This window comes from Vipera ursinii (assembly GCF_947247035.1).
Source record: "Vipera ursinii genome assembly, chromosome: 1".
NCBI classification, from domain to species: domain Eukaryota; kingdom Metazoa; phylum Chordata; class Lepidosauria; order Squamata; family Viperidae; genus Vipera; species Vipera ursinii.
In genome coordinates, this window is record NC_139512.1 from 250977438 (window position 1) to 251049526 (window position 72089).

At 37.9% G+C, this 72089-nt stretch overlaps 1 protein-coding gene across 2 annotated transcripts; it reads right to left on the reverse strand.

The window, feature by feature from the left end:
- Positions 1 to 13770: 13770 nt before the first annotated feature.
- HACE1 (HECT domain and ankyrin repeat containing E3 ubiquitin protein ligase 1) lies at positions 13771 to 59089 on the reverse strand. 2 transcript variants are annotated; one of them, XM_083368678.1, is made up of 24 exons: positions 58853 to 59089; positions 56873 to 56927; positions 54274 to 54363; positions 52677 to 52781; positions 50223 to 50298; positions 49723 to 49854; positions 48194 to 48276; positions 47617 to 47713; positions 46629 to 46730; positions 46183 to 46289; positions 45308 to 45458; positions 43212 to 43540; positions 42084 to 42152; positions 38258 to 38345; positions 34851 to 34962; positions 34670 to 34767; positions 33813 to 33900; positions 31941 to 32090; positions 30986 to 31182; positions 20397 to 20528; positions 19651 to 19749; positions 18357 to 18427; positions 15492 to 15605; positions 13771 to 14934 (listed from the first exon to the last, which is right to left on the reverse strand). In XM_083368678.1, exons 1-24 carry the CDS (start codon positions 58926 to 58928, stop codon positions 14832 to 14834), a joined length of 2724 nt encoding a protein of 907 aa, XP_083224804.1. In that variant the 5' UTR covers positions 58929 to 59089; the 3' UTR covers positions 13771 to 14831. The 2 variants fall into 2 exon arrangements, with proteins under 2 accessions (XP_083224804.1, XP_083224803.1); XM_083368677.1 differs by having other exon boundaries at positions 42057 to 42152.
- Between the last annotated feature and the right edge of the window lie 13000 nt (positions 59090 to 72089).

Below are 72089 nucleotides of genomic sequence, written 5' to 3' on the forward strand. Positions count from 1 at the left end.
TTGACAATAATCCAGCATTTTCAGTGGACACAAACATATTCTTAAAAAGTGGGGAGAAACCCTTCAGTAAGCTTATCTTTCAACAACAAACATGTGGGCCCTCTTCAGTCTATCCCAAATATACACCATCTGTAAAAGGAAGAACAACAGTGACTGGCCCAAAGTCACCTGTGAGCTTTATGGTTGCGTGGGATTTCCCCACACTAGTTTAACCATTTACCACTGCTATTTAATTGGACTGACTCCTTGGTATGTGTCTAGCAGGAGCAACCAGCCACATTTTCACAAAATCAAATTTCAGTGCATCAATGTCAGAAAAAAGTAAGGTTCTACATTTAGGCAGAAAAAATCAAATGCATAGGTATAGTATAGGTGGTACCTTGCTCAATAGTAGTAACTGTGAGAGGGATCTCGGAGTCTTAGTAGACAATCACTTCAATATGAGCCAGCAGTGTGCTGCAGCTGCCAAAAAAGCCAACACAGTGCTAGGCTGCATTAACAGAGGGATAGAATCAAGATCAAGTGAAATACTAATACCACTTTACAATGCTTTGGTAAGGCCACACCTGGAATACTGCATCCAGTTTTGGTCACCACGATGTAAAAATGATGTCGAGACTCTAGAAAGGGTACAGAGAAGAGCAACAAAGATGATTAGGGGGCTGGAGGCTAAAACATATAGGGAACGGTTGCTGGAATTGGGTATGTGTAGTTTAATGAAGAGAAGGGCGAGGGGTGACATGATAGCAGTGTTCCAATATCTCAGGGGCCGCCGCAAAGAAGAGGGAGTCAAGCTATTCTCCAAAGCACCCGAAAGCAGGACAAGAAGCAATGGATGGAAACTAGTCAAGGAGAGAAGCAACCTAGAACTAAGGAGAACTTTCCTGACAGTCAGAACAACTAACCAGTGGAAAAACCTGCCTCCAGAGGTGGTGAATGCTCCAACACTGGAGGTTTTTAAGAAGAGACTGGACAGCCATTTGCCTGAAATGGTATAAGGTTTCCTGCCTGAGCAGGGGGTTGGACTAGATGACCTCCAACTTAGTATTGTTGTTGTTGTTGTTGTTGTTGTTGTTGTTGTTGTTATTATTATTATTATTATTATTATTATTATTATTATTATTATTAATGTTCAGCTAGATACCAAATCCACCACTTTTGAGTGGCAAAACACAGTGGCTCTCATGTTTCAAGGAACAGAAACTCAGCAGTGTCAAGAAGAGGACTCTGAGTACAATGAATTCCAGGTCATTCCAATCCAAACAAATCTCAATAAAACTTCTTTTTACAATTCAGGTTGAGAACATCACCCATTGCCTCAAAGCTCAAATCTCAAAGGAGATCAAATCAGTCACTCCTAATGGAAATTGACTGTTTTTGAAAAGATAGATAGTGAAGCTGAAGCTTAAATACTTTGGCCCCCAAATGAGAAGAGAGGAATCATTGGAAAAGACCCTGATGTTGAGAAAGATTGAAAACAAAAGGAGAAGAGGATGGCAGAGGAGGAGATTGTTAGATAGTGTCACTGATGCAAAGAACATGAATTTGGGCAAACTCTGGCAGACAGTGGAGGAAGGGGGGGACCTGATATGCTATGGTTCATGGGGTCATGAAAAGTTACATGATTCAGCAACTGAACAACAACAACTAAATACTCAAAGTCAAGGAATAACTTGTTCATGTTTGAATTTTTTCAGCTGTGCAAGACTCTCAAAAAAGGCAATAGTCTCTTTATGTCTAGAGTCAGTAGCTGGCAGTAGTCATGATAAACGATAATCTGACTATGTCCACCTTCTTAGTCCTCAGTTGATCACTGAATCTGAAGGAATAGCATTCTTGACAATGAGTTCTCCAAGCTTCTAAAACTGCCTTGTTCTACCAAAGAACAGATCAAGACATTTTCCCCTGCCCAGCTTTTCAATCCAGCAGCAATTGACTCTTCCACTTTCAATGAATAGCTATTCTATAGTTTTGAATTTTTAGTTACAATAGAATAAATAGACAATTCTGACTATTGGTGTGACCAACTATTTGAAAGACATCCATTTCAAACTGATTTGGTCCTTTTAAATTAAAGTACATCTTGTAACATCCAGTTGCTAAAAAAATATGTTCCTATTTCATAAAATAATGTTCCTTCCTAGAAGGAAATCTGCAACTCAACAACCTACAGAAATTCTCTGATTCACATCTCATTTGTGTCATTGATACCATCCAACTGCAACAATTGGTGCCATGTGCTAAAATGCAACTTTGGGAGATGTTTCTTAAAAGCTCAAACAAACTTTTAATTTACAATCTTGATAAATGTTTGATTTCCAGCTCTGTCAAAAACAAAAAGTAACCTTCTACCAAACTACTAAAATCCCAACTCTACCCCCACAAAAATCAGAACAGCTATCAACTCTCTGAGCTGATGAAGAAGGCTCTAGACAACCTCTACATTTCTAAGAAGACCATGATAAAAAAAATGTCACTTGTCTACTCTGTGTATTTGGATGTCACATGCACATACAAAAAGTACAAAGTTAGCATTTGTGATGGCACAGGGCTGTTGTCATCCTTTTGACAAAAGTATTCAAATCCTCCAGATGCCTGCATGTATGGAGTCTAAATGGCTTCAATAGAACTATGAAGATCCTTGACAAATGATCATGTGAAACACTTCTTGAAGTGATCTAATTAAAAAGTCTCCTCCCTCATTTTCCTAAGAGAAGCAACCACTCTGTTTTGCCGCACTTGTTCCTAGCCTTCCCCGGGCTGTTCTAGCATTTTCCATATCTGGAAAACATTTTGACAAAGGGCCAGAAGATGATAACAATACTCTGCAAAGTGAAACAAAGCATCTCATCATGGACTATACACAAAGGCTCATCACTGCAGTGAATCAAATTTGTCTCACATAAGCAGAGGGTTCAGGAAACCTTATCAGAAATAAAGATGAAACTGGAGCTGCATGCTCTGTTTCATACTGAGCGTGGGATTCTGGTTATCACTATTCCTTAAAATGCCAGGTGAGGTAAAGAACTAATATTGACCAAAAAAGATAGTGTTCTCAAAAAAATAAAAAGTTTAAAAGAATAGTTCAGAAGTTTTTTTGTTTCCAATAGCAGGAATTAGTGATTATGTATTCACCCAACACGTGTAATTTTCACTATTGTATACTATAAACATCAAAGAATGTTCTGCCTATCTTACTTATACAGAGAACCCACCTTTCATTAATTCCTATTATTCACATCTCATTTCTGTGTCAATCTTGTCATTTATGCCTCTATAGTATTGAAAAGGCTACAGTAGTACTGAGCAAGTCCTCAGAGTCCTGAATATTACTTTTTCAACTCTATTGCAAGCTTAGAGAGCTAAAAAGCATGATAACAAAACAGTTTAAATTTACCGTAACTTAGATAGATAAGGCTTGCTATTGAGGGATTCAGCTTTGCAGTTGAGAAGAAAGTATTTCCATGACTTCTTATCTGCAGTTAGGCAACAGAGGGGCAAACATTTGGTGGTTGCCTATGAAATCTCAGAACATATTGAATCCTTTCCTGCTATTACCCTATCTGCAAGAGGTCCTAATGCAGGGGTCTTCAAACTTGGCCCTTTTATGACTTGTGGACTTCAACTTCCAGAATTCCTCATCCAGAGTGCCTGTCCTAATGCATACAAGCATCCTACTGCATAGAAGATTAAATGACCCACTGAATTCTTTCTAGATGGGCTGATCCACATGTATCTATTGAACAATTGCAAACCACAGCAAGTAACATGATCTACATGTTTGAAATGCAGAGAAGCAACAGGAATTCTAATGAAGGTACTCTCTTTTCATGGAATCTGCTCTGCCACCTCTCACATTACCGTACCTGTATGTTATTAAAAAATCAGTGATGTTCCATACATATTTGAGTCAAATTTGTCTCATGTTTTTGTGGGCCCAGAAGTCATTTAGTTACACAATACAGATCTGAGGACACTAATTGCACACTAATTCTCTTAGAAAGGGAAATGTGGTTTGGGTAGAGATGCAACTCCAGATGCATCACCTTTTTTTGCATCTGTTATCTGATGGACCATAGGAGCGTCAGGGAAAGGATAGTTGGGAAGGGCTTCTGTTTTCCTTTTTGTTTTTGCTCTGCCTTTCCCAATTGGCAGACTTTTAGAACATTGAGTCTGTTTCTGCAGGAAGAATAAAAATCAGAAGGGCCTCTGTAGGTTAGATCCTAAGCAACAGAATGAAGTTTAATGGAGACAAATGGAAAGTTATTCGCTTGGAAACATAAATCAAATGCCCTGACACAGAATAGGGAATGACTGGCTTGGCAGATAAGATTTTCAAAAAGGGGCTAGAAGTAAAATTTGATTGCAAACTGGATATGAGATAGCAGTATGATATGATTGCAAAAAAAATCAATTTTAGTCTGCAGCAACAATATAGTTTCCAGATCATAGGAACTAATTATTTGACTTGATTCTGTGTTGATGAGGTTCCATTTCTAGAATTGTGCCATATGTTAATAAGAATTCTTTAAGAGAAAAAAAACAATAACTTTGGAGAAAGGCAACAAGAATGACTAGAAAATAAATCCTATGAAAAGGAACTGAAAGGTGATGGGTAATTTTAGCCTTCAGGAAAAATGCCTGAGGCACTATGATAGTGCTCTTTAAATGCCTGAAAGAACATCACAAAGATGTATGCTCTGTATAACTGCAAAATGCTGGATGGAGAATAATGGATGTAAGTACAGAAAAGCAGGTTATGTTGAATATGAGGAACAACTTCCCAAGAGTAAGAGCAACTCAACAGTAGAACCAATTATTCAGAAGAAAAATGTAGATTTCCCCTTTACTGAATGTGTTCAAAAGGAGGTTAGATAGATGTTAGAGATGGTTTAATTTCAGTGCCTGCAATGAGCAATTGGGTTGCTGGATTCAGTGAACTAAACAGTTCCTTCCAATTCTATGATTCCAACTGAAGAGAATATATATAGTTTAGGATTGGATTGTAGAGTTATTGGTGCTTTCTGGCCTGGTTGTTTGCTTGCAGATGTTTCATTAACCTACATCAGGGGTAGGCAACCTCGGCTCTTTTATGACTCATGGACTTCAACTCCCAGAATTCCTGACTCAGCATAGCTGACTCAGGAATTCTGGGAGTTGAAGTCCATGAGTCATAAAAGAGCCAAGGTTGCCTACCCCTGATCTACATCATCAGTGCTAACAAGCCTGAGGTGTGCTCCCCATTTATATTTAGTAGCTCATCCTGCCAGTATTGTTACTTGTGTGGATTTCTCCTTGTTTGCCTGGTGTTTAACTATGTTTATCTGGGTGTTGGTTGCTGGAGGGTATGTGATCTCATCTTTTTCTTTCTTTCTTTCTTTCTTTCTTTCTTTCTTTCTTTCTTTCTTAGCTTGTTATTTCTTTTTAATGATCTGTGAATATAGTTTATTTCTATGTGTCTCTTCATGGCTGATTTGTCTGAATGCCAAGCATAGGATGCTCAGTTTCCCAGTTGAAACTACAGCTAAGTCTGTCTGTGATGTGAGATGTCATGTCTTCTGACTGCTACTTAGTGTTCATGGATGTCCTCTGCTAGTCTTCTGACTGTGCTACAAAGCAGCTGATGTAATCCTTACAGTATCATCTACAACAGGTGTCTTCAAACTTGACCTTTTTATGACTTGTGTTCCAACTCCCAGAATTCCTCAGCCAGACACACTGGCTGAGGAATTCTGGGAGTTGAAGTCCACAAGTCATAAAAGGGCCAAGTTTGAAGACCCCTGATCTACAAAGTTATCTATAACAAATCAAGAACCATTGTTAATGTGATTTCCCACTTAGTGACCATTTTGTTTAGTGACAGAGTTGAAATACCAATTGTAGTCACTAAACAAAGATTACCTGTAATTGTTTCTTTTGGGTTGCATTGCTATAGGCATTTTCAACCTTGCTGCTGTTTCCTACTATCCTTGCTTACTTCCCTAAACTGTAGCTTTCATGCAGTAGCAGAAAATCTCAAATAAATAAGGCATCCTAATTTGGCATGCCCCACAGTGAATTTCCCTAGCTAGAAGCATTTTAACCTTATGGAGTAAGAGGGAGGCTTTCCTCCCTTACTACCTACAGCCCTTCAGAAAAGCCTGGTGCAGAGTTTGAAGGTAAATACACTCAGTAGTCCTTACTTAGTGACAATTGGTATTGGAAACACATTAGTTTACTAAAATCATTAAGAGAAACAATGACTGAGCTTAGGATCTTACTTCAGCTTTCCTTTGCTTTTATAACCTGCAAAGGTTGTAAATTTGAGGAATGGTTGCAAAGTGACTTTTTCTTCAGTGTTGTAGCTATGAAAGGTAGCTAAATGAGGCAGTTGCTAAACAAGGACTACTGTGGCAGGCAAAAAATTTTTTTTTGCCCCTGGGACAGTGTTTCCCAATCTTAGCAACACTGTGTGGATTTCAACTCCCAGAATTCCCCAATCAGCCATGGAGAATTCCCCATTCAGCCCAAACCACAAGATGGTTTAATCAGTCTTATTTTATATATATGATATATGTGTATGCCTACACTTACAGATTCTGAAGTGAATTCCAAGGTCCACTGTTCTACATTATTGGTTGAAAGGGTATCATTCAAGGGCTAAAAATGCATGGAAGAAAGCTGCATTTACAATATTTCAAGGCTAGCAGTTTAATAAAGTCTACATTGCATTCTATATCCCATTTGACTCTTCTGGGAATGTTGGTTATTTGGAGCTTATTATTATAGGAAATTTATATACTCTTCAGCCAAGCGTCAATGATAGGAAATTTATATCATTGGGCAGCAATACAGTTAATGCTTTGTTTTGCTTTTCTAAATGAGACAACTTGCAGTCTTAATTTTAGCTTATTTCATCGAGTTTAATAAAGAATATCTGAATTGTTAATCTGAGATAACTAAATGTTTTTAGAAGAAGCTGCTACTTAGGTTAAATCCCTCCCGAGATGGTTGATTGTTCATAGTAGCTCCACTAGATCAAAAAGCTTTCTACACCTAGAAGAAAATATTGCTATATTCAGTTTCACAGTAGAAGAATGGTAGAAATTGTATATCAAAAATAAGTTATTCAAGGATAAGTAACAATTATCAAATGCAATTCTTTAAAAAAAATGCATTAATTATTTGGTATTACCGTTCAATGTTTTCTTTGTATCACAAAATCATTTTATAGAATATTCTGTAAACTAAACCTTTCAGAGGTCTATTTCCTTTCCTTGAAGTGTTTAAAATTCAAGTAGACAGTAGCAATTTTCTTTTAATCTAAGCAAACTGATGTGTCAAAGGCAATCAGAATACCAAAGCTATCTCCAGAGAATCCTAATAATCTTGATGAATAGCTGTGCTCTCTGGAAAACACATCCACTGAACTCTTGACATCGAATGTCACAAATACTTACAGTTGTGATAGGTAGAGCAGCAAAGGTCTCATACCCATAATCTGAAAGACTCACTATATATTTAGTTTATTTTTTCTATGCCCTGTTATGGGAGTGTCCAAAACATCTCTTTCTGCACTGCGCAGGTGGTGGCAAAAAAACAACAACTGGGCCCTGTGGAAAGAACCCACATTTTAGAACTAACATCTATTATCCAGAGAGCTAAATCACAATAACTGGAGAAAGAAACCTGGTGTTGTTAGGTTAATTTCATGCAGCCAAGATGTCAGATCCTATCCTTAGAATATGCACACTAGTACATGGTTTCTTTTGAGCCCAAGAGCTTATATGAGGGGGCCCTATTAACACATTTCTAATGCCTAGAAATACACATAACCTAATTCTAAGGGATCTGTACATATTCCCCAACCATACAAATTAGATAATTACTGAAATGTATAATTATGTAACATGTTAATTCAATTAATACATCATTTTTTTTAATTCATGTTTTTACTATTGGTCCCTTAATCAGTTAAAAAAAATTTTTTACATTGAATCCTTATTCAGCCTTTTGCCACTTGTTTTACGTTAAGTTCTTTAAACTGCTAATTAATTTTTCTTCTATTTTGGGATGTTTTACTCACCAGGTGTCCCAAAGGTGCTCTTCCAAAAGGCAATTGGACTTTCTTGGGTTTTTTTTCCTTAAAAATGTTTCATTTCTCATCCAAGAAGCTTCTTCTGTTCAGAACTTTTGCAAGCAAAAAATCAAGAAACTCCAATTGCCTTTTAGAAAGGAACCTTTGGGACAACCATGACCTGGATGATTGAGAATCTTCTGGATATGTATTCACCAGACGTTTTTCAACCTTGTTGTTTGGAAGATCTCTTTTAACTGTAAAATAATTGGAAATCAAAAGGTGATTAGAAAATGAAGTTGAATGAGCCAGTGTTCTTAAAGGCTCCCCTATGGTTGAGAGCTTGATGGCTTCCTTTGTCTCCTGGTGCTCAGCCCAGTGGGATGAGCCCCATCCTGCTATCTCTCATGAAGAGCAGCCTTCCAGAGCACAAATGGGCAATCTCTCTTCCTCTCCTTATCCAGAAATGTTCCACTGGAACCTGGCAGAATCTCAGCACTTTTCAGAGACATCCAGTTCATCCTTTTCTCATCCATAATTTACAATTCTCATTATCTATGCTGAAGCAGTAAATACTTCGATTACCTTTTCTGTACAGATAGCTTCTATCACTGCAGATTAATGTCATAAGTTAGAGAAGGTAAAATCATTTACAACACATGACCACGGAGACGTCCTCGGACAAGCGCTGGCTCTTCGGCTTTGAAACGGAGATGAGCACCGGCCCCTAGAGTCGGAAACGACTAGCACACACGTGCGGGGGAACCTTTACCTTTACCTTTTTAAGATATCCTAGTCTAGAATAGAACAATTTGTGAACCCCAGATCACATCACATTGATTGAAGGTGGTGCAGTGTACTCCAGATTTTGATAAACTGTTCCCTTGGGCCATCCATTCTTGAGGAATGTCATTAAATCAACTGGGTATGTCCTCTCCTTCCTTTGGAAGCAAAATAAATAAATGAAACAAATGGGTAGCCCTGAATTACAAAAGATTGCCTGACTTCCCTTGGACCAAATCTAAATCTCTCTCTCTCTCTCTCTCTCTCTCTCTGTGTGTGTGTGTGTGAGAGAGAGAGAGGGAGGGAGGGAGGGAGGGAGGGAGGGAGGGATACTCTTGTAAAATGGTTGAACAATATATATCTTAGCAGGAAACTGGTAGAACATTAAAAAACAAAAGGTGACTTGCCCAACCATCTAAGCAGTGTTTAGCCTTTAAATGCCAAACGTAAGAAAATATTCATTTCACAAAGGATAAATGTGACGCTTAAGCAACCATCCCTCTCTCCAAAACCAAAAAAGACCTCTCAAGCAGTAAGCTAATTAACCTAACACACCCCACACAATAGCCCAGATTCCTTTATACTGTAACTGTATACCACCACACATTTTAGACCTCTAGTTGGAACTTAACTACACTGATTTCAAAATGAAAGGGCATGTCCAAAATAAATTGCTGAATTACATCCACCTAAATAATTCACACTTTTTAATTTTCTATGGATACATCTGGGAACTGCACAGAGGCTGTGGAAGATAGAAGCTCATTTTACAACATGCCATGACCAACATAATTAATCTAGATATGAAAATTAAGAGGAGCAAATGACATGGCAGTCATTAAGTAAAATGTCAATTAGCATAATACTGTTCAGGGCTTCAATGCTAAATCTTAGCTATTTAGATATTTTTATTATATTATTATTATTATTATTATTATTATTATTATTATTATTATTATTATTATTATTATTATTATTATTATTATTCACCATTAGTCAATTGCAAAAGACAAAGAAGATCTTAAAGTCCAAACTCAGTGGAGGAAATACCGTGAAGGCAATCAACACCTGGGCAATTCCAGTCATTAGATACACAGCTGGAACAGTGGATTGAACTCAAGGAGAACTACAGGGAGTGCAGAATTATTAGGCAAGTTGTATTTTTGAGGATTAATTTTATTATTGAACAACAACCATGTTCTCAATGAACCCAAAAAACTCATTAATATCAAAGCTGAATATTTTTGGAAGTAGTTTTTAGTTTGTTTTTAGTTATAGCTATTTTAGGGGGATATCTGTGTGTGCAGGTGACTATTACTGTGCATAATTATTAGGCAACTTAACAAAAAACAAATATATACCCATTTCAATTATTTATTTTTACCAGTGAAACCAATATAACATCTCAACATTCACAAATATACATTTCTGACATTCAAAAACATAACAAAAACAAATCAGTGACCAATATAGCCACCTTTCTTTGCAAGGACACTCAAAAGCCTGCCATCCATGGATTCTGTCAGTGTTTTGATCTGTTCACCATCAACATTGCCTGCAGCAGCAACCACAGCCTCCCAGACACTGTTCAGAGAGGTGTACTGTTTTCCCTCCTTGTAAATCTCACATTTGATGATGGACCACAGGTTCTCAATGGGGTTCAGATCAGGTGAACAAGGAGGCCATGTCATTAGATTTCCTTCTTTTATACCCTTTCTTGCCAGCCACGCTGTGGAGTACTTGGACGCGTGTGATGGAGCATTGTCCTGCATGAAAATCATGTTTTTCTTGAAGGATGCAGACTTCTTCCTGTACCACTGCTTGAAGAAGGTGTCTTCCAGAAACTGGCAGTAGGACTGGGAGTTGAGCTTGACTCCATCCTCAACCCGAAAAGGCCCCACAAGCTCATCTTTGATGATACCAGCCCAAACCAGTACTCCACCTCCACCTTGCTGGCGTCTGAGTCGGACTGGAGCTCTCTGCCCTTTACCAATCCAGCCACGGGCCCATCCATCTGGCCCATCAAGACTCACTCTCATTTCATCAGTCCATAAAACCTTAGAAAAATAAGTCTTGAGATATTTCTTGGCCCAGTCTTGACGTTTCAGCTTGTGTGTCTTGTTCAGTGGTGGTCGTCTTTCAGCCTTTCTTACCTTGGCCATGTCTCTGAGTATTGCACACCTTGTGCTTTTGGGCACTCCAGTGATGTTGCAGCTCTGAAATATGGCCAAACTGGTGGCAAGTGGCATCTTGGCAGCTGCACGCTTGACTTTTCTCAGTTCATGGGCAGTTATTTTGTGCCTTGGTTTCTCCACACGCTTCTTGCGACCCTGTTGACTATTTTGAATGAAACGCTTGATTGTTCGATGATCACGCTTCAGAAGCTTTGCAATTTTAAGAGTGCTGCATCCCTCTGCAAGATATCTCACTATTTTTGACTTTTCTGAGCCTGTCAAGTCCTTCTTTTGACCCATTTTGCCAAAGGAAAGGAAGTTGCCTAATAATTATGCACACCTGATACAGGGTGTTGATGTCATTAGACCACACCCCTTCTCATTACAGAGATGCACATCACCTAATATGCTTAATTGGTAGTAGGCTTTCGAGCCTATACAGCTTGGAGTAAGACAACATGCATAAAGAGGATGATGTGGTCAAAATACTCATTTGCCTAATAATTCTGCACTCCCTGTAAAAGCAATGAACAGGAAGACCAGAAAAATAATGACAATGAATCATGCCCTTCATCCATGCAGTGACATTGACAGACTCTATCTACCAAGGCAAATAGGTGGTACATCAGATGGTTGAAGAAGAAAAAATGGCTTTGGAAGAATATCTGAAGGACAATGATGAAGATGCACTGAAATTAGTATATCAGGAAGGCTTACTGACTACTAGAGAAACCAAACTGGCCTACAAGAGGCATGGGAAGACAAAGCACTACATGGCCAGTACATTGAAAAAATAGCTGGGAAAGCAGATAATAACAAGACCTGGCAATGGCTAAGAGCAGGAAAGTTGAAGAAAGAGACCGAGGGACTAATTCTGGCTGCACAAGACCAAGCCTTAAGGACAAATGCATACAAAGTCAAAATTGAGAAGACAGCAACAGACAGTAAGTGCCACCTATGCAAAGAAGCTGAAGAAACAGTGGACCACCTGGTAAGCTGCTGCAAGAAGATCACACAGACTGACTACAAGCAGCGGCATGACAAAGTAGCAACAATGGTGCATTGGAAGATCTGCAACAAATATCATTTGCCTGTAGGCAAGAACTGGTGGGATCATAAAATAGAGAAAGTCATAGAAAATGATAAAGTCAAACTGCTCTGGGACTTCAGAATTCAAACAGACAAGCACCTGCAACATAACACCCCGGACTTAACAATTGTAGATAAGAAAGACAAAAAACTCTGGATAGTGGATGTGGCAGTGCCTGGAGACGAGAAAGAACTGGAGAAGATAACAAAATACAAAGACCTACAAATAGAAATAGAAAGACTGTGGCAAAGGCAAGCAAGGGTAGTACCAATAGTAATAGGCGCCTTGAGTGCAATCCCAAAACAACTGGAGCACCACTTGAACACCATTGGCATTGACAAATTCACCATTAGTCAATTGCAAAAGGCGGCCTTACTAGGAATTGCTTCCATCCTGCAACAATATCTGTAATAGCATCAAACATCCACATCTGCCTATCCCAGGTCCTTGGTAAGGACTCGATAGGTAGACAAAAATGCCAAATCCAGTCTGAACATCTGGCTGACTGTTCGATGATCAATAACAAAAAAGTTGGAAGGGACCTTGGAGGTCATCTAGTCCAACCCCCTACTCAGGCAGGAAAACCTATACCATTTCAGACAAATGGCTGGCCAGTCTCTTCTTAAAAACTTCCAGTGTTGGAGCATTCACTGCTTCTAGAGGCAAGTTGTTCCACTGGTTAATTGTTCTAACTGTCAAGAAGTTTCTCCTTAGTTCTAGGTTGCTTCTCTCCTTGATTATTTTCCATCCATTGCTTCTTGTCCTGCCTTCAGATGCTTTGGAGAATAGCTTGACTCCCTCTTCTTTGTGGTGGCCTCTGAGATATTGGAACACTGCTATCATGTCACCCCACATCCTTCTCTTTATTAAACTAGACATACCCAATTCCAGCAACCGTTCCTTATATGTTTTAGCCCTCAGTCCCCTAATCATCTTTGTTGCTCTTCTCTGTACTCTTTCTAGAATCTCAACATCTTTTTTATGTTGTGGTAACCAAAACTGGATGTAGTATTCTAAGTGTGGCCTTACCAAGGCATTGTAAAGTGGTATTAATACTTCACGTGATCTTGATTCTATCCCTGTTAATGCAGCCTAGCACTGTGTTGGCTTTTTTGCAGCTGCAGCACACTGCTGGCTTGTATTTAAGTGATTGTCTACTAGGACTCCAAGATCCCTCTCATAGTTACTACTATTGAGCAAGGTACCACCTATACTATACCTGTACACTTCGTTTTTCTTGCCTAAATGTAGAACCTTACTTTTTTCACCATTGAATTTCATTTTGTTAGATAGCGCCCAGTGTTCAAGTCTGTCCGGATCCTCCTGTATCTTAAGACTGTCTTCTGGAGTGTTGGCTATTCCTGCTATTCCTATAAGAAGGTATTTTCAGTTGTGGCCCCAATTTTATGAAATGCTCTCCTCCTGAGGTTTCTAACCTACAAGAATTCCAAAACACCTCAAAGTAATCATGTTCCAATGGGCACTGGCCATTATATTAACTGAACAGGGGCTTTCATGTATTTGTTTATATTATTGATTTTTATTATGCATATAAGTTTTAGTGCATTTCTTTGTGGACAGTTGTACCCACCCATTTTTCATTTATGATGAGCTACAAATACTGTAAAATTGAATGAATAGATAAATAAAACAGGGAAAATGTATCAAACCTGTTCTACCTTATAACCCATTCATATCAATCTTAGTAAATGAAGCAAATGTTTGTAGTCTACTATTAGAACAAGCATAAAAAACACGGATACACATTAATATTGATAAACACAACTGACCAATGGTATTTTACAAATAAAATATTTCATTTTAATGACTATTTTTTTTCAAAGTTCAGGCACCAAGAAATGACTCCTTACCCAATAAAGGGAAATATTCCTTTAAAATAAATATACATGTTTTCAAAGGTCATGAAATTGCTAATAGTTCAGTTGTGACTATGTTGTGCATTAGAAATGTACAATACAGATTTTTTTTTATTTCCAGAAATTTAATTTTTTTGCCAATAAACCTTTTAAATGTTTAGATATTAAATAACTATAAAAATAAACAAGTATTTAAACGTAGCAGAAAAAAATAAATCACATTTGCTATTTTGTTCTCTAATTTTGTTCAATGTCCCCTGAAGAAAAAATAAATAAATATATGTCACTCTTTTGCATGCAGAAAAATACATGGGCAAAAAGTATACAATATTTCTAACATGTTTAGTATTTATGTCATCTTACAGGAATGAACAAGCCCTTGGAAGTTAAAGACAGTGATTTTCAGATCTCACACTAATCATGGAGGAGAATAGCATCTCTCTGGCTATATAACACAGTCAGCTAGTATTATAATACTTGACCGCAACCCCTACTAATGGCAAAGTTAGGGTGGAAAGGCAAACACATTTCACATCTGTTACAACTAGAACAGTTTCAGAGTGTTCCAATAAAAAAGAGAGATTAGAGAGATGGACTGGGATATATGCTATGTTTAATGGAGAAATAGCATTTAAAAACTGAATTTCAGAATTATCCGTAAAAATGCTTAACGGCATAGAGGAAGGAGAGGCCCTGTACCTTTTGCAACTTGTAAAAAATCGATGCTACCTATCAACTGAAAACCAAGACTTCTTCCTAACTATCACCGTCTCCTTCCTGTTGACAGATTGCTAAATTATTTTTGCCACGAGGAATTGCACATCAGCAATCAGAAATGTTGCCCCGTTTCATTATGCCATTGTATATCCATAGGTTCCACAATGTAATGCCACAAGAAGTCTGTCCTTAAGGATTTCTTTCTTAGGATATTCAGGCAACTTCAGCATATTGATACTGAAATAGAAAAAAAAAAGAATTCCCCATTAAAACGTGGCATTTGAAAGTAGAAATTTGTTTTGCATGAGGTAATTAATGTGACACCACGCTTTCAAATCAGCATTCAAATTCCTACTCGTCTGAAGTAAAGTATAAAAGAACAAATGCACCACACTTTCAAATCAGCATTCAAATTCCTACTCGTCTGAAGTAAAGTATAAAAGAACAAATGCACTGCACTGCAGTCCCCTTTAGTATTCCAATGTTATCTAGCCAAAAGAAAACAAAAAAATCCTTTACAAAATGAAAAAGCAATAGAGCAATTTTAAATTAAGGATCCTTCTAGTGATTTTGTACTACTGCCCATTAATACTCTACTGCAAGAGCTACATTTTTTCCCAACGAAATGGAAGACATAATGTAAATTAGGTAGAGTCAATTCTACATCAAAATTATCAGAAGCGAGTGTTTTATTAAGTTATGCAAGAGGGTACCTAGCCAAGTACTTGTCTGGGACCCCAAAGAAAAAGAATTTAAGGAAAACATTCTGTCCTTAATGTATTTCAATAACCTACCATGTACTTGATGTGGGTAGCAGATTTGGCGTATATGGCACAGCAGCAATCGTGAAATTTTGCAATCCACTACCACCCATTATATGGGCAAAGCCACCATGGGGCACTCTAGAACTGAAAAACATTGATGATAAGAAGTTTAAGAGAAACCGCACGCATCCTTAGTACATGAACCCTGCAATGACTTTTTAGAGAAGAACAGATAACAAGCTGAACTGAAATTAAAAAATACAACACTGTGCCAGTTTCCCCTCAAAGCTTTCACTGGAAGATCCACAGAATAGAGGTGATACATACTTTTATCAGCTTTTCAGAGGGGAGAAGGGAAAAATATGCAAGATTATTACTTCTATTAGTATCCCTGTGCTCTTTATTACATGTAGGTCAAATACATATTTTTCCAATACAGCAATCACATTTTCGGTTCTAAAACATCTAAGCAATACATCTACATTTTTATGCAACTAACATTTTCATTTGGGCAATGAAGCTATTGAAGTATGTGAAACACACCGCTAACCACTGCAAACAGACACTGAAAATGCATTAGTATGCTGCGGGATGAAATAGTAACTAAAAATCCATATAATATACAAGTTTGTGAGTGACAGAAATAAATTGTTAAGGCTGCTACAGTTCTAATATAAAGAGCAACTGTAAAGGTTCCAACTTCTTTTAAGTACTTACAGAACAAAAGTAATGGCTTTAGGGTAAAAATGAAGTTGCCTTCCTTTTAATATTGTTTTGTGAAATAGTGTCCTTCGCAGAGCTGTATTTCAATACATAACACTCTAAATAACAATATTAGTTACTGGTTTTCCTAATGCAGCATTTGGAAATGTTTTCTCTTAATTGGGCCAGAAATACACAGTGAAGAAAAATCCTTCATTAAGTATTATACAAACTTATATTAAAAAGGCTTAAAAGCAACCATTTCATGTTTATATTTCTTAAGAACTCAGATATATTGAGTTTTTATTTCACAAAGGAGACTGTGAGCGAAACTAGATTTTTGCAAAAGTCCAGCCTTCTTCACAGGACGCATTCCTAGATCTCAGAAACAATTTTTAGTGAAGCATGAAGAATGAGAGAAAAGAACCATAACAATTGGATTTCCCATCTTGTATAGCCATTGTTAGAAACAAGTCAACATGTCTACACTACTTTGCCAAAAGTCAGGTAATCACTTTTTCATTTCACATCACAAGAATTACAGAATAAAAAGGCATATAATTAACAATCTTATTGATTTTCCAAAAGCTTTTCTTATGTCATACATTCTGCTTTAACTTTTCAGTTTTGTCAGAAGAAAGCAAAGGCTTCATTATAATTGTAGTTCAAATATACACTACTTTGTAAAGAATAGTGGGACAAAAAAACTCCCCACTCTATCAGTGGGGTACAAGGCAACTTGTTAAAGCCTTAATCTGAAGAAGAGCAAACTGCATTGGATTAATCCATACTGCATTAAATCTGGGCTAGCACTGGCATCCATTTTCCCTTGAAAGAAGAAAGAATTTTGCCTGTCTGTCATTTGTCAAAGCCCCACACAGTGCTACTTGGTTTGGGATTGGCTTCCAGACTGGCCCAGATCTCAGATACCAACCAAGCTCCATCAGAAGCAGAAATTCAGATGCTCTTCTAAAACGTTTACTGAGCGCTGCTTTTAGCTGCTGTCTGTTTGGCAAAAATTCCACAAAGGAAATTTATTTTCTGCTGGGAGATACTCTTAAAGACTTGGAAAGCCTATTATTATTTTCTTGAGCCCTTGTTATCATGTAAAAAAAACAGCACTATGGAAGAAGATTCAGTCAGCAAGCCTCTACCAACTGCCTTGTTTTCATGTTTTTGTGTTTCTGGTGGGATCTAGTGGTCTGTACAATAGTTGGGGGGGACCCTAAATTATTGAACTATGTAATGATTCTATAATTATGTAATCATGCCCGCAACTGAGGATATTTCAAGCATCAGTCACTTTCCCCAAGAACTGTAAAGGTAAAGGTAAAGGTTCCCCTGCACATGCATGCTAGTCGTTTCCAATTCTAGGGGCCAGTGCTCATCTCCGTTTCAAAGCCGAAGAGCCAGTGCTTGTCCGAGGACATCTCCGTGGTCATGTGGCCGGCATGACTAGACGCCAAAGGTGCACGGAACTCTGTTACCTTCCCACCGTAGTGGTCCCTATTTTTCTACTTGCATTTTTACAAGCTTTCAAACTGCTAGGTTGGCAGAAGCTGGGATGAGTAACAGGCGCTCACTCTGTTATGCGGCACTTGGGATTCAACCCGCCAAACTGCCAACTTTCTGATCGACAAGCTCAGCGTCCTAACCCACTGAGCCACCACGTCCCTTATGATAGGGAGGTTTAATTTTCTTGGTTTTTAACTTTATAACTGGGGATACATATTCACTTTAATTTGTCTATGGAATACAGCGATCAATTTTTTTAAAAAAATCCACACAATTAAAAAGTTATTAGGCGAACTCTTTGACAGCAGGGTCTTGGCATTCTTACAGTAGTTATAGCTCTACTACTGGATCTTCAGGGCTAAAGATGGACCTCTGCAAGATGCTTTGACCGTAGAATAATTTTGAGCTTTGGTGCCAAGTTACTATTTCATTGTAAAACAACGAAACTAGTCCAAATGAAAAAGTATTTATTTGTTACAGTATTAGATCTATAATCTGATTTTTTTAAAAAAAACAAAACAAAAACTATTTGTTAGATATCCAAAATCGCAAGCTGCTATATGATCGAAAATCCATAGGTAGTTGTAGCAATATTTGCTGAAAATGTCATGCTCTTATCTGGAACAGAAAATGTTATGAATACTTTTCTACAAACAAGTAAAAACAAAATGCATTCACCTGCCAGTGACAAACTGCAATAGCAGCACCCGTTCTTCTTGAGTCAGTTCTTCTACAACTTCCCAAAACCACTAGAAAGAAAAATAAATAAATTTGTTTTTGTTCAGGTTTCTTCAGTTAAAACCTAGCTGCTAGATGCAAGCCAAAAGTTTAATGAGTTTCAAATTATAAACATTAAATCTTCAAAACAGAAGTTAACAGCTAATTTATCAACCTAACTCAATTATACGATTATAATTATATTACGTTCTTACATGACATAATTAGTACAGTTACAATTACAATACAACTGTATATAATATGCTATGTAATTATACTATATAACCTTTATATATTATTTAATTTTAATTTAATTTAATAACACTTATATACCGCCCTTCTCCCTGAGGACTCAGGGCGGTTCACAGGGCAGAATAAAATAGCGAATACAAACATTAAAACAGGATTAAACAATAGCCCTAGTTAAGAACAATATAAATACAACGCTAAAAACCCTCAGAAAAATTAAAAAGCGAGAGATAAAACAACCCCAACACTCCCCCTCAGGCTAGGCCGGCTTGTACAAACAGAAATGTCTTAAGATCGCGACGAAATGATCTTTAAAAAAATTAAGACAATATTCTTCAGGGGCATGAATGCAGTTTGGGATGTTCCTAGACATCTTCCATTATCATTTATTTATTCCATTATCATTTATTTATTATCAATTATTAGGAAGTTTTTATCAATTGCAATTCTTTCTGGGCAAGCGGAAACTGGCAATTTCTTACTAAAAGGCATGTTAGTTTTGAATATAGTTTGAAAATATCATGTAACCATATGTAGCTTCTAAGGTACTCATTTTGGTTGCCAACACAAATATGTAATACTCTGAAGCAGCACAGTTTTTGAATGCATTTCAGGCCAGATTCATTGCAATGACTTTTCAAATTCTGAACTATTTGCAAAATGAAAGTATGCAGGCAGATGAAAGGGCCTCTGCTATAATGCTATGTAGATTTATGTACCCATACATTTTATTTTTTTATTTCGTTTTTAATTTTTCCATTGTGCTAATAGGGATTTCTTTCCATGTTTTACTTCTTTAAAATGGTTTTGAAATCTGTCCTACAAATTCTTATTAATAAGCAGATACAAATATGACTACATTATGAAAATTGTATTTTGGTCAATTCAAACCAGTCCCGCTGTGCCTCATTTCCACAAAACGTGAACAGCCTGGAAAGACAGGTAATATGTTAAAAACAGGTGGGGGGAAGCAACTGGCTGAAATGTATACCATCCCATACTCTACCTGAATAACTGGGTCATCTCTTTCATAGCCACTTGTATATTCTGTATTTTTAATCCAGTCATTTACATCAATTTCTGGCATGCCTGAAAGCAACAATTCCTTTTAAAAAAAAGGAGAAACCAAATTTTGTTATGAATATGACAAGTTAAACTGGTCACCTTTTTAGATGGTTTATTTTTCTGAAGACTATTCATCTTTGAAAACATTATTCTGTTATGACATAGAATGATAGGATTTATAAATCAATATAGGATCAACTGTTGAACACAGAAAACCGAATGTGATATTTATATTGCTTGTAGTTATTTTATAAGAGTTAAAGTGTGATAGATTTAATATTTTATTGTTGTTTGCATAAGGTAGACTATGATTGTTTGTATTTTTAATACCCTGTATTGAGCTCTGGGAAGTCGGGGAGGGGGGAGGGGGAAGGGAGGGAGGTGTTGGGGAGGGCTGGGGAGAGGGGAGGGGGTTGGGAGGGGTTTTGTTTTATTTAAAAAATGTATTGTAAAACTTTTCAATAAAAAAAGAAAGAAAACCAAAAACTACAGTACCAGCATGTGCCTGGTTCTTTAGATTACATTTAGATTACAAAAAAGGCATATAAAATATTCTACTCACTTTCAACAAAATAAAGTGAAACTGTTGTCCAAATTAATAAGTTCAGTGTTCCAAAGTTGCTACATTCTGCACAACTAACTATAGAAATCATAAGGTGCTCAACCACACAATATAATTTTACTCACCAATTCATATTCATCAAAGAGTTGTACCAAAGAAGGAGGAATGAACATATGAAAACCTTGAAGAAAAGCATTTATCTGAGGCTGAATGGCTCTCGTCATTCGAAGCTCAGTAACAAGTTGGACATATTCAGCCTGAAAATTGTGAAAATATTTTTTTAAATTACTATATTTAATCTAATTAAATCAAATTTTATTTTTGTCATGGTTCCATTTACCTCCTTGTTGGTTTTCCCCCTTCTGGAACTTCCCCCACCCCACTCCTACCCTTATATTAGACAATTCTGGTAAAGGTTCAGTGTCTAAGAAAAAATATTACAGAATATTATTTTGACTTTTAAAAGCCATTGTGTAAGGATTTCTAACGGCCCTGAACAATGCAGAGCTATTTGCAGTCCCATAGTTCTATTGCAGATACAATTCCTTGACTGGAAGAAACATTTCATTCATTTTTTTTAATGGAAATGAAACTGAATATACACAGAAAACTATTTTCTAATGTGTTCTAAGTCTTTAAAATATAAAACTTATAAGGAGAGATTTTCCTTGGGCATACTTTGTTCACACACCAATTTCACTTCTCAAAAGAAAAGAAAATGTCACATTCTTGTTTATTTTTTGCAGTATATACCTGTAACACTTTTAATGTTCAACCACATCTATTTCTTTAATACATACAAAATATTTATATAAAATGAGGTTAAAGCGACAATTCTCTCCAGTGTGGCTTCTTGTAGAAAAGAAACTTATGTTTCAATTACACAATTACACGTTTCTATAATCAGAATTGTAACACTATATGATTTGTTTGATTTACAGAGTAAGATATGGAAATCAAAGCTCCCCAAAATTGCGCTAAGTACCCAAAAGTTTGCAAGGATCTCATTTCCTGAAATGTGGCAAAATGATTTTACGCTGTACAATTTCTTCGTCTTTCTGAAAATAATTTTGTAAGATTTCAAATAGGTGAGTTAAACCTACCTTAACACACATTCAGGTAAAAAGAAAAAAAACCCTCCAAAAACAAGGAAAACAACATCACATTTAAATGCTGCATCACCACTGCCTGCACTGCTTAGAGCAGGGCTTTTCAACCAGTGGTATGGGTACCACCTGTGGTACATTGGCACCTGGCAGGTGGTACGTGACCATCCTAGAAAACTGGTAGTGGGGGATGGGAATGAGCTGAACCAGTGGCAACACTGCATAAGCCTGAGCGAGAGATGGCTGGATCTGCAGGACTGTCAGGGCTCAGCGGAAGTGCCAGGATCAGCGCTTCTTTGGGGCTGTCAGGGCTCAATAGAAGCACCAGGATCAGCACCAGGCTCCAGCTGGAGCTTGGCGCTGATCCTGGCGCTTTTGCTGAGCCCAGAAGAAGCGCCGATCAGCTGGAATGTTGCAGCATCTCCAGGGTCTTGTGATTTACATTCAGATGCTTGGCAACCGATTCACATTTTTGATGGTCACAGTGTCCCAGGGTCATGTGAAGTGATCAAAACCAGCTGGAACCACCCAACAGATGGGGGGGAATAAAAACCAAACTCCCCCCACCCACCCCCCACCCCCTGCTGTCAATCCTCAACAGAAATGCTCACAACAATGAAAACCTCGGACAGGAAGAGCACCACTCTTCCTCCATAGCAGGCAGGTGTCTTTCTCAGCTGTGGCTTGGGGGGCACTTTTTTCAGTGCCATTGTAACTTCAAACAGTCACCAGGTGAACTGTTGTAAGTTGAGGACTACCTGTACTTCATCACTTTTTTCCTTTTTTTTTTTTTTGGTCATCAAGTTTTTGAAACCTTGCTAGGCATCCGGTGGTACTCGGATGTTGCCATATTCTAAAAGTGGTACAGTGGGTGAAAAGGTTGAAAAGCCCTGGCTTAGAGGCAAAAAAATAGTTTTTTTTAAAAAAAAAAGGAAGAGGGAAGTGCCCTTCCCCACCCAAAAAAAAAGTTGCACGGTAATTCGAGCAGAAAGGGAGGCAATTCAGCCAGGCTGAACTATACTGCCTCAATAATTTAAGCAATGTCTAGATTGAAAATTGTAGCAGTAGACACTTTCTGCAATTCGAACTACTATGGAAAAGAAATTCTCAGATAAGTTTATATTAACTTACAAGTATAATAGAGTTGATGATGATTAAAAAGAAAATAAACTAAATTCTCCTGTGAATCATGTTTATTTTCGTGTCAAACTTTTTTTGTAAAATCTATACTCTGGATCAAGAGAGGCATTTAAATGCCTTCCAGATATATTTAGTTTCAGGTGATGACATCTCAAGTGATCTTTTGGGGACAAGAGATTGTAAGAACTGTAATTCAGCACCTGTGAGTGGTCTAAACTGTCTATTCTGGTATTAATTATAGTAATATCTTAAACCACAGAGCTAGCCAAGGCCTTTAAAGCCCTGGAGGCTAACCTCCTGCTCAGTGCAGGAATATAAATTAAAGTACCTCAGACAGATGGCTGTCTGGCAATAAAATAAAGCCAAAATAACATTTGGCCTTTTTTTGCAGCCACATCATATTGTGGAATCATATTCAGTTTGTAATCAAATGCTATTCCAAAATCTCTTCCACAAACACCATTACCAAGCCAAGTGAAACACATTAACTGCTAATTGATTTTGCTTTCTGTCAAGCTGAGGAACTGATACAATGATCCTCTTTTCTCCTCTACTTTCCCAGGGTCTCTTTGATGTCCCATCACATTTTTTCTGTAAGTCTCTTTTAAATTTCATTCACTGAGGTGGAGAAAATAAATGTAGCAAATAAAATGGAGGCTGCACCCTTCCTTGTCCTTTAGACATGGTCGGGGTCAAACCCCGTTTCTTTATCTGCCTAATCCCACGGGACTCAAACTGACCTTCCTTGCCCTCAGATAAAACCTCCTGTAATCACAACTAGATCAAAAACGAGAAGCCCCCTCACCAACTTTCAGTACATTGCAAGGGCAGCCCTAAGAGGAAACCTACAACTATCCATCCTCCATCAGCTGATGACCTCAAGACTCCATCACTTTAATAATGGACTTGCTCATCTCTTCTGCACTCCTTAAAAGCTACTTTGCCTAAGAATAGAAATAACCCGTTACATGGACAAGGATCTTCCCAGCTCCCCCAAACTGACCAGCAAATCAGATTGCTAGGATTCCCCATCTTGTAGTCCCCAATTTCTATAAAACTCTTTGCTTTCGCATTCTTTTGGTCCCTTTTTCTTGCAGAGCAGGCACTCAACAATCTTAGCAATAAACATGGTTTCTGCTCCTTGATGTTGTACTCTCGTATTTCTGAACTGTTTTTCAACCCATTTCTCTAATCTATCAAGAACATTCTGCTTTTTATTTCTGCCTTCTAGAATACTTGTCATTCTACACAATTTTGTGCTATTAGTAAGTGTGCTGAATATTCCCTCCACTTCCTCATTAAAATAATTGAATCTTGGTTAGTACAGGGTCCAGAATGGAAACTGAGACACTCCACTTAATTCTTCACAACAATAAAGCATTTATAATACATTGTCAAGCTTAATGTTCATGCCATCCAGTCCACACTTCACTAGCCTGTAAAATCAGAATATCATGGAGTATTTTTTTCAAATGCATTGCTGAAACAAAGACATAGATATAGATTCAATATTTAAAGATATTGAAATTAGGTAGACTAGGTCATTGCAGGAGTCTAAAAAATATTTTTTTAACTTATTAATAATCAAATCTTGCAATCTATATGGATCATTTCTCCACTGAACAAAGTTATTTATGCTGTTCTCAACGTGAAAATAAACAATTTAATAAATGTTAAATATATTAAAAGCAAGAGGGAATAAATCTGCTTTTTCTGTATTTATTCCTACTTTCAATATGCTCTTCTTATTGCATGCACTTCTTATAAACTGTTTATAAGTTATATTTATCTAGACCATCTGGATCTTCCTTACTTTCTCCATAAAGGTGTCTGAGCCATAAGGCAATAAGATCATCGTGACCAAAATCAAGTACCAAGCTTGGTAATACAATTCACAGTTTGGAGAATTGTAGCTGCCAATCCACCTACCTGTTTTTGAACACTGAAGAATATCAAAATTAATCCTTGATTTTACACCATATGTGATTTGTTACTTGTTTATGTCAATCATTTAATCATTTGTTCTGAATATTTATTAGAATTGTTCAGAAAAGAAAGTTAAGTCTTAATATAATTTTAACTGCTGCTATCAATTCTTCCTAACCAAAACAACTTCAATTGCCTCCACTCTTAAAAGTCTAGCATTATATCTGTCGGGTGTAAACAACCAGACCCACGCTTAAAGAATTCAGTTAGCTATTTTATTACTCGAGCTATACACAGGAATCTTCTCAGACTGATAGTTTGCACTTGGGTAAAACCAAATAAGGTTCAGTCAAGGGGGGGACCAGACTTTGCCCTCTTATGCCCACATAGGGATTCTAGACTAAGTTCCCATTTGACTCCTCCCCAGCTCAGTCAGTTTGTCTCCTACATTATTCTTCTAAATCTGTAAATAATTAATTTTATAACAGTTTTATCAAATAAATTAGTAAATATTTCACCTTTTTTGCAGTGATGTTTTTAGGTATAAATGTTGTCTTTTTCCTTCTGTTTTTAAGTCAGCATTTGAGTTTTACTGTTGTTGATCTGAAAACCTGATATACATCTATATATATATATATGGTTTACCACTAATACTAAAAAATATTTTGAGTATGGGAATACAATATTATAACCATATAATTGCAAAGTATTTCTTATGCTACTAATTTAATTCCTAAAATTTTGCTTTCTTGTCTTATTTTCACTGCCAATGACTCTAATACCAATAGAGGAGACAAGGAAGGATATAGAGGACAACTTTGTCCTCAATATACTGTATTCTTTCATTTAAAAAAACTATTTACTGTTATCAGGCTTCTTATTCTTTTACATGCTGTGTATATGTGTAAAGAAATAGAGCCATAATTCATCTTTTTAAAAACTGAAAGCATGAAAGACCATTCCAAGTCATCAGAATCATTCTCTGAATCAAGAAAAAATATAGTTACTTTCTGATTTGAAAATTCATGTTATTGGTAACATCAGATATGTCTGATTTTCTTATGTATTTCTTTGGAACAAATTCAGCCTGATCAGAGTATATCACTTTACTTTAAAAAACATTTATGCTCTTTGTAAGCATTGCCATAAAAAGCCTGTAATCTACATTCAATAAAGAAATGACATATGACTCTGGATGGGTCAAATAATTTCATTCTGTGTATGAAAAACATGAAAAGTTCTCTCTATAGCAGGGGTGTCAAACTCAGTTCCATTGAGGGCCACGTAAGCATTGTGGTTGCCCTCAAAGGGTCCAGGAGGGCGTGGCTGTGATCGCGGCTGACTGACTGGGTATGCATGGCCGAGTTGGGCATGAAGAGCTCGACATCACTCATCTTGGGGGTGCCTGGGGAGGTGGGGGCTGAAAGGAATCCAAGGGTTGGGACTAGAGTGAGAGCTGGGGCCTGATCCACCAGAGAAGCCTACTCTGATGGCCGTGAGGATGGCTGCACAAAGACAGAAGGTAGGACAGAGCAGGCACATCTGGCAAACCGTATCGCGTACCTCCCCCCTGCTCCTTTGCCTCCAGCCCTCCAAGCAGCAGGCGCGGCGGCGGCACCAGCAGCAGGTGAAGGCAGAGGCACAAGCGGGGAGAGGCATAAAATCTGGCCCACCAGATGGCCACGTGGCTGCGTGCCCCATCTCAGCTGTGGCAGCTGCAAAGACAGAAGGTGGGGTGGAGCAGGTGTCTCTGGCGGGCCAGATCACATGTGTTTTCCCCCCCGCACTTCTGCTTCCACCTGCTGCTGGTGCCACCAACATGCCTACTGCTTGAAGAGTTGGCCCGGTGATCACAGCTGGCTGCAGAGCCCCCAGCCAAGGGACCGGCAGGCTGCAGCTGCTGCTGGACACCATTGGACCTCACATGCTCACTACCTATGTGCACAATAGGGGGCCAGGGGTGGGGCATCAGGGGCTGGTCCCTTACTGTCTCCGGGGCAACCCCATTTGCCAAATGTGAACCCATTGAGGGCCGGAATTGGCCTGTAGGCCTTGTGTTTGACATGTCTGCTCTATAGTGTTCCTGACTCTCATTCATTGCCTAATAGTTTAACCAAATTTTCTTGAAAGATTTCATAAGGGCGTTCTCTGTGGGCGCGCCTGCCCTATGGAATCAACTGCCAACGGAACTCCGGACTGCCCCCGACCTTCGTTCATTTCGCCGGGACCTAAAAACCTGGCTCTTTGAGCTATCTGGTCTGGACTGAGGGGTTTAATGTTTTTAAATTGTGATTTAATTTTTGTGGCTAGACTTAATTTAATTTATTTTATTTTAATTTTATATTGGATTGTTTTTAAATTTTGCCTTGTAAACCGCCCTGAGTCCTTTGGGAATAGGGCGGTATATAAACCAAATAAATAAATAAATAAATAAATAAATAAATAAATAAATAAATAAATAAATAAATAAATAATGTATTGTAAAAATACCAATAGGTCCTAGAACATTATTCAGCTTTGTTTTTTTAATTGTTTCTTTCAGTTATATGTTGATTACAAACTGCTTTTTGTTAATATGTAAACTTCGTAAGCAATGTTTTGTTCACACATTTTCAATGTTTCCCAGATGATAGTTTACAGTATAATCTAAAATAATTGTTCCATCATCTCCTTTGTTATATAAACACATTAAGTTTAATTCCTAGACAGTTCTGAAGTTGTCATTTTATTATGTTCTTTAGAAACTTTTCTGACTCATGTACAATTTACTAGAGCTTTCTTTTCCCTCCTTTTGAAGACAGTCACAACCCTTTTACCCCTTCAGTCATTTCATACCTCACATATTTTTCCAGAAATTATCAAAAATAACACATAAAGGCATCCTCTCACACCTTAAGTGTAATTTATCTGGCCAAGTAAGCAGATATTTCCTCACCAACAACCCTCAAACTGCAGTCTTGCTCCCTTCATCATGTTCTTCACAGTTATCTGATAAACACAGACTCTCTTCTCAGAAAAAGGTTACATCACAACTGGATTTTTCAAAAATCAACACCTAAGCCTCCTCTGATATGAGCAAAGCAATTGCCTATGTTTAATGAATTCCATCTGCAAAGCTGTTTTCTACTGCCAGTGAAGGTTTACCAGTAGTAAGCAGAATTATACTACATGAAAAAATTTCACTATGCTTTTAAGTATGCTGTCATGCTGAAATCACTTGCTACACACATAAAATAATAGCATTGCTAATGCTATTGCATAATCAGAATATATGGAGCTTTATAAAATGACCTTTGTATAAAAAAGTCAATGCCAAAATTTTATTATTCAAGTTCTAAATGAAATAAAAAAAGGAAGAAATAAAAGAATTAAGAAAAAGATATTAATATGCTCAAGAGAGCCTTTTCAATACATTCACAATATTCAACTGGGCTGTACTAGTACGGGAAGATAGGAGCCTCTGCTTCTGCAATCTAAAAGTAAATCTCCATAATTAACTTCTATAATTGTAATCGATCCTCCTTTTTTTTCCGACAGATAGGATATGTAGGCAGTAGCACAAGAATAAATTTATTGCCACAAATCACATTTAAATTTTATCCACGTCTAGGAAAAGAATGTGGACTCAGAATTAGGAAATACTGTTGCACCATATGAGGGTACACATGGATAATGTGTTTTGTACAATAGCACAATAACGTTGATTTTGGAATGAGATAAAATAAGTTTCATTATTTTCTTCTGTTATTGGTAGATAATCTATAAAAGCCTGAGAAATATTAGAAAGCCAAATATGGAGATCTTGGTGAAAGGTATATATAAATTTCTAATTTTAGAAAAAAGTATTATGTGCCAATATATTTAGAATTAAATTATATTTCCATGGAAAGGACTCAACAACTTTCCTTCAAAGCTCTTCCATTGAAGAGGTCATAACAGACTACTATGTATCCCCCATATTCCTCCCCATCTTGGAGAAGCCTACATTGAACATATTTAATTGTTGGCAAAACATTATTTCAGTTTCATTACACAGAGATGCCACGAAATGAGAGGATTTAACCTGAGCTTCAAATCTAATGTATTTCAGTTTCAAGTTAATTTAGAAAAACCATACTGCATGTATGGAATCATGTAAAAACCTTTTACTGTTTCTTTTTCAAGATCTTATCAACTCAATCCAAAAACAACTTTGTCTCTCCTTCTTCTCAGGCCATTCACTTGTTCCTCCTCTTCCTTCTCCTCCTTAAAATCTGATTCTCATTCATTCTCTCTATATAAGCTAACCTTCATCCCTTCAGGTCATTCATTTCTTTGGCATTTAGCGTAGATTCACTCAGCAGTCATATATTCTTGCCCTCTTCTTGTTTCATAACACACACAACCTAAGGAAACAATTCAGATGGCAACTTAACTTTTGTTTTTCGTACTTTCAAAGTATGAGTTGTGAATGAACTGATCCAAGTTCTTACAGTGTGTTGTTTTTTTGCTTCTTTCAGCAAACATTTATCCCTTTCAAAACACTGCACAGTACCCACAACATTCTACCAACATTTGCATACCTTAAAAGTTCCGTTTCCTCATTTTAGTAAATATTTAGTAAAAAATCATGTACGTGCTTTAGCTTTTTGTCAGTATGATCTAAGATTTTTCAAGCAGGGTAAACATAGTGAGCTGCCCTTCACAAGGCAACAGCTACAATACTGAAGATGGAGCATCTCTACACAGATGTCCCCATTTTATTTTATTTATTTTAATTCCATTTATATCCCGCCCTTCTCCGAAGACTCAGGGTGGCTTTACAAACTTAGCAGGGGAAACCGCAATTTATAGCTGTCTATTGCAATGGAAATATTTAAAAATTATATCTCTCTAACCACATAAATCATTAAGTAACTTTTCCCTCAGAATCAAACTGGCACTAAAGATATTTCAAGGTTTCCTCAATAACTAAAACTAATAAAGAGAGGGAAAGTCAGGAGACATATGATAAGAAAGAGGTGATTTTTCTTTTCAAATCCGTAGTTTAATGAAAACATGCAGGAATAGACATGTCTATTCATCTTTCAGTGTAGAATTCCAGTTTTTTGCATATTCTAGTAATTATGACAACTGTGAATTCTAGTTGTGGCTGGTATTTTTTTATTATTATTTTTTTTCACAAACCTTCAGATAACAATCAGATTCACTTCAGGATTTGCTTATTCTCCGATATGCCTATTCCAACATAGTTCTCCAAACACCTGAATCCATACCTTTGCATCACCTGCAGAATATGGAACTAGCTTCCATAAATCACTCACGCTGATCAAGATCAAATACCAAATAAACAAATAATAAATGGTTGTGACATTACAAAAGCTAAAAGGGAGGAGATAAAAATAAAGAGACACCAAGTGGTCACTAACTAGCATGGCAATTGGTTAGTCCAACAAAATGCAGTTATTACACGAAAGACAAAATGGAAAAGAAACAGCAGACTGTGAAAGATCCTTTGCCAATACTTCATAATGGTACCAAGTGTATTGCCACAAAAATCTTACAAAAATATAATTGTTTTAATTATATTTAATCTACACCATGTGCAATCTACACTATTTAAAGCCATACCAAAACCATACCTTTTCTATACATCCTTAGTAAAGTAAAAATGAAATATCTGTTATATGTTTCACTCATCAAGAGTAAACCTGTATCCAGATTAGTTAATCATAGATTAGACTCACAAAAATCTACAGGAGTTTAAATTAGTTATCATGAACTTATTCCATATCATTGCATGGATTTAATCTAAACAAACCTCATTCTAATTTTGACCAACTGAACTCATATGGTATTATATGCATCTTCCTGACAGACATACAAGATTTGGCAACCTGCAATAAATGTACATAGGAAGACATACATATGGATTTTTAGTTTTAAATCTGATAAATATCTATTGAAAATGGAATATGATCAAAACTTTTCAGCAATGCCTTTGCCACTGAAATCAATGGAAATAACATTACGTATGCACTCAACCCTAGGAAGCAGACAATGGCAAACCACTTCTGAAATCTTGCTAAGAAAACTTCAGTACAACACCTACTTGAAGGCACAAATTAAAAAAAAAACTACACCAAACAAGTTTCTAAAGACTTTAAAAAGGCTATTAATATGACATGAAAATAAAAGTTGTATAAAGTAGTGGCATGTAAACAGAAATCTAGGACTGAATTGCTTCTCAAAGCATAGATAAGAAAGGGGAATGAGAGTACTATTAAAGAAGCGGCACAGAAGAAAGCTACATATGTTTTATTGTTTTATTATACACTGCCCCTTCAGAACCGATGAAGGAATATGCCTGGCATATTTAATAAACAGACTCTGTATGATACCTCATAACAATAGGTAGCCATGGCTGCTTCTTATTTCTGGTTTAATTTCTCAACACACTAGGAAAAAGCTGCCTATTAGAACCAACTTTGCAATTAGTATACCAGTTGAAGGGGGCTACCTTTCAGAATCACCCCAGACAAATGTAATCCCAAATGACTCACTTTGTTCTCCTGTGTGACAATTATGCTTGCACCACCCGGCTTCAAAGGCACTTCTTCCATTGCTCCAAATACATCCGTTTCCACCGAGAAGGTCAGCTCTAACCCCAAGTCATTGATATCATTGTCTAGAATCCACTGCAAGTTCTTTGCATACTCTGGATCAATAGATGCCACATCCTGATAGTTTACAGGAATACCTTGGAGACAATGCAAACAAAATTCAGTTTGCCTGCTGAAATGGTTTCATTTGTGGTCAATGTCTGCCCTCTACAGACTTTCTGAAACAACACAGGGTGAAAGAGATTACCTTCAGGAAAGTGATTTATTACAAGCCGTTCTGTTGCCATGAAATTATTGTTAACTGGTTGACAACTAAAGCTACACTATATAGGCTACTGCTGTGCTTAAGAGCAGAACACTAAGAAAAAGCCTCTTGCAAATCTAAAGGATTCACAAAAGATGGGCTTTTATACTTAGCCTGCCACTTTCAGCTTCGGAGCCATTTGTAATACGTCCATCACATTAGCTAACTAATCCTAACTGCTATAATATCTACCGGTACATAAATATTTTTTTACATGAAAAGCATTTATAAAAGCACTACATTGATGCTAATTGGTGCCATCAGATGTTTAACTATCATTACAGCTAGATGGGAAGCTTAAAGCTTTATATACATATACATATACATATACATATACATATACATATACATATACATATACATATACATATACATATATATATATATATATATATATATATATATATATATATATATATATATATATATATATATATATATTGTTGCTTTTGTAGTAATGCTGCAGCTCTCATTAAGCACAGTAATAGAGCATGGAAGAGGCTTAAATAACACAATACAATTAACTTTTAGAGGCCTTTATTATCCACTAGACATCTCAACAAAACCATTAACATTTTAATAGAATCATACCAAGAATATGCTTGTAAAATGATCTTGTGAAGTAAATGTTGACTAGTTGTCTGTGATTAAGAGCTAAACCCAAGATTTGTCCAGCAAATCTAAAATAGTTCAAGTGATCAGGATTCACAGAAGAGTTGCTATTGGGCTGGAAAGTTGTTCCTTTAAAAAAAATAATAGATTAAATTTATGGCTTTTAAAACATCAGTCACTTTATATTACAGACTTTTGTTTTGTTTTTTTGTTTTGTTTTTGAGATTCAGAATAATGTACAAAATGAAGTGATAAAAATACACTTTTCTCCAGAACAAAAAAAATACAATAAAGGAGAAAACAAATATATTTCAGATGTACAATCCTGGTTTCAAATAAAAAATGATTTTTACCAATAGATTTCTAATCATCCCACCTGTAGCAATAAAAATAGATTCAAAAAGCATAGTATACGATTTTTGTGGACCCTCATACATATTATACATATGTTACATCATTATACAGGGTCATCCTCAGTGGCAGATATACACCTGGTCAATGTTAAAAGGCTACAGGTAAATTGGATGCAAAATATATATCTCACAGTTGATGACTAAGTTTAAAATATATAAAATAACTAGGAAGAATTCATCAATCAACGTAGATAAACATTATGACATAGTTAATCAATAACCATAATAGGATGAAAACCTCTTCTGCTCATTCCACAGGTGACAATCTTAAAATTTGAATTTTTAAGGCACCACAGACTTTGTCGATTTTCTAATTTCACTTGTCATTGTACAAATTACAACTGCCCCATTTCAGCAGCCGTAACGGTGGCTTTCCTGCCTTCTCTGCCAAAACTACCAAATTTCAAGACTGGAGAGAGGGAATTATTCCTTTAAAATGTACAATATTCTCACTTTCTATGCACCTCTGATTTTGTCAATATCTTCAGATTAAGAAAAGACCAGTCAAAAAATTGTAATCAAAAGTTTGGGATTAGTAGTCTGGCCACTTGATTCTGAATCTAAAGGCCTGAAAGCAGCCATTACAGGTAATCCTTGACTTACAACAGTTCATTCAGTGATCATTTGAAGTTACAACGGCACTGAAAAAAGTGAATTATGACCGCTTTTCACACTTAGAACCATCACAGCATCCCCATGGTCACATGATCAAAATTCAGACACTTGGCAACTGACTCATATTTATGACGGTTGAAGTGTCCCGGGAGGGGGGTCATGTGATCACCTTTTGCAACCTTCTGATAAGCAAAGTCAATGGGGAAAACAGATTCACTTAACAACCGTGTCACTAACTTAATAACTGCAGTGATTCACTATTCATTCTACTCATGCAGCAGTTAAAAATCACAGAACTAGCCACTAGAATACATTTAAAACTATTTCTTTGCATCAGGCACTGATCACGGCGCAGGTGGGTAGATTCTGCGCAGCAGCATTGGGGATTCGCCAGAAACCTAAACAAACATTTTAGATCTTTTTAATAATCTTTTATAATTAATTTTATTATGTGTTTTTATACATTAGGCTATACTCAATGTATTTTTATTGTCAGGTCAGTATGATTCAGTTTTTCTGAAGGTTGCTAGGTTTTGTTATGCTGTCTGTAAAACTAAGCAGACCTTGGTCACCCATTGATTAGATCATTAATTGTAATATATTGCTATATCTCCTTGTGTTCCTTCTGTTTAGTTTTATTTGAATGTTTATGTGTTGGCCTTTGGCTGTAATAATAAATTGATTGATTGATTGATTGATTGATTGATTGGATCTTGTAAACCATAAGAAAATTTAGAGCAAAAATGTATTTCTGGGGAGAGATTCAGTTAAATATTTTAGATGAACTATAAGTATTGTAACCTAAAGAAAGACACCAACATACCATCGGCTGATTGAGTAAAAAGGGCGTAATCTGGGTTAACAATCTCATTGGAAAGGATATCAAACCATTCACGTACCACCCCTTGACCCTAGAAGCAAAACATATATATAGTATTACATATGCATAATTTAAAATATGCTAAGATGTTCATTATCAGTATAAAATGGCTTGCATTTCGGGTGCTTGGCAACCAACTCATATTTATGACCGTTTGCAGTGACCCATGGACACATGACCACAATTTATATTTTTTTACCAATTTCCAGCCGCCCCCCCGAAAAAAAAAGCCCATTCAAAAGTATGGATTCGCTTAACAACCACATGGTTGACTTAATGAATGCAGTAATTCAATTTATGACTGTTGTAAAAACGTTCATAAAATTGAGCCCAATCACCTGGTTCCCCGGACTTACAACTGTTACTGCTTATGACCCAAATTCTGACCTCCACTGTGGTGGTCAGTTGTTCTGTACTGGACCTTCAAGGACAAGAATAGAGCTGCCATGGAAATTACGAACTTCTGACCCCTCTTTTAAGAAGTTATGGCTCAAACCTGATTAACAACCACCCAGTGCTTTCGAACAAGACCCAAGCATTAGCACCAGATATATAGCCCTTTGTAAAGGACAACTAACAGGAGGTTAGAAGTAACACACAATTCTGTTATTAATCTTTGCTTTCAGAAATATTTGTGTTTTGAAATGTCTACCTCAAGCCCATTTCAACAGCCAAGGAGTTTTTTTCTCCTTCATTTAACACAAATTTTATAACAATTTTTGAACAATTTCTATCCTAAGGAAACTACACTCCTAAAAACTACATCTTACAATTATTATCAAGTATATAATGTTACTCACCATGCCTTCTTCACCATGGAAACGTACAGCAATTCCTTGCTTCAACTTTACACAACTTGCTTTAGATACAACCTCACAGCTGCTCCTAAAAATAGAATCTAAATATGAAAAACGTTAATTTCTCACTTTTGTTCAATATGTAAGTATTTAATACAAAGAATATTACACACATGAACCTTACCTCTATGAACTAATAGAATGTCACTTTCACTTACAGGCCTATGAACCATGTCAGAATCCGGTTGTCCAGAATGCAAGTGTTCATAAAACCATTCACAGCGATCTTTAAATGGCTAAGGAGAATATGCAAGAATAAATGTTTGATTTATCAGGCGGGGTAGAATTAAAAGTAGAAACACTAAGACAAAGATTATGATTTCTGTGCAAAAATTCAGCATAATGTTTGTTTCTTAGAAGACATTCAAACAGCATTATTACAAAATGTTTTGAAAGACTCCCATCATTTGGAAGGATGTCTTTCACAATGCCTAATAAGATATAAAAGGGCAAAGCTATCTTGGACATAGGGAATTAGCAAAATAGTTCGGTTGACTCATCCCACTGATTACACAGCAAACAACTTTTTCAGAGGCAACTGAAAAAACCTGGGAGAATCAAAGGCTGCAAAGTGAGTTAGGCCACACAATGAGGACCCAGATTACTCAATGACAACAATCTGTCCAGGCCCTGAGGCAGCAAAATACTGGCAAAATATACTCAATTTTGGTTTCATCTGTCCACAGTATATTTTGCCAGTAGTGCTGTGGAACATCCAGGTGCTCTTTTGCAAACTTCAAACGTGGACAGATGAAACCAAAATTGAGTTGTTTGGGAAAAACACACAACACTATGTGTGGAGAAAAAAAGGCACAGCACACCAACATCAAAACCTCATCCCCACTGTAAAACATGGCGGAGCATCATGTTTTGGGGCTGCTTTGCTGCCTCAGGGCCTGGACGGATTGTTGTCATTGATGGGAAAATGAATTCCAGAGTTTATCAGGACATTTTGCAGGAAAACGTACGACCATCTGTCCGCCAACTGAAGCTCCGCAGAGGATGGGTGATGCAACAGGACAATGACCCCAAAGCATACAAGTAATTCAACAAAACAATGGCTTCAACAGAACAGAATACGCCTTCTGGAGTGGCCCAGTCAGAGTCCTGACCTCAACCCGATTGAAATGCTGTGGCATGACCTTAAGAGAGCGATTCACACCAGACATCCCAAGAATATTGCTACACTGAAACAGTTTTGTGAAGAGGAGTGGTCCAAAATTACTCCAGATCATTGTGCAGGTCTGATCTGCAACTACAGGAAACATTTGGTTGAGGTTATTGCTGCCAAAGGAGGGTCAACCAGTTATTAAGTCCAAAGGCTCACATACTTTTTCCACCCTGCACTGTGAATGTTTCCATCTTATGTTCAATTAAAACATGACAACAGCTAATGTTTGTGTAGTATTATTTTAAGCAGACTGTGTTTTTCTATTGTTGTGACTTACATGATGTTTAGAGCGCATTTTATGGCCAATTCATGCAAAAAACCACGTAATCCCAAAGGGTTCACATACTTTTTCTTGCAACTGTACATAGAATGAAGGCTATTGCTAAGCACATTGATTTGTGCTTCTTAGATTGTAAGCCGCCCTGAGTCTTCGGAGAAGGGCGGGATATAAATGGGATTAAAAAAAAAAACAAATAGTTGTGCTTGGTTTAGGAAGGTCTTTGAGCAGGATCTTCGGAGGGGGGGGGTTCTCCATGATATGAATTTGCAATACATTTTTAACTTGTTCCTCACTTCCAATTTTCTGCAATCTCAATCAGAGGAATCCCAAAGGCTGCAAAGTGGGAGAGGGGCAGTTGGGAGTAATTCCCACTCTTGAAAATATACCGTATTTTCCGGCGTATAAGACTGGGCGTATAAGACGACCCCCTACATTTCCTGTTAAATTATAGGGTTTGGGCTATACTCGCCGTATAAGACTACCCCTCTTCCAACACACACCAAATAAAAATTAAAAAACATCAGATTTGATTTTAATATGGTAATTTTAATTCAAATGCTTATGACATGCAGGTACTTAGTAGGAAAACTGTCACTTACAAACATAAGGCTGTTTGTCATCAAACATGTAAACATAAAACAGTGCAAGTGGATTAAACTTTTCCTAATTCACTCTAAAGCTTTCCCTGCGCAGGCCAAATGGGAGATCCACTCCAGGTTTTCCAGCCAGCCCGCCCAGTTCCTGAGTCAAATGTGTCCTTAGAGCTAAGCAGCTGCTCTGGCTGCTGCATTCCCCACCTGCCTTTCAAGTTGGGATAGACTGCAGCTGCTCTTCAACTTTAGAAGGAAAGACGCCCAGACCCCAGCCTGTAAAAAATCACAGGCTGCAGCTTCTTCTCCAATTGGTCCCGCTTTCCCTGCGCAGACCAAATGGGAGATCCGCTCCAGGTTTTCCAGCCAGCCCTGTCCCTAAAGTTTCAGCACCTAGCGTATAAGACGACCCCTTACTTTTGAGAAGATTTTCATGGGTTAAAAAGTCATCTTATACGCCAGAAAATATGGTAGATTGTCCTTCTCCTGCTTAAAATCTTTGCATAGGTGACAAATTATCCCTTGTCATTTGGAAGAAAATAACTCTAGCCCAACTACATTTTTCTTCCTTAAGATTTCTACGGTAATTTTTGGCATTTTAGTCTTCAACCAGAGGCAGCACATCTTGCTTATATCTTCAATCAATTTCAAACTAATAATCAAACTCATCAATCTCCTCTTATCCTGCATCAATGTTTAGCGCATAAACTTGAATAATCTTCATAAAGCGTTATCCAAGAACTCTGATTATTATTCTGCCAGTAATTGAATTTTAGTTTCTTGCTAAACCAATCCTAATGATGAAAACACTGCCATTTCTTCGTTTTTCATGTCCTGAGAAATAAGCAGGGTGCTCTTCTGGCTGAAAGCATCCAGTTCCAGTCCATATTAACTTGCTGATAACTAAGATGTCAGTGAGTAATAGATGCATTTCATCTTTCATTGTGTTAAGCTTTCCCATGCTCGTGTTTCTTATATTCCACATTCCCCCCTTGATTTTGTATTTAGGGCTTCAGCTTTGCTTTTCTTGCACTGCAAAAATCAGCTAACAAACATTACAAAGGCTTTAATCTAACTGTGAAATAAATAATACCTCAGTAGCATGTTGAGTGCCATCATGTTAAGAGGCACATCATCTGGCACTATATCATCAATCATTTTATACTTTCTATCCATGTGGTTTAGCACTGCCTTCTCAATTCAGTATGAACTGATGCTTTTGCCATTGTCAGTAAAGTGATGGTCTGCTTCAAACATCTTTCTATATAGCTTCTGCCCAATATTGGTGCTTACTTCCTTTAGCTGGGCAGCTGGGATTACCTTTATTCCTTTGATCACCCTCCTGGGAGTATACAGCCTTGGCATGACTGTGGCATATACTATACTAATGACATTCTTCATTCATCCCTCCCAGGAGAACCACCACCACCATAAGGCTACACAGCATGACTTGAATGAGGAATTTTAAATTAGGCTTTGAATATATTTACCTGTGCTTTTATGATATGCATAAATCTGGACATGAGTTCAGGACACTCAAGAAGGAAATGGAAGTGATCAAATATAATTTCAGGATTTCTGGAAAAACAAACAAAATGGAATGGAGCTCACTAATTCAGGTCAAATATAGACCAACTCAGATGGAGTTTTTGCCTGTTTTAAATGCAAGAACAATTACAGTGAACTTCAATATTTACGTCTAAGAAGGAGCATGCGTGAAATAGAAAACTTGCATCAAACTCAGAATTAAACAGCTGAGTTGAAAAAGTTTTGTTGTAACCAGTGCTTTTTTTGTAAAAAAAAAAAAAGTGCCGGAACTCTCATCTTGGCGGGCACAGGAGGTGGGGGGGGCGCTACTACAGTCACAGGTGCGAAGGGTATTGGTGGCGGGCTCCCCCCCCAGGGCTGGAGCCGGCACAGCTGGTGCTGTGGGAGCAGCAGAGCCCACTCTATATGGCAGGGCTGCGCGGTGCGGACAGCGGAGGAGGTGCGGGCCAGGCGATGTTTTAATCTTATGGTTTTAAAAATACATTTTTTCTATTGTAAGTTTCCCCAAACCTCACCATGTGGATTGCACACAAATATTATATAATTGGTAAATAAAGGTAGAACATATGTTAAATATACATCAAATGATAATATGCTTCCCTACAAAGTCAATTCTTGCTCAATGACAGACCAAGGAGTTAACTCAGAAAGGCAAGAGGAAAATCTAGAAGAGGTCTGTGCAACTTGTAGAAGGGAAAGGCCCACAGTGATAGATTAAAAATCTTTGTGGTCTGAAAAGGAATGCTGGTGGGCTAATCAATGATTTGGTGACTAGAGGAGCATCTACAGTGTTGGAGTTCATGGTCATGGTAAGTCATGGAGGCACTAGGCAACATGACTTTCAGGGCAGCGGTGGTGATTTTATTACTTTTTTAAAAAAAGTCTGTGCTCTGTCCAAGGGTGCTTGGTAGGCTGCATGTACAGGCCTGGTCTAGAATTTATTTTGGAGCATTCAACTATCTGGAGCAGGCATGTCAAACTCATTTTGTTTGAGGCAACATTTTATAAAAGAATTGCCATTAATTTGTTTTAATAAAATAATTTAAATCAATTTTTCACTTGATTTCAAATTAAATATCATCAATATGCTGATGATACCCAGCTATTCATCTCCACCCCAAACCAACCCAGTGATGCCCTCGATGTGATGTCCCGTTGCCTGGAAGCGGTACAGATTTGGATGGGAGAAAACAGGCTTCGACTCAACCCGGCCAAGACTGAGTGGCTGTACATACCGTCATCTCGTTTAGTCCAAGAGGTTCCATCTCTGACTATAGGAGGAGAGATGTTACCTCCCATTGATAGAGCACGCAATCTGGGCGTCCTCCTAGATTCACGACTCAGTTTTGAAGATCATATTGGAGTCGTGGCTAGGGGGGCATTTGCACAGATTCGTCTTATATACCAATTGCGCCCCTTTTTGGACCGAGATGCCCTACGTACAGTCACCCACGCACTCGTTACCTCCCGTATTGATTACTGTAATGCTCTCTACATGGGGCTGCCCTTGAAGACCACCCGGAGGCTTCAGCTGGTGCAGAATGCAGCTGCACGGGTTGTGATGGGAGCACCCCGATACTCCCATATTACACCCCTCCTGCGTGAGCTGCATTGGCTACCAGTTGCCCTCCGGGTGAGATTTAAGGTACTTGTACTTACCTTTAAAGCCCTACATGGCTTAGGTCCGGGATACTTGCAGGACCATCTGCTGCCGGGAACAAATTCCCATCGTCCAGTACGCTCACACAGAGAAGGCCTCCTCAGGGTACCGTCAGCTAGGCAATGTCGGCTGGCAACCCCCAGGTGGAGGGCCTTCTCTGTGGGAGCACCAGCCCTATGGAATCAGCTCCCCCCTGAGCTTCGGATGGCCCAAAACCTCCAATCATTTCGCTGCGGCCTCAAAACACTCCTGTTCCACCAGGCTGACCTGGACTGACAGGCATTTTAATTAATTTATATGTAGAATTTTTAATTTATTTTTTAATTCTTTAATTTTAATTTATTGCACAGATGATTTCAATTTTATTTTTATCTTGATTTCTGTACTTATTATATGTTTTGTTGTTAGCCGCCCTGAGTCCTTCGGGAGATAGGGCGGGATATAAATCCCATCAATAAACAAACAAACAAACAAACAAATAAATAAATAAATAAATTATATTGGTTGACAATGAGATATTTTTTTAGTACAATTGCCAAATGCAATAAACTGGTTTTAGGTATATGTTACTGGAAGGAAAAGGCAATCCCTGCTGCATTACTGATCCCAGAGAAACATTTGCATGTATGCAGGTTAGGGTGCCATAGTTATGGATGAGAAGTATTGGTTGCAAAGTTGGCATTTCTGGATGTAATACAGATATTTTGGACTTGTTTTTGTTTCTTTGCATGTTTGATATTTTTAAAAAGGCATATGCTACTGACTACGCTTATGCACATATGTAACATGATCACTGTTTGTCCAAAGTTTTACTATACAGATAATAGCACCAGAAATTATTTTAGCCTTTTTAATAAATGTTGTTATTGAAGTTAAGCTCACCAGGAAAAACATCATATATTGTTATGTATATACTAGGTTAATTATTTAAAGACTGAAGTGCAACATAACTAGATTCTAAATAATCTATTTTTCAAAACACACAACAGTTCAAACAGTAAAAGTAAAGTCCAAATTAAGAATATTTCATTCTTAAGAATTGTTTAGATTCAAAATAGTTTTCAAGAGTGTACAAAAGATACTATTTTTTCTAGAATCAGCTAAATTAGACATATTACATTGAGAAAAATGTTTCTCATTTCTTTCCTGTTACCTTTGATTTCATTGCAGAGATGTTAACATAAGAAATAGATTATTTTGTTACCTAATTTTACCTTCCAAAAGTCAGAAGCAGATGAAAAATGTGAGGTTCTTTCCTGTTGGCTTTTTTGAATTAGCTGTTTTAGATTCTAAAAGTTTAGTTCCTAAAGAAGTAATCCTGTAAATAATTTTAATGTCCTCCTCTAATGCAGGCTCTTTTATGACTCAAGGACACCAATTCCCAGAATTCCTGAGCCAGCATGGCTCAGCTTGGAAACCTCTCCCTTTCCCCTCAGCATGGCTGGCTCAGGATTTCTGGGAGTTGAAGTCCACTAGTCATAAAAAAGAGCCAAGATTGCTAGCCCTGCAATAGGCTTAGGAAAGCCAATAAGGGAGCTGGGTTTTATTGTTGTTTTTTGTTTTGCAAAAAAAAGGTGCCGGAACGCCATTCTGAGCGTTCTATGAGAAAAAAAGCCCTGGTTGTAACATTCCAAGTTGGCTGATTCTAATAAAGCAATACTTGGAATCGCTCAAGTGTTCCACCTACGCCAGGGGTCGGCAACCTTGGCTCTTTTATGACTCGTGGACTTCAACTCCCAGAATTCCTGAGCCAGCCAGTTCAGGAATTCTGGGAGTTGAAGTCCACGAGTCATAAAAGAGCCAAGGTTGCCTACCCCTGACCTACACAAATCAATAGCAACTCAGAATAAGCCTCTTATTTCCAAAACTTTTCCCCCACAAGCACAAGAAGAGATGGGACAGTAGTCCACACTGGCTTTTTGTTACCTAATCAACAGTGGTTCATCAGATAATTTATAACATCCCTTTTGGGAATTATTTTAGAAAAGTTTCAAAAGAATAAAAATGTTTCCAAACTAAGAATCAGATAAGCATTCCAACCAGTTACCACAACTACTTTCACCGAGCTACGCGCAACTTACGAAGCATGTGTATTTCTGGTGACATACCGGTTTACAAAGCATTTAAGAACATTGTCGTTTTTGCAGACAAACTCTATGAAGCGAGGAGATGTCATTCTGCAACAAAAGTCCAAGCAGTTTAACAAAGAAACCAATGTCAAAAATAATAATTCATTGTAACATTTTCTTTCCAAGATATTTTAAAAAACTACCTTTGAAGCAGCTTCATTAAGGTTACCTTCTCTATATTAAAAAATTTTATCCATAAATGTTTTTGAAAGGATAATTTTAAAAATATGCATAAACTCTAATTTAATAAAGTAGATGGGCGAAAAAAGTTACAAAAACACTCAGCTATGGAAGCACTCCCAGAGGAAGGTTCAAACCCCTTTAATGGTCTAATAATCTAATTTGAACACTGGAAACATATTGTATAATGTTATTTTAAAATACAGCCCAGCAATTACAATTACATATACATAGATATTATATATATTGTACATATTATCACTGTGATAATACAAAGGATGAGATGATATACCGCACTTGCCCATAACTTGTTGGTTTAATCCACTGTGGTGTGTGAACCACGTCAATATGATGTATACATGACGTATAGTTAAATAACCGTGAGTTAATGGTATGTAAACCTACCCAGAGTTAACTCCATGGGGTCTTAAAGAGTTCTTTGGGGGAGCCCTAAATGAGTATAATTTTTGTGACATCCTTCCACCGGCTATGATGTTCTAAGAGTCTTATTAACTTGCTCTCATTCTTCACAGTTTTCCTATTTGACCTGCCTCCTGACAATTATGTGCATTCTCAAATAAATAAATGAGAAAGTGTAAATCCTTCTTTATCTTAACATTTACTTCTGGTGATTCTCTAGAATTCTGCTGGGATCATATATGGCTTCTGGTGACAGGACAGAGATCTCAGTATTCACAGCTTGATTATTTAACTCAGGCCTTGGGTTACAATGGCAATTGGGACCAAGATTGCAGCCGCTAAGCAATGTGGTAGAAAAGTGTGGGGTAACAATGTTTAGCAACAGCAATCCAGCCAGCCCCAGTTATCACTGTAACCCCAAGACATGCAGGTCACTGAGTGGGAAGCAGAGGAGAAACCAGGTTTTAAACGATCTGGAAGAAGGAAATGAAAAGCTCTGAAACTTACCCTTGAGGCATCTGACAAGAGCAACACATATAAAATGCTTGAATGACAGCACTCAGCCGGTTTGCTGTCACAGAAATAACATCTTGGCAGTCCACGTAAGCTTCCTGGGCACTGCCAACTTCACACATTTTAGATTCCTCTGTTTCCGCAGAAAGTGCATTCGTCTCACTTGAAGCTACTTCAAAAGTCGGGGTAAGAATACTATCTTCTTGGTGACTGGGTCCTTTTGGCTTCAGCAAGATAGAAGAAATGTTGGTTTTGTCCTTCATTAATTCTGCAGATATTAGGGCTAGCCATTCGTCTAATGAGTGCCAAAGTAATTCCAAAGGCTACCAAATATAAGTTAAGGGGATAAATTTTAGGTCAATTTACAATAGTTTACTATATGCATTTACTGATTTGAACACTGGCAATTCTAATGTATTTCCCTTTTTTAATTAAACAAGTAGGGAAGCCATTTCTTCTGGCATATCTCTGTTATGAAAAATAACCATTTTCCTGATAAATATTAAAATAAAATATTAAAAACAAATAAATGAGAGCCAGTATGATGTAGTGGTTAAATTGCTGGACTAGAAACTAAGAGACTGAGTTCTAATCCCGCTTTAGGCATGAAAATTGGCTGGGCAACTTTGAACCAGTTACTCTCTCTTAGCCAGGTTCACATCAAGCTTGGGCAACAAGCTAATTGATTAATTCCTGTTGCAACCAATCAATCAAAACTAGATTGATGTGGGGAAAATGTTGATCCTGCACTTGCTGGAAAGGAGGGGGAGGAGGAGGAGAAGGAGAAGAAGGAGAAGAAGATTATCTAAAATCCGGCAGTTAAAACCTAAAAGAATATCTACTACAGCAGAAAACATCAGAATGTTTCGTTCTCAATTCTTAAGAGATTGCAGATAAGCATACTTTGCAAATACCAAACAAATAATATATTCTGATATATACAAATGCCAATCATTTATCCATAATTTATAGGATAATTTATTTTTGTCATTAATTTATCAGTATGACAGCAAAGTATGAGTTGGACAAGTCAAACACTCTGATATTCAACTTCCAAAGAACAAAGTGTTTATACTGTTAAAAAGGATTGTAACTGAAGAGTTAATAAACAACAATGTCAAATTTCATTGTAATGAAGAATGAAATGCATTCTTTATGAAGCTGGATCAACATTTTCCATTTTGGTGTCCTTCAGACATTTCCTAGTCAAGCATTGCTAGCAATTCTGGGGGTTATTGGAGTCTTGATGGGTTAGACGCCTGCTGAAAAAATAGATCACAATTTCAAGAGTGTCCTATGGTCCCTTCACTTTCTGATTTCCCAAGTAACAACAGTAGTAAGAAGGCTGTTTGTAGAATTACATTTAGGGATTACTTCTATACCCTGATGCACTGAATGTTAGATAACTTGATTTATAAAATAAATGAAACAAGAAGTGAAAGTTTGGCTTCTTTTTTTGTTCATACAGTAACACAGTCATGTAACAATAATAAAGGCAAAGGGTAAAAACATATTTGAAACCTCATAAGTAACAAAGCCACAAATAAGCCGAATAAATATTCAATTGCAAGAAAAGTCACAGTATCAGACATATGAGAAACAGTTGTCATGCTTTTAGATAAGTAAAAATGTATGTATAAGTATTAGAAGATGATAGTTATGAAAATCATGTGCAAAAGGGAAATAATTAACTAGAAATTATAAATATTAAATCCTACACCAAAACCTATATCTAAGAGATCTACTGCCTCACACACAACATAGATATTTTCAAAGAAATAATAAAACATAAAAAATTCTAACCTTGTTTCCAACAGCCCAGATATTGTGCCGGATAAATTTGGGTCTAAGTAATTAAACTAATCAACTAAAGATATGCAATCTGCATAAACTTATCAACATCTTAAATAGAATGAACTTTAGATACATAAATATAAAACAGTAATGATTACAAGGGGAGAGAAAAATCTTAAATAGATATCAAACAAATTTATTTTCCTCTCATCTGGATTACCGTACACAAACACGATAACATTTCTCTCTATATTATCTATTTGTCTACTAATATCTAGTAGCATTACTTTTCTGACCTTGAACACTTGACTTCTTGGAGTTTTATTTCCATTGTAGCCCATATCATTTCCATTATTGGAAGTGGATGGACCAAGACGAAAGACATGGCAAAAAATCCTCACTATCCTCAACAGACTCTTCATCTGTGCCTCATAATTACTTGACAAACTGAAATAAAGCATAGGCAATTGTTCTAGTTAACAAAATGTATATAGAAAATTTATACTGCAGGAATGCAATAACTGTAATAAAGACTGAAGGCCCCATTCTCCAAAGCCATTTATATTTTTGGCCATATCCAAACATCAAAATACAGAGGAGTCATTTCACAAATCTCCTACTTTTTGACGGAGACTTTAAATAACATAGATAGGCTATCCAATCAATTACTATGCCATATTCCAGAAGTTCTCAACCTTTTCTTTATCACGGACCCCCTTCAAATACCTTCTGTGGCCACAGACCATGGCCCCCAAGACTTAACTCAAATTTAAATTGTAACATTTCTTCAAGCCTTCATGGACCCCCTGTGATGACACCACAGTCCCTCAGGTTGAGAATCACTGTCATATTCCATTTGCAAGGGACAAGAGCTCTATGCAGAAAATGATGCTAGTTCTGTATCCATATCTTGTATCTAATCCAAGCATCTGAATGGTACAGGTTGCTTATTCTTTATCGACATAAATATCATTAAAGCATTTCACACATTCAACCCCTTATTTTAGCTTTACTTCCTTTCCTCCATAAACAAGACCATTGTGTTTGTTCAGAAAATTCTAGCTGCTTCACTATTATCTTTGAATCTACGTAAGTTCAGCTTGATGGCAATTAGAATATACCATCGGAGGAAGAGGAGGGGGAGGAGGAGGAATAACAATAACTATGTTACCTAAGCAATTTATGGCCATTCGTAGTAGCTACTTCAGCAAGACCCGTTAAGATTTTAAGGTACTGGTTTTCATTCTGCTGAGATAAGTGTTCTAGGACTTGGCGCAACTGGTTATAAAAAGAAAAGTCATTAAGATTTATTATCACATTAGTTAACATAAGTAAGACTTAACATTTCAGCTACTAATAAGAGCTAGTTTATGTATGCATAGCTCTGTGGATATAACCCCCCCCCCCCTGAGTTTAAAGGAGGTTATTTTGTGCAGGTTATCAGGATAACACTATGAAAATGTATACCTATAAATTTGATTGAGATGCCTTTCCAGATAAACATATATAGAAACTGACGATTCATTTAGAATTTCATAGAAGAAAAAATGCATTTACTTAAAGGAAGCACCTACAGATCAATTTGTAGGTTCAACACAGGAGGAAAACTGAATTTACCATGTTTTCTCTAAGATCTTCATTTTGTGTCATTTGAATAATTGTTTGGAAAAGTCTAGGATGATGTTGTATTAGAACTTCACAAGTCTCTCCATAACCTCCCTGAAAAAAAAACAGTGTTTTCATATAAGCAGACAGTCCTACACATTCAAAAATTGTTTCTTAAATGCTGAAGATAACTGAAATATTTGATGAGATCTCACACAGGTGCAAATTTAAAAGAACCCATTACTAGGAAGGCAAGGCCATTTTTTTCAAAAACTCACAACTCACAGTCATGGAAGTGTTTTAGGTCACATCTCAAAATTTTAAAAAATCCTTTTTTTCAATTCTAAAATAGATACATTTCTCTTTCACCACAGTAAGGAATACTGATGACCAGAAAAATATATTTTCCACAATGTTACAATATAAAACAGTACTAACTTTATGCCAATTCAAGTCAAACTACTGGAAGGAATGGCTATGAATTTAGGCCTTTCCTTTGAAAAAACATAGATATAAATACACCCAGGCCGTGCATCATTTCCTGGTTATGCTAATAATATATTAGGACTATAATATTTCTCGGCTGCTATAATTAATTTTTATTTTTGTATTATGTTTTTAATCGGCTTTATTAAATGTTACTATTGTTTGCTGCCCAGACTTACTTGTTTGAGATGGGTGGCGTATAAATTGAACAAATGAATGAAGGAATGAATGAACAAATGAACAAATAATATGCCCAAAATATCTTGTGGAATTTCACCCATCTTTAATATTATTTTAGTTGAATATCTGGCAGTTACTAATATGGTTTTGGAGGTGATACCTGAACTATGTCTTGTGGGCACCATGTTGGTGGCCTCTATAGCAATCGTTCTTACATCATCTGTCAACACCTCCATAAAATGCTAAACAGCTGTGTTTACATGATTGATGATTACAATGACAATGAACAAGTACATTTAAATTGTCCATATATAAAGTTGAAACCAATTTATACCTGTACACAAAGGTCAAGTGGGGTGACTCCATTTTTGTCTGGCAAGTATTTGGCTCCTCTCATTAGGAGAATCTGTGCAGTGTCTCTTTGACCATGGCTATATAAAATAAAGAAACCTGATAAATTCTAGTTAATGCTGGCTTTGCTGTCACTCATTCTTTTCTACAATCCATAAAATATTTGATAAATAATATGTATTATTCTAAGGAAGTCTGAGTGAGAACTGATTAGGACATCCTTCACACAGAGGTTGGAAGAAAACATCTACTGTCGCTGCATTATTGTGAAAATCACAGATGAACTTAATTACACTACAATTATTACATAATCAATTTCATATAAATCTTTAATGAAACAAACAGAAAGGCAACTGTGAGGGCCTACTGTGAATAATTGGTCTCATTTGGCACAAGACAGTTTTAAGTCCAGCTAGGCCAAGACAATTGATGCAGTTGATTAAGAACAGGGGTGAGGAGGACAAAGCCAGCATTATATATACTTTGTCACTTTTGGTCGATTGCAATTTTAACACAAAGTATATTTCATGTAATGTTTAAAATGGCAGAACAAGTTATACCTGCAAGCAAAGTAGAGGGAAGTAGCTCCTGACACATTGGGCCTGTTAATATCTGCACCGCTATCTAAAAGACACTGAACAGTCTTTGAAAAAGAAAAAAATGAATGAAATAGATATATAAACATGATTTAAGCTTCAATCCTATGCTCTTTAGTTTCACTAAACTCAATTCAACTTATTTCCATTGCATGCAAACTTCCACAGGATTATGTTTTTACATTACCAAAAACATGTTTTCCAATAAAAAAGCCTTATATACTAAAATTAAAATTAAAAATTAAATTTATTTTCCTACCTTAGCTCTACATTTTAGACTTTATCACATAATCGTCAGAGTCACTGAGAGTGAGATGGCTTGCGTATAAATTTAGTAATAAATAAAAAAATAACAATGTTCATTAAAATTGAGAGATCAGTTAGATTACTAAGAATTAAATAATATCTTCCCAATGAATTAAGCCCCTTGTAAATAAGTATGTGTATCAATATTTACAATATTACAATATTGTAAAATGTTTTAACATAAACTGAGAATGTTGAGTATAAATTTAGTAATAAATAAAAAAATAACAATGTTCATTAAAATTGAGAGATCAGTTAGATTACTAAGAATTAAATAATATCTTCCCAATTGAGAGATCAGTTAGATTACTAAGAATTAAATAATATCTTCCCAATGAATTAAGCCCCTTGTAAATAAGTATGTGTATCAATATTTACAATATTACAATATTGTAAAATGTTTTAACATAAACTGAGAATGTTGCGTATAAATTTAGTAATAAATAAAAAATAACAATGTTCATTAAAATTGAGAGATCAGTTAGATTACTAAGAATTAAATAATATCTTGCCAATGAATTAAGCCCCTTGTAAATAAGTATGTGTATCAATATTGTAAAATGTTTTAACATAAACTGAGAATGTTGTGTATAAGTGACAGAAGCCTTATTCATACAATCTACCTGATTTCAAGGTTATGTTGTCTCTAAAGATGATTGATAGACAGACAGACATAGATGCATCACTGATGCAAATGATCAAGTGCAACTAATGTTGTCACTGTATTACGATCCAGCCTAAAACCTGACTTGGTAGAGGACAGGAAGGCCTGGAGGAACGTTGTCCATGGGGTCACAATGGGTCGGACACGACTTCGCAGCTAACAACAAAATCTGACTGAAATAACTAAATGTCTAAAATAAGGATGTCCAACCTTAGCAACTTTTAGATTTGTGGACTTCAATTCCCAGAGTTCCCATGGTTAGCTGGAGAATTCTGGGAGTTGAAGTCCACAAGTCTAAAAGTTGTCAAGTTGGACACCCCTGGTCTAAAAGATCTAATAGTTTAAAATTTATGCTGAACTAAAAAGTCCATCATTTTCAAAATCAGCAATTAATATTATCTGCTGAGAGTCAATAAATAACCTTGGGATTTTTTGGGATCAGGATTCTTGCATATAAAATGTTTACAGTCTGATTACTATTAAAGCCAGAGCATTCAGGATCAAGCTATCTTCCTCAACCTACCGTCTTATGGCCATTTTGACAAGCCACGTGAAGTGCTGTCTGCCCCATTGCATCTTCAACATCTACATTGGAAACATGTTGTACAAGGTCATGAAGAAGTTCTGTTCGTCCATTAACAGCAAGCCAATGGATCTGGGTCAAAAGGTAAAAGAGCATGCATTCAGCAAGGAAATTTACAGGTTGCTCACATGCATTGCAGTGTTAAACAATGACCTAATGTTCATGGAAGCAGAATACTTAAGATCTCTATTAGCTTAGAAATTTCAGAAAAGTATATAAAAATACAGCTAGTACTCGACTTATGATCACTTAACAAATGTTCAAAGTTACAAGAATCTAAAAAAAAATATTACAATCCATCCTCCAAGTTACAACTGCCACTCTACCCCACCCACCCACCAAGCCACATGGTTATTTAAACACTTGGAAACCAGTTCACATTTACAACCAGTTGCATCCCACGGTCATGTGGATGGCAGGAATAAAATTACAGCGCTTACTGCTGTCAGACCTTCATTGTTGCAAATGTTGACATCAGCACTATACTCCAGTAGCTTGCTCATGCACTTTTTCTGGCTGCATAGAAAAAAATAAATTAAATATCAATCATATGTCCAATATCCTTTTTTGTTTTATTCATTAATGAATGTATATACTACCTCAATCCAACTGGACACTAGGAGGTTTATAACTTATATATCAAAATACAGTAACTATTAGTATTAGTATTCAAGAGGAGGAAACACCAGGGGCTTCGTGGTTACATCAAAGCAAGTAAAGACACTTTGTTGAAAGAATTGCTGAAAAAGGGCTATTTGTGAAAATAAAACTCATGTATGACTGTACAAAACAACCTTGAAATCAGACTAGAAAAATGGAAAACCAAAGTATTTCATAGACATTTTGGAAAACCAGGCAACATCAGAATCAAAAAGGAAAGGGATGAAATGCTATTTGCTGCCCAAGGACAGCCACTGGCAAACAAGTTACATCAAGGGAAAAGAAAAAGAAAAAGATCTGTTTGGATAGTAAACATTGGCTTTACTGAAATAAGGATAGAACAATGGCAACATAATAATTGGGTTGCAAAAAAAATGTTACGATCAAGCTGGGAAGATATCATACCAACATTTATGTAAAAAGTTTGTTTTAAGTATTATTAGAAACATGAAGTCATTGATAGAGTCATTGAAAGTGACATAGCAAAAATCTTACGGGATTTTAAAATCCAGACTGACACCGTGAACACCAGATATTACTATTATTCCCAATCCTTGTTGAGGACAAAGAATTGGAAAAGATTACAAAATAGTGAGATTTGCAAATAAAGATCACAAAATTTTGGAAGAAGCCAACAGTGGCAAACAACTGTTATTGGAGCACTAAGTACAATACCGCAAGGACTTAGAATTTGGATTGTCTAAATTTGAAACTATTTTCACTAGCAGGGCTATAAATGATCAAATTGTTGGGCGCCTCATACATGCTACCTTTATAATTCCCCAATTCCTGAAAGTTCCCTTGGGCACTGATCAAATCACGAAGAAAAGTGGACAACATTGGCTATGACACACAATTACTTGGACTGGAATAATAATGCAGTAATATTAACCATAAACCTGTATAATTGCATAATAATATAAAATCACTTTAATTCCCACACGTCCAATAAAAGGCCTTCTTAATGTTGGAAATTCCCTCTGTATAACATGCAAATATTCCTCCTTCTGTACCTGTGGAGCCCGATGTCACATTCTTTTAAATAGAAAATTAATAAAGTCATTAGGTCTATGCATAGCATTCTGTACTGAGCATTGCTGCACATGTTCGGACAGAAATGTATTTCTCTTTCTTCTTCCTTTTAGAGGTGACATCACCTTAAAACTTAAATACGGGTTGGGCTGTGTACAGAGATGAGGTTACATAGACAAAATTATGTCCAGTTTGTGTTTGTGTATTTTTAAAAAAAATAAACAAGATTGGAAAAGAGAGGAGGAGGTGTCTGGGAGGCAAATCCCTGCACTGCAGCCCCCACCTCCAAAATGTGTCCAAACTAAGTTATAGGTACTTGATCATTTTGCTGTCATATTTAGTGGCACAAATAAATTCTTTAGACCACTCAGGATATTTGGAATATTCTTAGCAATGCGTCACCAAACTTAGGAAAAGAAAGAATGACAGGCTGAAAATCCTCCGCTCCACCATTCTTCCCTTGATTTTAGCACTCCTTCATGACATTCCTGTAGCTCTCCAATGACAGGAGCAAGTTACAACTCTTCCCCTGGGTATAAATTATACATGAAGTCACACTAGTTTCCCATTTAGTTAAAAGTGCAGAGTACAAAGATCATTCTCTCTTAGGGAGCTGCAACTCAAATCTTTAAAATGGAATAGCACTTTAGTAGAAACTAAATATATAAATATATTAAAAATTACCTGATAGTACTATAACCATGGTCTCAGTTCAGTTGCACTGAAAATGAAATACTAAGCTAAGCCTGTTATTATAAACTTGATTATATTTAAACATACCCTATAAGCATATTCCTAATTTTGAAAAAAAAAGAATGAAATTAGATGTAGTTAAAATTAAAGCTGAGAAACATCTCTACATTATTTGAACATTTTTAACGCAGGTTGTCGGTTTCCTTGGATTGAACCCGAATATCATTTTGCATGCATACCTTTAAATCTCAAAAATATGGAACATAATTTATTTGGCAATATTTGCATCTAACACATCCAGAAGATGAACAAAAACATAGCTTCTTATAGTTGTTAAGTATTACTCTGAAGCCTGAACAATCCTCATAATGTATAGCATCCCTATATTTCAATGAAAATTCTGTTAGGCCTCTTAAAAAGGCTCACTAAAAGATCAAAGACTGTACAATGCTTAGCTATTTTTGTAAGAGCTACTACTCAAATAGTTAAAGGCGATTACTAGAACTTACCCATTCCGAGCAGCTAAATGAAGTGGAGTGCACCCAGAAATATCCTGGTAATTGGGGTTTGCACCTTTTTTTAGCAACAGGATTAGACATTCAACTGATCCACAGCTATGGGAGAAAATTTAGAAATATCTTAACAAAAAACAGTAGAAAAGGATTATTTTCACACAAAAAGCAGCAACATAATGATATCACATTACATTTGAAAGTTATGACTTTCATTTCAACTTATCATTTTTTAAAAAAATTTGAGCTAAAAATTAAGATGATCAGCCAAGATAAAAAAGTTGTTTATTACAGAGTAACTAAAATATTGAAACTGAAGGCAAAGCTGAGCATGTTAAATAAGTTATCAAGTACTTAAATTAGGGGTTCTTCGATGTTTTTAAAAATTACTACCGGTAGTATACTGTATGGAATATGACACAAAGAGCTGTCCTCCTGCAAAAATACTTTCAGTATTTCAGATTGCTGCTCAAACACAAAAATTGCTTCCAAGAATGGACAAATCTTATAGACTTCTCAACATATTATTAATACATTCTATGCCTCAAGGGCACCTGAGTTACTTTGATACTTAATGAAATACATAACAGAAATAAAACCTGTAATGCATCTCTAACAAAAGCTCAAGAACATTTTTAAAACTGACATTTCTGAGATATTTCAAATGTAAATAACAAGCTAGAATTTCCATAAAGCCACTTCTATGGCCTCATTGGCCCTTAAGAAGTTTAAATGATATCTACAGATTTGAGATGAAGGTTGGTTCATCAAAAAATTAAATTTGGGGTGTATTGGAAAGAATACATTCAAAGAATGTACTTGAAAGGACATCAACTTTCCCATGCTAGAGGTGGAAAAACTTTTAAGGGCTCACTGAACCAAATGATATGGGTATATGATCATTTAGCATATGTGGGGAAATGTACTAATGTTTATTAGTAGATATACAGGAAAATCTTTAAATGTTAAAGATATTAATGGGATATTGAATTATATACTAAAGTTTTGGAATTTCACTTATCAGAAATGGTGGTTGTACCGAGCAAGCAGCACACTGAAGGGAAGAATTATATTAACAAATTGGAAAATTGATATTATTCAATTTGTCAAGGAAAGGTTATTGGAAATTTATGATTTATCTGTTTTGGAAAAGACAATATTTGCTACTAATCAAAAGAGGTTGTGTGTGTCTGTGTGTGTTAACACATCAAGCTAGAAACCTGGAGATGGTGAGTTCTAGTCATGCCTTAGAGACAAAACCAGCTGAATAATTTTGTGCCAATCACTCACTCTGAGACCTAGAAAGGAAGCCATAGCAAACCACTCTGAAATTTTGCCAATAAAACTGCAGGGACTTGTCCAGAAATTGCCAAGAGTCAGCTGGAAGGCACTCACTCAAAGACACAAAAAAGCTTTATATTTTTAGCTTGCATTTTTATTTTTATTTTTTACTTTTTTTTCTTTGCTTGTTTTATTTAAAACATGTTATCACTGCACAAATTAAAAAATGATTAACATATTCTAAAAATAAAAATATGGGGGATATAATGAAAGATTATTAACACATTTCACAACCTTCTGAGGACTGTCTTACTTAGCTGCAATATGAAGCAAGCTCCTCTTCACACGTCCAAATGCATAATTGACATCAAATTTTGAATTTGAAAGCAACTCTGAAACAGATCTAAGACATATTTTAGTTAGCGAGAGAGCTGTATTTTCAGCTACTTTTAATAGGGACAGATGGCTGTTGTGTATGACACATCACGGTAAGTCAAAGAAAACAAGTACCCCACCTTACTGCTCAGTTGAAATTTGGATACCCAGCTGAATATTAATTGCATCAATGGAATATTTAAAAGCAGGATGTGCAAATGTTCCTTTAATTGTTCCACAGCAAATTTTAAGAGGTGTTGATTAATATGAAATATACCCACCTACATAATTACTCAGCCACCCTATAATCCAGACAGCCTCAACACTTTCAGAAATTGTGGCACACACTATTAGTTATTGGTATTATATATTAGGGCAATTTGGAAATAAACCTATGGACTATGGTGGTGTGTGTGACCAAAAACATCGCAACGGAACTGCTTCAAAAGTTCTTGGGTGCGTCTAGCAGTGTGCGGTGAACCAACACACCGGAAATCACATGCCCCAAAGCTTGTTATGTATGGCTCATGTGAGTTTTCATAACGTTTCACAGTAGACTTCTGAACTAATGGTCGAACCACACTCCATGAACTTCACCAGCAGTACTCCTTTGGCATCTTCACATTTGGCGAGATTTTCTATGGCGCCACTTCTGGTGTGGTATTGGTTCACGATAATGCTTGCCCGCACATCACTAGATGCACCCAAGAACTTCTGAAACAGAAGTTGGGATGTTTTTGATCACACACACCCATAGTCCAGATTTGGCACCAAGCAACTAAGGAATTTCATACCTTGCAAGACGTTATGACAAGTGCCTCAATTTGAATAGCGATTATGTCAAAAAGTAATGTGATGTTGTAGTTTTCTAAGGTGTATAATAAAAGTTCCATCTCTGCGAGTGTCTACAATTGATAAGCAAACGGAAGTTTATTTCTGAATTGCCCTCGTATATATATAGGGTAGAATAGGTGTTCGAACAAGACATAACCTATGAATAGTCACAGCATAAGATCAATGTAAAGAACATATTCAGTACACTTAAGTAACTATGAATCTGAGAAATAATGAGAGGAGATAAGGGTTATCCAAAGGAGAAAAAAACTTCCCAAATTTCAAGTAAGATTGAGGCCATTTTCAGAATAAACTATCATAACAGCCAGAATGAAAGTTTATGGCATGAAAAGAAAGCACACTGGAATATAGATTTTCAGTAGCAAGGAAGAAAGGACAAAACAGACCTCTTATTCAATAAAAGGAAGAATATAACAAAAAAGAGAGAGATTTTAAGAACATCAGAAGAACCACAACCATAGGTTTTGAAGGAATACTCGAGAATAATCACAGAAGAGAATAGGCAACTGCAGGTTTAAAGAAAGATAGAGCACTTTTATTAAAATCCTTTGAAAGAGGATTATAAAATGATGTGTCAATAAAGAATATACTTAGGAAGTGATTTCACTGTACAGGAAAAAGAACAGCAAGCAAGAGTAAAGCACAGACACAGCTAAAATACCTACTGAACTGTTTAGGAATTCAGAACAGGCAACTGATGTACTAACATCCTATGTTAATAAATACAAAACAAAACTGTGGCCTGAAAAATGTAAAAGACCAGTCAGTTTACCTGTATTGGAGAAACAAATGCAAGAGAATGTACAGATTATTAAACAAATAAAAAAGATGAATAAAGCCATACATGGGAAGAAAAAATGCCAAATGAACGTGTGTGTGATGTTAACAAATGATGAACTAGAAAAAAGTGTTTGTACTTGGCAAGGCTGGAGAAGTAGAAGGGAAAGAAAATAGATAAGGTAGATAGACAGATTCAAAGGGGTTATGGGAATATCATTGGAAAAACCTACAATATGTACACTGCTGGAGACAGGCTGATAGAGCGAGCAGTCACTAGGAAATGAACCCAACTTAATGGCATAATTACAAAATATTTTTCATTCGTTTTCCTATGTTCCACTAACAGTGCTTAAAACAGTCCTATAAATTTTCTATTTTATATAAGAAACATCATTGTAAAAAGTTCCAATTTAAATGTATTCATAGGAAATATTGCTACACCAAAGACAGAAGTGTATTTTTTTATAAAATTTACCCAGTTTAAAATTGACGTACACATTGAAAAAATAAGAGCAATGCCATTCTAGCTTGCTTATCAGCAACTTTATTAGGTTATCACCTTCAAATAACCAGTTGTGAATAATTACTTCATTTTTTTCAAAACAATGGAATGAGAAAATATAATTTATTCAACTCTGGCATTTTCTTCAAATTTGGCTAAAGTTTTTATAACACTTCTGGATCACAAGCAAGAAACATTCAAAAGCAATCTCTTTTGTCAACTCTATCATGGTTAGGATGGAAACATTTCATAAGAAATTAAAAATAAGCTTCAAATGAGATTTTTTAAAAAAGTTTTAGGTACAAATATTGCATCTTCATTGTATTTAAAAAAATCGTTCTTCCTGTGATCCAATATGCAAAGCCTGAACATTTTGTCCTACAGAGCTGCTTGTACTCACCTGTGTTGATCAGCCATAACCATTGGCATTAACGTGTAAACAGCAGTTTCACTATCTGTGTAGAAAATAAATTATAGCTGTAATACATTTTGAAGAATAAAATGACCTTGTTACTTTGACAAGGTTGTAGAAGCACTGAAAAAGTTTTTCCAGTACTGACATTTTCCTGTTACAGTCAGTAAACATGTGTTAATCATCATGGTATAAAGGATACCGGTAGTATTTTTCAAACAAGTAGAGCTTCCATCCCATTAGGTACCCAGGGAAATTTTTAAATAGCATTAATTCGTTTGAAACTACTTCCCTCGGCAACTAAACAACATCCTCATCTCAAAATACTATATTTCTAAAGAAGCAGTAGATAAAATGATATTAACAAAAAAATAGAAGCAAATGTGCTGCAACTATTTATCAACACAAATAACGTAAGCACAAACAGTACAGCAACAATAAAATTATTCCCTGGTAAGAGATAAGTATTTTAAAAAAGTAAATTTAAAATGAAAATTACACAGAATTGCAAGTTAAAATGACTAGGGAATAGAGAAAAATATAATGCTCCAACACTGGAAGTTTTTAAGAAGAGACTGGACAACCATTTGTCTGAAATGGTATAGGGTTTCCTGCCTGAGCAGGGGGTTGGACTAGATGACCTCCAAGGCCCCTTCCAATTATTATTATTATTATTATTATTATTATTATTATTATTATTATTATTATTATTATTACTATTATTACTATTATTACTATTATTTAGACCACACATAAACCTGTTGATGGTTCTCTGGGCCAGGGAGAAAGGATTTTCAGTCACATCCCCCACACGTTTTAAGGGCAGGCTAGCACACTAGCTGCTGACCTTCAGAAATAATTTAAAATTGATTTACCCCAGAGGCATTTGGGAAATGATGTAATCCCCATTCTGCTTATGGTACTATTCTTTTTATATTTAGTGCCCATTTGCGGTTGTCTGCTGTATATGTTCATTTTCTAATATGAACACTGAGAATTGCTTGGAATAAAAATACAAATAAATAAAATTCTGATATGGTGTTATCTGCTATATCTCGTCCTGCCACTTTAAAGATAATGACCAGCACTTTCAACTGGGCCCAGAAGCCTCCTGCTAACCAATGCAGCAACTATAACATCGGTGAAATTCTACATGGACCTGATTGTCCTACCCGTAATCTGGTCACCATATTTGCACCAGCCGCAACTTCCAAGCCCTCTGCAAAATGCATGACAATAATCCATATGAGTGGTGATCAGGGCTTAAATTACCATTGCCATGAGGGCATAAATAGAGCATGTACAAAGTACATCCTGGCCAATTTCCACCTGCTGCTTGAGCAGCAGCCAAGAGTCCAAGTCACAAACCATCTCCTTCAAAAGTTCAACCCTGCCCAAAGTGCCTGGACCAAGGTTATTGAATTGCCTGCCAAATACCAAGGAAAAGTGGTCGAAATGTGAAGAAACATTCAGGCTTCATATCAGAAATGGTCTGAAAATTAAATCAGCAGTTAAGTAATAGCTACTTCAATGAGCAAATGAATTCCCGTGGCTTGAGGTTTTTCTAAAGGAGATCTAGGTAGCCACTATCTTGGACAATTAGTAGATTCCCGCTGCAAGCAAAGCGTTACACTACAAAACCTAGACATCCCTTCTTTCATACAAGTGCCGAACTTCAGCACACTTTTGTTCTCACTTTGCTTAGCTGAGAAGGAATTCCTGATGAATTAGTAAATGGGAAGAAAAGAAGGAAAAAGCTTCAAGCCCGCCACTTGAGTATAAGAAGGCGTCTCTAGTTTTATAAGTACTTTTCCTCCTAGATCTCCGCCCCGCCCGCCCAAAAGAATCGAAGACTTTCCTTTTCACTTCTTCCTCCTTCCTATGATCCTCGACCTGCAAGCCGCAGCTCTTCGGACATGCATGCACACACCAATCTCGCATCGCTGTCCCCGTAGCGTGCGCTCTTACCCTCCGGCAGCTCGATGGTGCGGGCGCGACGCAGGGACCTGGTGAGACGGTTCAGCTGTTCCATGGCTCTCTCCATCCTCGGAGCCAGGCCTCCTCCAACAACGTCACTGCGGCCGCCTTATGCCCGGCCTGCCACGCCGGAATCCCGGAGCCCGTCAAGCTCAGCCCATGGCCAGCGGCGCCACGAAGGCTAAACACAACCACGCTCGCTCGCCCGCCGCCGGTTCCTGGAACTCGACCGCTTCTCCTCTTCGCAATACGCATGCGCCAAAATGCCTACAGCAGGAACGCCATAGAGCTAAGTCAAAATAAACGGGACCGCTCTGGAGAGGCGCATGCTCAGATAAGTATCAGGCCTGAAGAAAGCTTCCGCCCTCAATTCGTCCCTACCTTTAACTTCTTGGGCGGGGCATGCTACATCGTGACGTATATCATAGATAAGCATAGTGATCCAAGTGATGCCACAGAAACCATCGTTTACCAAAGAGATCATAATTTTTCCAACTTGGCAACTTTACGTGGACTTCGACCCTCAGAATTCCTCGGCTAGCTGGCTTTATGCAAGATTGCCCGCTAAAGTTATCAGAACCAGAGAGCAAGTAGATGGCAGTAAAAGGTTGGGAGTTTCGGTATGGTTTCTGTCATCTAGTGGCGGTCCAGATTTTTGCAGCCAAATTCATTGTCTAATTCAAGTTCTTATGATGATTTGAGGTGACTTACAAATAGATTACATACATCAATAAATTTGATACACCTAAGCCAGAATTATGTAAATTACATAAGGTAGCATGATGAATTTTAGGCAATACTGTACAAGTCATTGAGGGCATTAAAAAATAAGCAACTTTTTAACGGGATTAAAAATGTGTGAGAAAGGCAATACTATAGGCATAATGCCAGTCACATGATCTGAGCACTTGGCCTTGGGCAAGATCCTAGGATTCTGCAGCAACACTAATACAAGGGAGATGCCTAACATTTGATCACTGTTTTTTATGTCGACCAATTCATTTGTAGAACAAGAGAATGTTGGAATTATCTTATTTTCAAGGTAGACATTGCAGTTTTTCTTTTCAAAATAATTCATTATAAGGAATAGGTTAACTGCCCTTTTTGCATGAAACATCAACCTAAAAGTGTTATTGTAGAAAATTGCTACTTCTCCTTTCATGTACTCTACTTCATGCTGCCATGTTTACTGTTTTATCCCAAAGAATTAAACAGCATGACATTTCACACTGCCTGAGATAATAATTAATCCTACTGTACAGTTTGCTCAAAATGATGAGGAAAATAATGTCAAGAAAGAAATAATGCTTGACCTTGTTTTACAAATAAGAATTCTGCTAGGTCAGATCAAAAGAAGTTCTAGTCCAGGGGTAGTGTTCTGTACCAGCCTGCTACCGGCCCTGCAGAAAGGCAACCCCTTTATAAATGGCAAGAGGCTGGAATGACGTCTGCCAAATTTATTACTACAAAAAACAAACAAGACACATACCAAGATACAGGAGCTTTGAAACACTATCTGAGTGAGTGGTTGCTTTCAGCAAACCAGCCCTCCCCAAACATTCCCTTTATAAAGAGTTCAGGGCGTGGCCTCTCTTTGCCTCCTTCCGAGAAGCCCCACAGCCTTCCTCTGTTTGCTCCTACTTGACTGCCTCCTGCGTCAGGCGTCCTTGAACAGGGCCAGCTGTGGGTCATCTTCATCCACACTGTCAGGCTCACACAGCTGGGTCTCCATGGTGACCAAGTGGGAGGGGCCTGCCTGAGGGCTATCATCAGCAAGATCTTCAACACCCCCCTCCTCCTCTGAGTCATCGTCCGACCCAACTGCCTAACCCACAGGCTGACCCTGAATCACAACAGGTAGGCAACCTCGGCTCTTTTATGACTCATGGACTTCAACTCCCAGAATTCCTGAGTCAGCTGACTCAGGAATTCTGGGAGTTGAAGTCCATGAGTCATAAAAGAGCCGAGGTTACCTACCCCTGTTTTAGTCCATTTTATCCCTAAAGTGGCCACAGATGAGAATACACTCTTTTCTTCAGGTTTTCTAGCACTAGTGAAGGACATTGATATAACCTGGCTGGCTGAGGAATTCTGGGAGTTGAGGTCCACAAGTCTTAAAAGTTGCCAAGTTTGAAGACCCTTGTGCTAAGCCATGGTTAAGCTTATACAACATGTTAAGATTGTATTATCGCTGATTCTAATATTGTGGGAGAAAATGTTTGATTATGTACCAGCAAGTTGGTGTTGATTCTTAACAACACCATACATTTCTTTTTTCTATGACCGTCTGATCCTAACTAGGTCTTTCAACAGTGCCTTCTCACTGTAATTGAGTCCATTTTGCTGCTGGTTGCCCCTTTCTTTCCTTTCCTTTCCTTCCAACTTTACAACATTACAGTCTTCTTCAAAGAGCTACCAAGTGGCACATTTTTGCCTCCTGGTTCATTTAACTGTTGATAGTAATAGAAGTAGAAGCTATCCACCATTTCAATATCTACACTGTAAACATGTCCCCTTATTGTCCATTTATCTAATCCCCAAATACAACATAATTTTTATCAAGAAGAAATAGCTCTCTATTTCTGTTAACATTTTGGCACATTTTTATGCTATACAATATTAATATTACTTGCAAGTTAATTCTAAAATATTCCCTTTCTTTTGGTTGTTTAGGCAGCCCATCTTATCTAGGAGCCAGAAAATAACCTCTTGATTTTGTAACAAAGCACATCATAAAAGGAACTCTGGTACATGTATTATGCAGGTATAACGACAAATTGAAATGTAGGATTGCAGCTCTCTACACACAGTGTGTAATAGCAGGTAATTTTTCTAGCTACAGTAGAGACTTTTTGCCAAGCACTCAAGGGAACAATGGAATCACTTTATAGCAGACTTTAAGATTAGTCCTAGTTAATAAAAAATAAATATTTCTCCTTTCAGCTTATTGCAATTTAATTTTAAAAATCAGTGTTTCAAATAGAATGAATAAGTATCTTTTCTATAAGCCTATTTGGAATCCACTCTTTGTTAATTGAAAACCATGCTATTATTCAGCTTTCAGAAGAACAATTTACCAGTAGGAAAGATTTCTCTCTTTTTTAGCACTTTATTTTTTTTAAAAAATCTGAAAAGTATACACACCAAAAAAACCTCCCATTTTGTTGAGCAGAAGTATTAAAAGGGTATTAACATGCATTAGAAATACCTATCAGTTTGAAATAAAGAACATATTGGTAAGGGGTAAAGAGCTTGAGAACTACACTGTACAAAGTCCATCCTGGCCAATTGATACAGAATGATCTTTTTCCCCCCCAAAAAAAACCTTCCTTTGTTTCCTTGCACGTGGCAGTGGCGGATCGCAAAGGAGAAAAGGCACAGGGCTGGTAGTCAGGTAAGGAAAGAAAGGCAATTTCTGGGGGGAGCAAGGATTTCTTTCCTTATCTGCACTGCTTGTTCTCAGGCCACTTTCCACTCAGATGCATTGCTCTTGCCAATGGCCTGACCGTCCACTTCAGCACCCTCCCTCCCTGAGCCTCTGGCACTCCACCTGCTGCTTTGGTGGCTGTTCTCTGTCAGAGAACTTTGCAGGTCTGCCTAGAGAGCTGAATGGGCAGGTGAGGGGGGAACCTGCCCCACTTGTTCTACGGCTGCTTTCAGCTGAGCCACATTGCAGCAGCATTGGGCACATAGGTGGCAAATAGCCGCGTCATGCTGAAACCAGCCATTTGCCACCTCCTGCCCAATGCCGCTGCCATGAGAACCCGAAACAAGCTGGGCAGTGGTAAGAAACCAGTATACCGGTTCATTACCTCCACCCGGTTTATTCTGCGGCCTCCTGGCAGCGGCATTGGGTGTGACATGCAAGGTGGCAAATGGCTGTGGCTAGTGGCAAAGAGACACGTCATGTAGGTCCACTAGGCCACCACACAGAGCTGCAGGCCCACCCAGCATGAAGGAGGCAAAGTGGTCGGCTAGAAAGCCCCACGTAGAGGTGGTAGAGCACACCCAGGGCCAGCAGGCAAAAGGTCACCCTGAGCTGTGAAAGCCAGATCCCCATTGGCATCATGGCCACCCAGGCCCAGCATAGATGGAGGGAGGCACGCAATCCTAGCTGGGACTGGGGGTCCATGGCGCTGATGGGGATCCAACTTTCCCCACTTGGGGTGGCCTTTGGCTTGCTGGTCATGGGCGTGCTCTACAACCTTTACTTCAGCTTGCTAGCCAGCTATTTTGCCTCCTTTGTGCTGGGCAGGCCAGGCACTCTGGGTGGCAGTGGCAACCTAATAGACCTTCATGAGCTGCTGGCGGCAGCCCGAGGTGGAGCTAAGATGCGTTGGGTGTGTGAGGGGAACAGGCTCCACGTGCGGGCCATGGGCAAGATCTGCGAGGGGGCCAAGGACATGACCAACAGCGACCTGCTCTCCAACCGCAAGCAAAGTCAGATGGGATGGAGTAGGTCTGCATCATGCGCCTCCCCCCTCCCCTATTCTGCCTGCTGCTGGAGGGCTGGCCTGGAGTTTGCAGCAGGCTACAGAGCCCTAGAGCAGGTCGGTCGAGGGGTCGGCAGGCTGTGGCTGCTGACAGACACCGTCGGCCCCCATGCACTCACTGACCCTTGTGTGCAAGGGCCGATGGTGTTAGGCAGCAGCCGCCCCAGCCCCTGCCTCACCTTGCCTTGCCCCTCACCCCGCAGGATGAGGCTCCTGCCCAACGCTCCACCTGCCAGAAACTCCAACCCTGCCCACCTCCCACAAGGGTTCCTCCCCATGAGCAACATTGAGGTGGCCACGCCCACCCCAGACACACCCACCCAGTCTGCCATGACCACTGCAGCCAAGCCCACCCAATGGGACACGCCCACCCAATGGGACACACCCACCCAATGGGACACGCCCACCCAGCACCCGGCAATACGTAAGTGGGTTTTTGAGTTGCAGTTTGGGCACTCAGTCTCTAAAAGGTTCTCTAAAAGGATTAGACTTTTCCTCTTCAGCTGGATCCTCCTTCTTTATAGAACAATGAAACTTACAGGGAAATTCTTCTCTTCGTATCAGTAGAGCCTATTTTCTTTGCTAGGTCCAATTTCATAGAAATGAGGGAAAGAGAGAAAAAAGGATGTGGGGGGACAAAAGGAGTCTTGGGAAGAAGGTCCTTTCCCAAGAATACTACTGTTCTGTTTTTTTACTTGTTTTAGTTCATATGCTGGGCTAAGCCCAAATATGATGTCCTTGTTGGTGTGTTAATATGTTATGCAAGCTGAGTCACTGTGACATGATGGAATTTTAGATACACAACATTTAGACATTTAAACATTGTGACTAAACCACTGCCTTCTTTAGGGTTATTTCTTTTTTCCAGTTCTCCAGCCAAACCTAAAGGCTATCCTGTTTATGAAAACTGTGTTGTGATGGCTACATCAGGTGTTCTTGTGTAATGCATTCAATATTATATGAATGCATTGGATTCTTCCACGCCTGGAGAGTAGATGAAGTGGAGATTGTGGACATAATGCTTTGAGACTATTATTTTTCAGCAGTGTTGCCATAGACACAAGGGGCATGTCTATCAGGATTGCTTGATTGTTCTTTGTTGTTTCACGCAATCGTTTTCATTTTCTTCTGGAAAGCTCAGCTAAGCTACACTTATTTTGTACTCATTTAAGATGACTGTCATAAAGTGCCTCTCCCTTATTCCTGATTACATTAGTTCCTAACAAGTACATAATTTGCATTTTGTTTATAATTAAATTTTCTTCCCTAAAGACAAATAAAGCAAATACTTCAGAATACAAGCATTCTCCTGGTACCTATTTGCTAAAATGAAGGTATAGTCTTTATCCTAGAAATTAATTTCAGATTTCATAGAGAAGAGGCAATATCACTGAGGCTTTTTCATCCACTTACCACAAGAGGGCAGTCGTGCTATGGTTTCCATTCCAAAAAAAATCTAAACACAATAATTTTAGAAATTAGGTTTCTTGTTTTGTATTAGTATTATAGATTTGAAGTGTTTGATGATGATGATGACAAAGCCAAAAGAGTTTTTTTTTCACTTCAGTTTTAAATGAATAATAAGTAAGCAGAAGTAGATTCTGCCCCATTAAGTTTTACAGGTAGTCCTTGACTTACAACAGTTCATTTAATGACCACTCAAAATTACAACGGCACTGAAAAAAGTGACTTATGACCATTTTTCACACTTACGACCATTGCAGCGTCCCCATGGTACGTGACCAAAATTCAGATGCTCAGCAACTGACTCATATTTATGACGGTTGCAGTATTCCAGGCTCATATGAAATCACCTTTTATGACCTTCTGACAAGCAAAGTCAATGGGGAAGTCAGATTCATCTAACCGTGTTACTTACTTAACAACTGCAGTAAAATTTGCTTAACAGCCGTGGCAAGAAAAGTCGTATCAAAATTTACTTAACAACTGTCTCACTTAACACCAGAAATGTTGGGCTCAGTTGTGGTGGTAAGTTGAGGACTACCTGTACCTTTACACATACATTTCTTATTGTGGATTCCATAATTTGTTGCTTAGACGTGTACCTTCAAAGTACAGGGTCCTCCCATGTACTGTCAATTCTGCTTTTCCTGATGACCCAGAAATTTGTTCATGCTTGGAAATGTCTTTCCTGATAAGATTCCAACCAAGGGGAAAAAATATGGACTGCCTGGCTGGGATATAGAAAGCAAATAGTTGTAATAAATAATAATAAACCTTTATTGTCAAAGTACAACATGTGTACATTGAGATTAGCTAGATTAGATTGTAGAATTAAATGCTGTGTTAAGTACTGGGTATCTCTATGCATCCAATCTGTCTGGGCTCAGAAACGGAGGACGATGAGACTTTAATGGGATATTGCTTAATTGCTAGAATTAGAACTAGAATGCTAGCTGCAAACTAGACTAGTAACTTCATGCAGTTCCTCCTTAGTTGGCATGTATAACATTATCCTCTCCAATTTTTCCCTACAAACAGACCTGGAGGGTAGGCTTGCTCAAAGTGACCTGGTGAACTTCCATGGCTAAAGATGGGTTAAACCTGGATCTCTACAGGTTCAAGTCCAACCCCATTTTATTAACTTCTCACATTTAAGTGGCCACCCATCTCATAAAAAGTGACTAGGTGATGTAAAACATCAAACCACGAACTACTACTCCTCACTAACTTGAAGAAGAATTTATCCTTTATGCCTCAGTATTAGTTATCTGCCCTCTCCCGTCAAGGTATATTGGATGCCATTCTTATCATTTCCAGATAGAATAACAACTATTACAATAGGATAGGTGAAAATTGCTGGATTATATTTCAGTACATTAGGGCAGTGTTTCTCAACCTCGGCAATTTTCAGATGGGTGGACTTCAACATCCAGAATTCCCCAGCCAAAACTTGCTGGCTGGGGAATTCTGGGAGCTGAAGTCCACCCTTCTGAAAGCTGCCAACGTTGAGAAACACTGCGTTAGAGGGAATGACACTGAGAAAGATAGTGCTTTGTTGTAAATACAGATCATAGATACTGTAAAAATATCGGCAAATGGGGCAATGCTTTTATAGGGTATGCAATTGCGTTCCCTTGCAAGCTATTTAGTTCTTAAGTTTCTCCTTTTCTTTCTCAATTCTTTTCTTTACTTTTTTTGCGGGGAATTGGAAGAGAGCAATTATTTCACAGAAGCAATATGATATGAATTGGTCAGCAGTGAGAAAAAAATATGCATGCAAATATAGCTACTATAATTTATCTTTACACAAGAAGAAAGTGCTTTCTTTATGACTGCAATTGTAAGCACATTTATCATGTGCAGTGAAATTTCTGTACAAAGGAGCAAGTAATAATTATTCAATTATGCAGTGAAACTGTATAGACTATAAACAGGTTTATGACCCAAATAAGGAGAAACCATTTCTGACTATGGATAATATGTACTTTCATAGATTTTTCTTCTTATCTGATTGCACCCATAAATTCTGTTAGAAGCTCAGCACGAATATCCCTGTGTATTAGCAACAGAAGCATTTATGCATGAATACCTTTAGTGCTTTATATTAAGGAAAGATAACATAGATGCCTTGATGGTGGGCTGAACTGAAACTGTACAGTCCACAAAAGTGTTGATTGCTGTTTAAAGGGAATGCTTTGGGCACATCCTGAGAACCAGTTTAATCTGCTTTCTTCCTCTTTGGGAGGTGATCCAAAAGTATGTCAGCATTATTTACTCTGTCTGCATAGCCAGCCTCTACTATATTCTGCCTCATCAATGAGGGCAGTGAGTGGTGCTGGCCTAGCAGTTTATTGCAGGAAAAACCAAGGTGCAGGGCTTGGTGGATTTCTCTGCTGGCAGGAAATCTTCCACAAATCTCCCTCCCTGTTGTTGGCTGGGACTGGAGGAAAAAGCACATTTTGACTGAAAGCTTCCTTCCATGCTTTGGCTCCTTAAAATGATATATTTCCATTTTTTGCTTTCTTTCATACCTGAGTACACTTTTCATTTCTATTGTTTAAATTTCCTGCTTCCTTTGTATTGGGCCTTGCCTGTTCTACCTTTTGGAATTGTTCTTATCTGTCCTGGATCTTATCATATCTGCCCATTTTCTTCACAGCTTTGCTTCCTCCATTACAGCAGGTTGTGCTAGGGTGGCACCGCTTGTATAGTGTGCTGACTGATCACGTAGAGTTGGAAGCAAAGCAGGAAGCAGGAATTGATGGCCCAGAACAAACTTGGGCAGCCATCGCAACCTGCTGACGTATCTGCCAGTGCATTGGGCAGTATATCTGAGAGGGGAGAATATGGCTTCAGAGTTCATACTTTCCCCACACAGAATCAAGACATGGCACATTAGCACTTCAATGTGTGAGTAGAATCTTTACTGGCTGAAGAAGGAGTACTACTATCTCCAGATGATCAGCAGATACTGTTATCAATGTGAATGTAGACACTGCCTTCTTATCCCTCACTAACCAAAGTTAAATAGCTCTTCAGTTACATAGTTCAACCTGACATCCAGAAATGAAATAGCCAGTATCAGAATTTACAACAGATAATTCCATTTGAAGTTTAATTTCAGGTTAATTGGAAGGTACGTTTAATTCATATTTGCACATCACATTTAAATACAAAAGATATGAAACACAAATACATTTATTTTCCATCGGTTATATGCTATTTACAGTACTTACAAAGTCTAAGTCATGTATTTGGGTAATGAAATCTCTCTATGCAAATAATCAGAGAGCACCAAAAATTCCACAATGCTGTGCAAATCATATAATCTGTAAAACCATTTAAATTCTCATATGAAAATACAATTAACATAATTAAAATGGAATAACATGAACCCCAACAAAATTTAAATTGTAAACTTTGTGACCTCAGTGACTATTCAGCTTCAAAAGTTTGCTGGAAAGGCCAAGTCTTCTTCCAGCAATATTGCAAGTATTCTGACAATAGGAAGTTTTTTATCCCCAAAGACATCCAGGTTCTTTTTCTCCCAAAGTGAAGGGATAGATAGCATCCCAAGGCACAAAGTTATTTTGAGCCCAAATCCAGAAAGGCTGTACTGTATAGGTCAAAGCCAGTACAGGTAGCTTTGGGGTCGTAAGCTGAACCCAAAATTTCTGTTGCTAAGCGAAACAATTGTTAAATGAGTTTTGCCCCATTTTATGACTCTTCTTGCCATGGTTGTTAAGTGAATTACTGCTGTTAAGTTAATAACATGGTTAAGTGAATCTGGCTTCCCTGTTGACTTTGCTTGACAGAAGGTCGCAAAAGGAGATCACACAACCCCAGGACACTGCAACTGTCATAAATACAAGTTACTTGCCAAGTATCTGAATTTTGATCATGTGACCATGGGGGTGCTGCAACAGTTGTGTGAAAAATGGTCATAAGTCACTTTTTTCAGTGCCGTTGTAACTTCAAAGTCACTGGACAAGTCAAGGACTACCTGTACAATATTTCCAATTCTACTCAGAAATCTATTGTCAACCAATATACTGTCATACTTTCAGTATACCGTGTTTCCCCGAAAATAAGGCCCAGTCTTCTATTTTTTTTGGCACCAAAAGACGCATTAGGGCTTATTTTGGGGATAACACAGTATCAGGGCAATCAGCCCAGCTGGGCACCCCACTCCCCGGCATGAACACAAGAGACGTGGGGGCTGCTGTGTCCGGCACCAGCTGCAGCCTGCCAGCCCCTTGGCGCAGCACAGGTAAGTCTGAGTGCGGAGGCAGAGGCAGGGAGGAGATGGCGAGAGATCCAGGTTGTGGTCCCTACTTTATGGGGTGCCTCAGGGCAGTTCTCTCTCCTCTCCTATTTAACACTGCATGGCTTTTTCTGCTGTAGCCCCTGCCTTATGGAACATTCTCCTCTAGAAAATTAGAATGGCCTCAACCCAGTTGGCCTTTTTGCAAAGCTTTAAAAACTTGTCTCTGTACCCAGGTATGGGGCTCAGAGTGTAGAAAGGGCCCCATCTAGCTGGTTAATCATCACGGCTGCTATTTGTACTCATTTATTTTGTGGATGTTTTTACTGTTTTAAAATGGTTTTATTTTATAATTTTAGAATTCTAAGCCTCCAAGTCACTTGGTTGAATGGCTATACAAATTGAATGAATGAATGAATGAATGAATGAATGAATGAATGAATGAATAAATAAATAAATAAATAAATAAATAAATAAATAAATAAATATTTATTAGTGTTAATGGCATCTCACACTGTTGAAAAACCTATTATGTTCAGGAGAACCACACTCACTCCATCCAGGTCACAGTAGAGCAACTAAAGTTTTATGTCCTGAAAGCCACTGGTAGCACACACTGGGGAAAAGTTGCTGTTGGTTATTGTTTGTTCTCACCTGCCTTGTTTCTGTCAGCGGGATTAATTGCTGGTGTGAAACCAACACAAATTCATAAGACGGGAGGAAAGCCACAGGGGAAGTAGATGAAGCCTATCCTTACAGGACACAGTAAGAACCAACTAACTGGCATTGTGGCATATTGCATGCGTAAACCAGGTTGTACAATTTACGCCACGAAGCATAAGTTAAACGATGGAGATCTCAGTCGAGGTGTGGCTGCCTGCACAGAAATGGCCACGTCGAACAATATCGATTACTGATACAATTCTGGTTCAGCAGATGCAGGGGCTGTGTCAGCTGAGAGTCCCAATCACAACAATGCAGTGAATCTGAAGCCGTGAGTAAAGTAGGGCAGAACGGGGATTAAAAACGATACCCGCGTCCTGTAAATTTTTGTCAGTCTTACTGACTTGTGTTTGCGGCAATCCAATTATCTGTAGTTTAGTCCAGCGTTTCCCAACCTTAGGAACTTGAAGATGCGTGGACTTCAACTCCCAGAATTCCCCAGCCAGCTATGCTGGCTGGGGAATTCTGGGAGTTGAAGTCCACGCATCTTCAAGTTCCTAAGGTTGGGAAACGCTGGTTTAGTCAATTATCTCCACCTTCTGGATGCGCCCAGCACTCTTGAGCAGAAAACGAGCCTTAAACGTCGTGCGAATACAGCCGCCAGCAAGGGCTCCGGCAAAGGGTTAAAAAGCAGCCTTCCAGGAGGCGTGGTCTGGGAGAAAAAGAAGCCGAGAAGATGCGCGGAGACTCCCGGCGAAGCACCCGGGATCGGAGGCTCCTTTCCTTGCCGGGGCCAATGCGGCGCGCGGGCGGGGCACCTTAAGCAGGCGTGCAGAAGCGGGAGGCCGGGCTGCGGCAGCGCCCGGACTCTGCTCCACCCCACTACAAGCTTCCCCGGCCAGCGAAGCCCTTTTATTTTATTTATTTTTTTTCCTCTGTCCGCCCATCCTTCCGCCGCCTTCTCTTCTTTCCCCGCAGCATTTGCACCCATTCTGGGCAAGCCCGAGCTTTGCTCGGCCGAGTGACCATGGCGCGCGCGAGGTAAGCAAACCCTTAACGCCGCTCGCCCGGCCAAGCGGAGGGGCGGGGTCAAAGCGAGAGGGGGCGAAGGCGTGTTATTTTCTGGCAAGGAGGGAAAAAAAAAAGACATTGCCGGTGGTCTACTTCCGGCTGTGCACCTTTATTTCCCTCCCTCCCTCCTGCCGGCCTTCGAGCGGCTGGAAGCCGACAGCCGAGTTCCCCCCCCCCCTTCTTTGCTCTCCCTTTTTCACGGCGGGCCAAGTTTCCTCCCAGCCTCTTTTAAGCCGGCGGCGCTCGAGCTTTTTAGGTTTGAAAAGGCGTCGCGCCAAGGTTGAAGCCGTCAGCCCCTGCCTTCCGCAGTGCGGCCGCCAGGGGGCGCCATGTGCCGTCCCTACGAGCTTTCCTTTTTTTCCCACCTTCTCCTCTTTGATCCGCGTGCGGTTTTCTTCTTTAACGTGTGAAAAGTCCGCGAAGGGATAAGGCTACCCGTGATGGGAGGGCGGGGAGGGAGGGTGTACAGGAAAGGCGAGAGGGCGAGGAAACTGGAGCTTAAGGTCTCGTACGTGGGAAGCCCGAGGCGAAAAGTGAAGGGACGGATAGTTTACAGCACAATGCATTATTTGCTATGCGAAGGCGCGAGGCTTGAACTGATGGCGATGGATGGAGTCGGTCTTTCGTTAAAGACACTCTTTTTTTTTTAAATGCACCTTTGTAAATTCCTTTGGGTTTCTAGGGGGGAAGAATGGGAAGGAGAAGCCCAGTATTGTTTATGATCTTGTGTATAAATCGGGGGTCCTCTGAATGGGATTTTAAAACGTAAGTAATGGGACGCCATCTTGGACTATTTCATGCATTAGAAAATGAACTCCGGGTCTGTCTTGCTGCTTTTAATATTATTATTATTTTTTTGCTCTCCTCTCTCCAACAGAACGTTATTTTTTAAAAAAAAAATTCTCCCAAAGTTGCTATGTATATTGTAGGTTTGTTTCATGCAGGTTATTTTGCAATACTATGTAGCGAGAAGTAATTCCTTGCGAAACAATGTATCAGATGTTTTGGAATGAAAGGGGAAAAATAAAGCACCTAAAGCATGTATTGTAAACTCTGTCGTCAGTTTTATAATAATGGTAGAAATCTAGTTAGATTGATTTGACAGAAATATCACCCCAAGATTTTAAAAACAATGGTGGGATTCTGTGTATGATTTCTTTTAAACAGAGAAACACTTTCCTAATTGACTGTACAGATAAACTCAAATTTACCCTGGAACACATTGTAGTGCAGTAAGTAGTTGACTGGTTTCTTTCTCAGTTGTGAACTTCCC

Coding starts and splice junctions, on each gene's coding strand:
- HACE1 (XM_083368677.1), bottom strand. CDS start 58,928: ATGGAGAGAGCCATGGAACAGCTGAACCGTCTCACCAGGTCCCTGCGT. Junction 33,901..34,669: donor TCCATGGTGAAGAAGGCATG/GTGAGTAACATT, acceptor TTTTGCTTCTAG/GGTCAAGGGGTGGTACGTGA. Junction 18,428..19,650: donor GAGATGACCCAGTTATTCAG/GTAGAGTATGGG, acceptor TTTTCTTTCTAG/TGGTTTTGGGAAGTTGTAGA.